The sequence below is a fragment of the Acanthochromis polyacanthus genome, chromosome 15 (genome assembly GCF_021347895.1).
Source record: "Acanthochromis polyacanthus isolate Apoly-LR-REF ecotype Palm Island chromosome 15, KAUST_Apoly_ChrSc, whole genome shotgun sequence".
Classification (NCBI taxonomy): Eukaryota; Metazoa; Chordata; class Actinopteri; family Pomacentridae; genus Acanthochromis; species Acanthochromis polyacanthus.
In genome coordinates, this window is record NC_067127.1 from 37,588,632 (window position 1) to 37,660,720 (window position 72,089).

At 38.6% G+C, this 72,089-nt stretch overlaps 2 protein-coding genes across 9 annotated transcripts in view; both read right to left on the reverse strand.

Moving 5' to 3' along the window:
* Positions 1 to 5,527: 5,527 nt before the first annotated feature.
* bean1 (brain expressed, associated with NEDD4, 1) lies at positions 5,528 to 48,738 on the reverse strand. Of its 8 annotated transcripts, none has more exons than XR_007947006.1 (6): positions 48,503 to 48,738; positions 45,246 to 45,364; positions 29,258 to 29,461; positions 27,002 to 27,143; positions 6,230 to 10,975; positions 5,528 to 5,801 (listed from the first exon to the last, which is right to left on the reverse strand). XR_007947006.1 is itself a non-coding variant. In XM_051959542.1 (5 exons), exons 2-5 carry the CDS (start codon positions 45,268 to 45,270, stop codon positions 10,615 to 10,617), a joined length of 732 nt encoding a protein of 243 aa, XP_051815502.1. In that variant the 5' UTR covers positions 45,271 to 45,364; positions 48,503 to 48,738; the 3' UTR covers positions 5,528 to 10,614. The 8 variants fall into 8 exon arrangements, 1 of the variants encoding a protein (XP_051815502.1); XR_007947004.1 differs by having other exon boundaries at positions 6,080 to 10,975; XR_007947005.1 differs by having other exon boundaries at positions 5,528 to 5,758; positions 6,076 to 10,975.
* A 5,678-nt stretch (positions 48,739 to 54,416) lies between these two features.
* Positions 54,417 to 72,089, reverse strand: part of cdh5 (cadherin 5) — a 57,110-nt gene continuing 39,437 nt past the window's right edge. Inside the window, exons 12-15 of the mRNA XM_051959541.1 lie at positions 70,534 to 70,664; positions 68,773 to 68,887; positions 63,179 to 63,311; positions 54,417 to 61,195 (exon numbers count right to left, since the gene is read on the reverse strand). Of these exons, the coding sequence (XP_051815501.1) occupies positions 60,799 to 61,195; positions 63,179 to 63,311; positions 68,773 to 68,887; positions 70,534 to 70,664 (776 nt within the window). The 3' untranslated portion in view covers positions 54,417 to 60,798. The remainder of the gene's footprint in view (positions 61,196 to 63,178; positions 63,312 to 68,772; positions 68,888 to 70,533; positions 70,665 to 72,089) is intronic.

The window sequence follows — 72,089 nt, forward strand, 5'->3', positions numbered from 1 at the left end:
TGGGGTACGAATAGGCGGAGCATATACATTTAAATAGGAGACAGGCTCTCCGTATAGAGTCCCTTTAATCATAATATATCTGCCTAGTGTGTCAGCTTCAACCTCCACTTCTGTTAAAGGTAAGGATTTGTGAACTAGGATAGCTACTCCCCTGCTTTTAGAAGTGAAGGAGGAAAAAAAGACCTGGCCCACCCAATCTCTCCTCAGTTTGGAGTGTTCGCTGTCATTTAAATGAGTCTCCTGAATCAATGCCAACTCTACTTTCTCTTTTTTTAAGAAGTTAAGTATTTTCTTGCGTTTCACTGGGTCCTGGATCCCATGGACGTTCCAAGAGCACATTCTAATTGTTGTATTATCAGCCATTACTCCATTCAGTATATGTTATAGATCTGCCTGATTCCCTTGTCAACATGCTAGTGTTCAGTACAACCCTTCTGACCGAGACAAAAAACAAAAATACAAATACATACCTCTGAAGTGTGGGGAAAAACAAAACCCAAGAACACCCCCCTCCCGCTCCCCAAATGCCCCCCCAAACGGGGCATCTAGAAAAAATATGCATTAAGCATCCTACTTGACCTAAACCAGTGCTCCACTTAAAGTAAAATAGATATACAAACGTCACTATACATATAGATGCACATACATGCATATACATACACACATATATCCATGCATATACATACACACCTGCACATTGTGCATAGAACATAGCAACAGATACTTAGCTGGGGTGTTATATGAACTCACCACTCAGTTCTTGAGTATAGATAGCCAAGACGGAAAGACATTAAAACTAGTCCAAAAAGGCCCGAAGCCGAACCGACGGTCAGTCCGCGCTGCTGCTATGTGAGAAAAGCCCAGTGAGATGAGGGGAGGTCGTTTTCATGCTTCATTTTCGTTGGTACCGGGTGCTTCACCTGCTTGGAGTGCCGGGGCTATGGTATCCACATAGAATTTCTCTGCATCCTCCGGTGTAGTAAAGCTGTACCTCCTGCCATTGAACGTGATCCGCAGCCGAGCCGGGAACAGGAGACCGTATCGGATGTTTGCAGCCCGGAGTTTTTGCTTAATGTTGTTGAAAGAAGCTCTCCGCGAAGCGACCTCGGTTGTGAAGTCGGGGAAGATATGTACAGGGTGTCCTCGGAACGAGAGTGGGCCCTTCTCCCTGGCCAGCTGAAGGATGCGCTGCTTCATTCTGAAGTGATGAACCCGAACTATCACCGGTCTCGGGGACGCATTTGGGCCGGAGGTTGGCCGAGATGCGAGGCGGTGAGCCCGGTCCAACAGCTCCGGGCCATCTCCGACATTCACACCCAATGTCACGGCAAAGAAGTCAGTCATAAAATCCGTAATTCGTGGCCCCTCTAAATTCTCTGGGACACCCAGTATGCGCAGGTTCTGGCTCCTGCTCCGTGACTCAAGGTCCTCCGTCTTGGCTGACAGCAACTTGTTGCATTTCTCCAGTGCCTCACATTTAGCCTCTAGAGCAGTTAGCCTGTCGTCACATTCTTGTAGCGAAGTTTCAACCGCAACCATACGTGAGGAAAATGAGTCGACAGTAGACTGTAAAGTGTCCAAAGACGAGCGAGTTTCAGCTCGGAAAGATTCGATAAGCTCAATTACCGCCGAGATGGAGCCGCCATCCCCAACATCGCCAGCGTCGCTGAGTCTAGCTGGCGACGCGGGGTTAGCCCTCTCTCTAACTTGTCGAGTAGTAGGGCCCATAGTGCCCCGAGCTGAGCGCTCTTGGCGAGAGTTTCCTTTCCCAGACATATTGTGTTGTGTCTCGAATTGTCTGGAGATTAACTAAAGCCAGCTAAGCAGGTAAAGTTGATGTATTTACAGTAATTAATGGATAAATGTGCTGGAGCTGGTAAAGACGTGACGACCTCGTCGCCATGTTGCCACGCCTCCGCCAACAGCTGAAACTTTGACAAGAAGCTGCAGAGAACAGATGGAATAAATACATGAACTATAAGAACACCTCCATACATACACATCATTTATTCTTCATACCACTGGTCTGCTGTGTCCTTTCTGTCTGACCTCCAGGACAGAGATCCTGCAGACCCTGAATGAGTCTGAGAAGCCCCAGAAAGTCCAATGAGTGAAGCCAGAAGTTCATCCCAGAATGTTTGACTTTGAAACTGACTGAACTTGGAGGACCTTTGAATGTTTGCTGTGCTTCACTGAGCTCTCAGTCTTTGTTCTGTCCGTGATGAAAAGCAGCTGAAGATCAGGAAGTTCCTGAAGCTGCTTCCAGTTCAGCCTCAGTGAAACACCCCCACATCTGATCCCTGCAGTCCAGCGGTCTCTGACCAGGATGCTCCTCCTGAGGCCCCCGAGGGCCCGACTCCAGGGAATTTGGTGTGTGTGTGTGTGTGTGTGTGTGTGTGGTCAGGTGCTGGCTATACTTGTGGGGACCAAATGTCCCCGCAACTGTAGGAAAACCGAAAACAATGTCACTTGTGGGGACCTCATTTTGGTCCCCACTAGTTTAAACAGTGTTTTCTTGGCCATGTTGTTGTTACTGAACAAAGTAAAAGTGCAAAAACGTTTCTTTAGGGTTAGCCATTGTTTTGGTGAAGGTTAAGGTTAGGGTTAGGGTTAGATATGAATGGGAGTCAATGGTATGTCCCCACAATGATAGAAAAACATAGTGTGTGTGTGTGTGTGTGTGTGTGTGTGTGTGTGTGTGTGTGTGTGTGTGTGTGTGTGTGTGATGACAAACAACAACACTGAGTGAACAACAGACCTGAAAAACGCACTGGAGACAAAAGATACCAATACATACCAAAAGATAACAATAACACAGACATACATGTCTACATTACCAAGAGTGGTCCACCAAGCTTTTAGGACCAACAGGGGTTGTGCAATTGTGTGTGTGTCTGTGTGTGTTTGTTTACACACAAACAATACGAAACTTTAAAAAAGTACTGGCTGAGTTATTAAATCTCATAAACACAACAAATTTAAACCTGTTAGAAAAGCACACCGCCTGTCCTAAACAAAAGTCATCACCTGGATTAAACTAAGCAAACCGGTAAGATCCTTCCATTGGACAATTACCGCAGTGATGACAACACCTTACTTTACCCTAGCTGATGCAGTGAAGAGCTTCTCATGTTGGAAGACATGTCCTGTGATCATGGAAAAGATGTTAATCTGTCTCAGAAGGGTCAAATTATTGGCCTGCATCAAACAAAGAAAACAACTAAGGAGATCAAATGACTAAAATCAGGTTAAGAACCGTCCAACGCACTATTAAAACCTGAAGGATATTGGAGAACCATCATCTTCAGGAACAAACTCTTAGATGATGGTAGGAAACCAACAGTAGAACTGTTGCTCTAAGAAAACCACTGATCAGTTTGCTGTGGAGCATAAAGATTGGACTCTGGATCAATGGAAGAAGGTCATGTGGTCTCATGAGTCCAGATTTACCCTGTTCCAGAGGGATGGGGGCAGTAGTTTATCTTTGTTTTTTTCCTCGTTTAAGGCTTTCAAGGACAGGTTTAGGACTGGTTTTACAATGTCTTGGACTTTTTTAGGAGAAGTTTAGGTTTGATTTTGGTCCTGGTTTAAGACTTTCTGAGGACTGGTTTCAGACTGTCTTGGACAGGTCTTTTTTTTAACCCTAAGAACACCAAACCTACCACCAAGCATGGAGGTGGCAGCATCATGCTCTGTGGAACTGGAGCTTTACACAAAGTAAATGGAATAATGAAGAAGGAGGATTACCTCCACGTTCTTGAGGAGAACCTAAAACCATCAGCAGAAGGTTGATCTTGGACACAGCTGGATGTTTCAACCAGACAATGAGTCCAAACACACATCAGACGTGGTAAAGAAATGGTTCCATCAGGCTGGAATGAAGGTTCTAGAATGAAGGTTCTAGACTGGTCTCCCCAAAGTCCTGACTTAGACCCACTAAGAACCTGAAGAGCCAAGTCTGAAAGACGACACATTTACACTAAATTTGTCGTCTTTCTGCCTCAGACTTGAGTCAGTGAAATTGATACCATAATGATGCTGCCACCTCCATGCCTGATGGTAGGTATGGAGTCCAGAGGAGTCAAAGATGCAAGTAGAGAAATAAACCAGATTTAAACTGACATTCGCAGCCGAAGCCGAACTTATGGAGAGAAGAAACAGCAGCAGCATCTTCACCTGTCTGTCAGTCTGCTGCTCACCTGCTCTTATTAATACCCATCTCTTCAGCTGTCCACAGGAAAATCAAACCAACAAAGATGAAGCAGCTACTTCCTGTTTTCTTCACAGCAAAAGAGAAAACTTTTCTCCAGCTTCTTTTCTGTTGTCTGTACGTCAGCTTTGTTGTCAGATTTGTTTTGTTGCTGTTTTTAAGAACTGATTAAAATCCTTATTTGTGATTTCTTCAGGTTTATTAATTGATTTCTGCTGCCGGTTCTGATTGGTGATTATTGATCAGTGATCAGCAGCGATCGGAAACTGTTGGCTTCAAACCGTGGTTCACTTCTGCTTCACTGGTCTCAGCTCAGCGAGGAGATAAGAGTTTTAATCATCAGAACGGTGAGAAAACACACAGCTGCTGAAAACACACACACACACACACACACACACACACACACACACACAGACACACACACACACACACACACACACACACACACACTGACACAGAACACACACACACACACACTGACACAGAACACACACACACACACACACACATATATATATATATATATATATATATATATATATACACACACACACACACAGCCCTTACCTACTGTGTCGTCATGGTGACCAGCAGGTGTTGCCATCAGTCCGACCACCAGAACCAGCAGCAGAATTAGAACCACAGTTTTCATCCTCCTGGAAAGAACTATTCTCGTCTGAAATGTGAGGAATCTGATCCAGTCGGTTTTGAATAAACGTTCTTTATGATTCAGACTATAACTGTGAACTGCTGTAACCCAACGGACTCATAAATTTACATGATTTGACTTTGGTCAAGAAACATGACATGTAGATCCTGCAGGCAGACAGTTGAACCTGTCTGCTCAGAGACCGGTGACTCCACTGTGACCTCTTTATCTGTCTGTAGAAAAACTGAACTGTTCAGACTCTGTTCTGTTCAGTAAAACTTTGCTTTGCCTTGAGAGACTCTGAGTGTTAATGTGGAGAAGTCAGGACTCCACTGAAGAACTTTTCTGACACAAATAAACAAAGAAACCTGTAAATTATCAGAAAACAACTTCATTTTTAATTTGATTATTTAAAAAATGAAATCATGTCTGTTTTTATTGTTAGATATTTGAAAAAAGGATACAATTATGTATACCAACAAAATCATGCATATCTGAAATGAATATATGTATTTATTATTAATTAGTTAGTTTAAAGGCAAAACATCTTCTAATGCATCATTCAAGATTCAAAAATTTGATTTCTATAAAGAACAACTCAGATCTTTGAAAAGCTGAAGAAGTCGTATTTACCTGAAGACAGGTGAGTCAGAAAATCTCCAAACAGGTTCAGCAAGAGCTGAGATTTATTCTCTCTAACAAAACCCCAAATACAGGAAAAAGACAAATACAGACTGTTAGCGACAGAACAAACTACAGAAAGTCGGTAACAAACTACAGGAAGTCAGGAACAAACTACAGGAAGTCAGGAAACAAACTACAGAAAGTCAGGAAACAAACTACAGAAAGTCAGGAACAAACTACAGGAAGTCAGGAACAAACTACAGGAAGTCAGGAAACTACAGGAAGTCAGGAACAAACTACAGGAAGTCAGGAAACAAACTACAGGAAGTCACGAACAAACAACAGGAAATCAGGAAAAAACTAGAGGAAATCAGGAAACAAACTACAGGAAGTCAGAAAAAACAGGAAGTCAGGAAACAAACTACAGGAAGTCAGAAAACAAACTACAGGAAGTCAGAAAACAAACGACAGGAAGTCAGGAACAAACTACAGGAAGTCAGGAAACAAACTACAGAAAGTCAGGAAACAAACTACAGGAAGTCAGAAAACAAACTACAGGAAGTCAGAAAACAAACTACAGGAAGTCAGGAACAAACTACAGGAAGTCAGGAAACAAACTACAGAAAGTCAGGAACAAACTACAGGAAATCAGAAAACAAACTACAGGAAGTCAGAAAACAAACGACAGGAAGTCAGGAAAAACAACAGGATGTCAGGAAACAAATTACAGGAAGTCAGGAACAAACTACAGGAAGTCAGGAAACAAACTACAGGAAGTCACGAAACAAACTACAGGAAGTCAGGAACAAACTACAGGAAGTCAGAACAAAACTACAGGAAGTCAGGAAACAAACTACAGAAAGTGAGGAAGAAACCAAAGGAAGCCAGTAAACTAATTCCAGGAAGTCATGAAACAAACTACGGGAAGTCAAGAATTGGATCAACAGGAAACTGTATGAATTCATATTTTTTATGATAAACCTCAACATTATGGGGTGTTAGGACACAGCTGAAGGTTATTTCACCGTCTGACCTGCTGTGTTTAAAAAAAAAAAAAAATACCACGAAAAGACACAACTCATAAACCAGAAATGTTAAAAAACAGAAGGAAATGATGGATTTTCATCAATAAAGTAAATTAATAAATATATAATTAATTAATTAATAACTAATTAATTTTACAAAACAAAAAAATGCAAATTAACAGGAATTGATGAAAGAAAAAATGTTTGTCCTTTACCGTACAACGTAAAGGACAAACATTTTTTGGTTCATCACTTCCTGTTAATTTTTACATCATTTCCTGTTAATTCATTTTTCTGATGGTCCTTACAAAAGTCGATAAAAAAATTAAAAATTCTGAGCTCCTCTGTACGACTGAGAGTGACTCAGCTGAGACCAACAGTCAGATGACAAAAATTTGGAGCGTTTCAGGGCTGAACTACAGGCAGTGTAGTTTAAAACGGTGATAATCAAGATGTGTGTCAGGCCGTGTCCGACGGCACAGAAGAGTTTTTAACAGCATCTACTTTGAGGAAACAACTTCTTTTGTGTTTAGACGGGTAGAACAAAATGATTCTAATGAAATGTTGCAGTTTTCAGCTCAGATTTTTAATTTTTTTCTGATAGATTTTCGTGTTTTCTTTCTATTTTTTCTGTTTCTTGTGTCATTTTGGTAATTATTTTTAAGGAAACAGGTTTTGAATGCATCCAGCAGGTTTCCAGGACTCAGAAAATCAGTAAATTCTCTTTTAAATTCTCTTTAGGATTTTAAAGATCAGACACATCTTCTACATAAACTACGTCTCACAGCGACTAGTTTCTAGATGAAGGAACACAAACACAACCTGATTCTAAGACTTCAGGTGTTAGTGAAGCTGGGCTGCTTCAGAAACCTGGCTGGTTGGTTAGTTAGTGATGTTCTACAGGATTCAGTGTCTCCAGGATGAACCAGCTCCTGGTGTTTCTATACTTTAAGCTATTCTAGTTAGCATTAACCTCCTGGTTTGTGGTTACAGAAAACTGGACATTCAGGTTTTGGTTTGTGAACTGGTGGCCATGTTGTCATAAAAAAAATGTTGTCATAAAAACTGAACATTCTTCAGATTCAGAAAACTGACTCCACCTACATTAAAATCTCATCTAAATGTAGATTTTTCTGGAAGTTTTCCAGCTTCCTGTTGAATTATTTTGCTCACATCGTGTTTCTGCTTTAGTCTTTTAGCAGATTTAAAGATTCCCGACGAAAACCAATAATCAACATCTACCTAATTATTCTATGTCTCACCAAAAGAACCCAAAACCAGTGTAATAAAAAATGAACTTTAAGATTTTACTGAGATTACTTCTTAAGTCCTTCATGGCCAGAAAATAGAGTCAACAAGAGAAGCGAGAAAAACCCAAACCCTGTACAGAATTAGAACAATGTCAAACAGTTTTAAACTGCACCGCTTCTGAATAACTGCATGCTTCTCAGTAGAAAAATCTATATTTATTTAAAGTTCAGCTCCAAAGTAGAAACTCAAAGAACCAGACTGAGTCCCGCTGTGATTCCAACCAGTCCAACTGATGAACATGGTTCTAAGATGAGCTTAGAACAGCAGAACCTTCTCAGTACTGGACCTATAGACTGGGTCTATCTATGTCTGCATCATGGCTCACCATGGAGAAGAACTGAACAGAGGAAGAGAAAGTCTGACTGAGAGACTCGACAGTAGAAGGAGTCATAGTAGCACTAATCAGGAGGTCTAGAAGGAGTAATAGTACCACTAATGAGAAGGTCTAGAAGGAGTCATAGTACCACTAATGAGAAGGTCTAGAAGGAGTCATAGTACCACTAATCAGAGGTCTAGAAGGAGTCATAGTTCCACTAATCAGAGGTCTAGAAGGAGTCATAGTACCACTAATCAGAGGTCTAGAAGGAGTCATAGTACCACTAATCAGAGGTCTAGAAGGAGTCATAGTACCACTAATCAGAGGTCTAGAAGGAGTCATAGTACCACTAATCAGGAGGTCTAGAAGGAGTCATAGTTCCACTAATCAGGAGGTCTAGAAGGAGTCATAGTTCCACTAATCAGGAGGTCTAGAAGGAGTCATAGTTCCACTAATCAGAGCTCCTAAAATGACCCCACAGACAGTGAACTACTTTCTCCATCCAGCTGTAAAAACAGACATCAGCTGCTTCAGACTTGGTTCGGGGGTTCTCCATGGAAACCAGAGTTAGTGTGAAGCTCAGACAGTGTGAAGGAACCTTCAGAACATCAACCTCTATGGACGGAGGACCAGAACTAAACCTGGCTGCTGCTCACAACTAAACTTCCAGATGAAAGTTTGCTGAAGAACATGAGAAGAAGCCTGATGGATGCTGGAGAACATTCTTTGGTCAGATGAAGATCAATGAGTTGGGCTCAGATGGAGTCCATATGTTTAGTGAGAACCTGACCAGGACTACCACAGTGAAGCATGAAGGTGGGAGTTTGATGATGTGGGGCTGCATGAGGTCAGAAGGTGTTGATGACATTTCTAGATGAAGGTCTGAGGATGAACCAGAATCCTGACTGACCAAATGAAGAAGAGGAACATTCCAGCAGGAGAACATCCAGAGAACATCATCACACCAGAGCTTCTCCACCTGGACAGTCCTCACCTGAACCCAACAGAAGATCTTTGGATCATTTTCTACTTTGGGAAGTGTTTGTTTCTCCATCATTCAGAAGAAGAAATACTCTAAATACTACCTGCAGTTATTCAAAAGAGATGCAGTTTTAATCAGGTGACATTCAGGAGAATCTATGTTTTATTTGAGGGATTAAACATCTGTGGAGTTCATTTTTTCAGTGTGAGCGAATCAGAGAGAAGAAGGCAGAAGATTGAGTGAACAATGTGAGAAAGTTTTCTACAGTTTAGTGCTTGTTGTTGTTGCATCGGTTTGGCCTCTTCAGGCTCGGAGCTACATGATGCTGCTGGGAGAAAACCAGAGCCCTTAGTAGGAAGAGTCACCACCGTCTGAACTTCCATCAGTCTGGTGATCACAGGCTGCAGATACTGAACAACGTCCTCCATCACGCTTATTAAAGGACGTAACAAACAAAGCAACATGGGTAACAGACGATTCCTTCCCCAGAATGAGGCCTGAACTACGAAGCAGGATAGAAGGTTAGCGACTGTGGAATTAGCAAAGCTAGTCCAATAAAACACAAGTAAAACCTGAAGTGTTGCTCTGGTCCAGACCAACCAGATCTACAGAGGTGTTCACTGTCGGCACAACGCCTTCACTGTGGCTGTAGAGGTTTAAAGATATTCCAGTGTTCTATATGGCTTCATACGGCTGTTAGAGGCTAAAACTAGAACTCTACTCATTGTTTTGAACTGTGTTTCTATTTTAGTTCTTTCTGTTTCCAACCACCAGCTGGGAGCATAAAGATCACTGATATTTCTACAGCAGAAAATATTGATATTTCTGAAGATATCTGTTCAATTTTAGCTTGATATGTTGAAAACCTTCCAGATAAAACAGCCAGTGTTGATGCAGGTTAAAGTTTAAAGTCATCTGATGATCATTAAAAGGAAGAAGAAAGAAGAAACCTGCATGGAAGCAGCTCAACTGTTTGGTTTAGCAGGAAATATGCGTTTCTACACCAGATACCATCACCATCTTTTTATGTTAAATGAGCTTCGTTCAGACACCTGGTCAGCTGTCCATCTGGTTGGTTCGTTTAGTTGTTGTAAAGTCAGATAAAGAAACTCTGGATGTGTTGAAGGGACTTTGTAGTTCAGGCCTCAGGATGGTTCCAGTTAGTTTAGTTATTCTAACCACAGATCATCTACCACAGATGTGAACCTGGTTTCTCTGAGTTCTCTGATGGTCTTCATTCTCCTTCAGACTCTGTGATTTCTACCATGATGAACAACTGAATTCAGACCTCAGATCAGTTCTAGCACAGTAAACAGTGTCAGTCAGAATGTGGCTGAACCAGGTGACAGGAAGCAGGAAGTTTGTTTCTGGAGGTCGGACCTCCTCAGACACTCTGAAGTCTGTCCAGAAGTAGCGGTGGTGAACCGTAAGAAGCTGTGAGGAAGGTTTGTTCATCAGCGTCTGTGTGGTCACAGCTGGAGGAAGCTCGCTAACGTCCTACAGGATGTGATTGGCCGGCAGCTGCTGGCCGTTGTCCCTCCTCTCTGATTGGTGTTTATAAAGGTCACATGGCCCCAGGGAGAGGGGCGGTCCCTGCAGCACCGCCTCGTATGGCGGCGCCGCCTCCAGCGGGAAGGAGATGGAGGAGATGTGGTCCGGAGGGTGGTGAGTCGGGGAGAACCAGGTGGCACCGACTGAGCTCTGGTCACAGCGAAGGGGCGGGTCTGGACCGCAGTTAACAGGAAGCTCCGCCTCCTGCTCCGACACCTCATGACAGGGGTCCAATAGGGAGTAAGGAGGCGGGTCATCGGTAGGAAGGAAGATCTGAGTGGAACCAGGACCGACACACTCGTCATAACTACAGAGAACAAAGAGAAAACAAGAAGTACGTTTTAAACCATGCAGCACAGCAGAGGTTCACGTTTAATACAGAAAATATACAGAGGATTATTAATAAATGTTCAATGATGTCATAATAATCAACCTGATACAATAATACAATAAGCCTATTAATACAGATATAATAATATAGTAATAACCTAATACAATAACACTATAAGCCTATTAATAAATATGATAATATAGTAATAATCTAATATAATAATATAAGTAGCCTATTATCTATAATAATATAATAATATAATAATATACACACATATATATGTATATCATGGTAGACACTGTGATTTGGTAGAATTGAAGTTTCTACCAGTAGAGATTGCGATTGTCGTCTCTACCAGTAGAAACTTCAATTCAACCAGTAGAGATTTGTCAGGGCTAAGGTTAGACTTTTAAGGTTAGGGTCAGGGGTCAGGGCAGGGGTCAGATTTAAAGTTCCATCTCTACTGGTAGAGATTACAATCGCAAACTCCAATTCTACCAAATCACAGTCTCTACCCTGACATATATACATATATATATATATACATATATATATATATATATATATATATATATATATATATATATATATAATCAATAACCTAATATAATAAGCATCATAAAGAATGATATCAATATAAAGATCAACGTATGAAGACTTTCTATGTGATCATTTATCAGCATCAAACAATCATTATCAGGACTCACAATCAAACAACTTATTTTATTTTGTCTTTATTTTGTTTGTTTGCTTGATTATTTATCCTTCCTTCCTTCCTTCCTTCCTTCCTTGATTCCTACTTCCTTCCTTCTTTCCTTCTTTCCTTCCTTCCTTCCTTCCTTCTCTCCTTCCTTCCTTAATTCCTTCTCTCCTTCCTTCCTTCTCTCCTTCCTTCCTTCTTTCCCTCCTTCCTTCCCTCCTTCCTTCACTCTCTCCTTCCTTCCTTCCTTCTTTTTCTCCTTCTTTCTCCTTCCTTCCTTCCTTCCTTCCTTCTTTTTCTCCTTCTTTCTCGTTCCTTCCTTCCTTCCTTAATTCGTTCTCTCCTTCCTTCCTTAATTCCTTCTCTTCTTCCTTCCTTCTCTCCTTCCTTTCCTCCTTCATTCCTCCCTTCCTTCCTTCCTTCATTCTCTCCTTCCTTCCCTCCTTCCTTCCTTCTCTCCTTTCCCTCGTTCCTTCCTTCTCTCCTTCCTTCCTTCCTTCCTTCCTTCATTCATTCATTCTCTCCTTCCTTCCTTCCTTCCTTGGTGCTTACTTGATGACTCGTGTTGATCACCTGATCAGGCTGCTTTTTTCAATGGCTGTTTCAGTTTGATTTTCTGCAGATTTAAAGAACACTGAATCTGTTTGAAATCCTGCTTCGGTCTGATGATGTTCTTCAGATGTTCCTCAGAGCTGACCAGCTGAGTAGAGCAGATGTTCCTCAGTGTTTTCCTGCTGATCATTTCCTGCTGAGGTGTGAACTCCAGCCACTAGGTGTTTCTGAAGTGTTTGAACAAACTGTGAATCCTCCAAGGAGCTTCTTGTTCTTCTAAAACCACTCAGGCTGGATAATGAACGCGTTCTGATGTCCTCAGAGTGTTTGCCGAAAATAATTCATCTCCCTTGAGAGCTGAGAGTTACACATCTACTTCCATCAGAACCACAACTTCCACCTTGTTGTCTTCAAACCATCTCTGACGATCTTTGTCTGTTTGCTTCAGGATTTCTTTACACTTTACTGCATTCAATTACCCTCTACCTTTACAAGCCTGCCTCCACCGTGCTTCACATCATGATGCTGCCACCACCGTGCTTCACATCATGATGCTGCCTCCACCGTGCTTCACATCATGATGCTGCCACCACCATGCTTCACATCATGATGCTGCCACCACCATGCTTCACATCATGATGCTGCCACCACCGTGCTTCACGTCATGATGCTGCCTCCACCATGCTGCCACCACCACGCTTCACATCATGATGCTGCCTCCACCATGCTTCACATCATGATGCTGCCACCACCGTGCTTCACATCATGATGCTGCCTCCACCATGCTTCACATCATGATGCTGCCACCACCATGCTTCACATCATGATGCTGCCACCACCGTGCTTCACATCATGATGCTGCCTCCACCATGCTTCACATCATGATGCTGCCTCCACCATGCTTCACATCATGATGCTGCCACCACCGTGCTTCACATCATGATGCTGCCTCCACCATGCTTCACATCATGATGCTGCCTCCACCATGCTTCACATCATGATGCTGCCACCACCATTCTTCACATCATGATGCTGCCACCACCGTGCTTCACATCATGATGCTGCCACCACCGTGCTTCACATCATGATGCTGCCTCCACCGTGCTTCACACCATGATGCTGCCTCCACCGTGCTTCACATCATGATGCTGCCTCCACCATGCTTCACACCATGATGCTGCCTCCACCGTGCTTCACACCATGATGCTGCCTCCACCGTGCTTCACATCATGATGCTGCCTCCACCATGCTTCACATCATGATGCTGCCTCCACCATGCTTCACATCATGATGCTGCCTCCACCATGCTTCACATCATGATGCTGCCTCCACCGTGCTTCACACCATGATGCTGCCTCCACCGTGCTTCACATCATGATGCTGCCACCACCATTCTTCACATCATGATGCTGCCACCACCGTGCTTCACGTCATGATGCTGCCTCCACCATGCTGCCACCACCACGCTTCACATCATGATGCTGCCTCCACCATGCTTCACATCATGATGCTGCTACCACCGTGCTTCACATCATGATGCTGCCACCACCGTGCTTCACATCATGATGCTGCCACCACCATGCTTCACATCATGATGCTGCTACCACCATGCTTCACATCATGATGCTGCCTCCACCGTGCTTCACATCATGATGCTGCCACCACCGTGCTTCACATCATGATGCTGCCACCACCGTGCTTCACACCATGATGCTGCCACCACCATTCTTCACATCATGATGCTGCCTCCACCGTTCTTCACACCATGATGCTGCCTCCACCGTGCTTCATATCATGATGCTGCCTCCACCGTGCTTCACACCATGATGGTGCCTCCACCATGCTTCACACCATGATGATACCACCAGAAAAACTGTGAGTCCGTAAAATGTGAATCACGTTTCCTCTGTTGCTCTTTCACTGAACCACGAAGAATGAAGGGATTTTACTGACATATGACTAGATAAGGTTTAGTGTGTTTAGTTCCTGTTAGTGATCAGCTATTGATCAATTTGCTGATCAGTTATTGATCGGTTTTTGGTCAGATAGAGATGTCAGTCATGTGACTGAGATTAGTAAAGGAGGACCTCTGGCTGCAGTTCATCAGATGGTTGTGACGCTTTCAGAAACACAAAACACACAAAGAGGGAAGCATATGGTCATTGTGTGTGTGTGTGTGTGTGTGTGTGTGTGTGTGTGTGTGTGTGTGTGTGTGTGTGTGTGTGTGTGTGTGTGTGTGTCTCCCTGAGAGGAAACAGAAGCTTTCAGTCTCCACAGGTGAGCTGCTGATCTGTCAGTGTGGCGTTTTGTTTCAGTGTGTGTGTGTGTGTGTGTGTGTGTGTGTGTGTGTGTGTGTGTGTGTGTGTGTGTGTGCGTGCGTGTGCGTGTGCGTGTGTGTGTGTGTGTGTGTGTCGGAAGCGTGGCTTTCACAGTCTCAGCAGGTGATCTGTTGATCTGAGTTTCCCTCCACCATCTGTGACTAAACACATAAATATCAGGGTCACATGACTCGGCTCCCTGCAGCTGATTGGCTGTCAGACTTCAGCCTCCAGCTTTATGGTAAACAAGGTGTGTTTGCAGTGTTTTGTGGGTCTGCAGGTACAGAAATGTGTGTGTTAGTTGTTGTTTGCTCCAGACTTCTGAGGCTCTGAGCTCATTTAATCCAGTATTTTTTATTGCTGTTTTCTTGTTTCCTGTCTCAGTGTTTATCATAAATCTCTCTCAGATTCATAAATCTGGTTTCAGCTGAATCTGCAGATCTTTGACCCACATTCAGGCTGAGCTCCAGCTAAAGAGCAGCTTCCAGGTGTTTTCCTCCAGGTGATAGATGTACCTGAAGTAGAGCAGCAGATTAAACCAGAGACCAACACATGCAGCAGACTCAGCCTCATGTAGGAGAGAGAAATCTATTCATAATTTATCTGTATGTTTATGTCTATTCCTTATTTTACGCTGATATTTCAGATATACAGTCATTGTTGCACAAGTCCTTCTGACATATTGAATGTTTTTACATTATTAGTATTATCTTTTAAACTTAATGTCATGCTAAAAGAAATATCATATGAAATATACAATATGCAAAAATGTAAATAAAAAGGTAAAACATATAGTGTTCCATATAGTGCATATAGTGTAAATTTCCCTGCCGTGGCATTAATAGAGGTTTAATCTATCTGTCTATTTCTTTGTATATATATATACATATGTTTATATATTTATTTATATATATATATATATATATATATATATATATATATATATATATATATGTTTATATATTTATTTATATTTATTTATATATATATATATATATATTTATTTATATTTATATATATATTTTATATATATATATATATATATATATATAAATAATATATATATATATATATATATATATATATATATAAATATATATATATATATATATATATATATATATATATATATATATTTATATTTATATATATATTTATATATATATATATATATATAAATATATATATATATATATACATATGTTTATATATTTATATTTATATATATATATATATACATATGTTTATATATTTATATATATATATATATATATATATATATATTTCTTGCAATACATCGATTTCTTTTCATTTTTGCACACTATATTTTTTTACATCTTTTTTGACATTTTTTTAAACTAGTTTTCGTTTACATCATTTTCTTTACATTTTTACACATTTATTTATTACTCTTACCTTACATTTTGTGTTTTGTATATTTTCTACATCCCATTTTTAAAATAAATACATTTTTAACACTTTATATTTTATCTTTTTAATGTTTTTAAATATTTCTGACCACTTTATATTTTGTATTATATTTCTTTTTACATTTTTGCATATTATAAATGTTTTATATTGCACATTTTCCTTCCATTTTGTATTTTTTTCTACATTCCATATTTTAACAAAATTGCTCTATATACCTTATATTTTTATTTTTATTTTTTTGTTCTGTACATTTTTATTTTGTTTACATATTACCAATCTGTTGTACGTGAAGTTTTCAGTCCAGATGTACATGTTGCTGTTTAAACTCCTGATAAATAATTGAGTTCTGATCTTCCTCAGCAGGTAGTTTCACCACATTGACACCTTTTGCTTTTTAGTTTTAGATCATTAAGCAGGTGATTTAAGGTGGGATTAAATTCCTAAGACTCCCCATCAGCAGTCAGAGCTGAAGGAATGTCTTGAAGAGCAGACAGACAGAAGAAAGGACTGGTTTGGATGAAACCTGAGGCTGTGCAGGAGGATCTGAGTGAATTATTAAAGCTGCTGACATTTAAACCAGCAGGAGTCTGACTTTTAACAGCTCTTTAACTCTGCAGTGATTTGTTCAGGAACGTTTCTAATAAGTGAATCATCAGCAAGTCGGACTGGAGGAACAAAGCTTCTGAAGGAACTGGAGGAACTTTACTCCACATTTAATTTCATGGTTTCTCTGTTTAAAAGCAGTTCTCTAAATCCAGCACTGTGGTCAGGACTCCACTTCTACTGGATCCAGACTGGTTTTAGAATCATTTTAACTGGTTTTAGACTGGTTTTGACTAGAGTTTAGACTGGTTTTGGAATGATTTTAGATTGATCTTAGATTTACATTTTGACTGGTTTTGCAGTTGGTTTTGGACTAGTCTGGACTAGTTTTGAGTTAGTTTCAGACCAGTGTCTCGACTGGTTCTTCTAGATCAGGGGTCGGCAACCCGCGGCTCTGGAGCCGCATGCGGCTCTTTCAGCCCTCTGTTGTGGCTCCCTGTAACTTTGGAAAATAAATTGTTCTGCCTTTCACGCGCGTTTCAATGTATTTTAATATAGAGAATTTTATTGTGAAATTACCGCTCTTATTTTGATGTGTCACTCCACCGGATGTGCTGCTGGGGTTTTCTCCCCTGGGACATGAGAGCACAAAGTTGATGCAGAGAAGATGGAGAAGCAACGCCTGTAGTTTCACATCGTTTTGTACTCAAGAATGGCAAGCCTGTATATTAAAGCTCCACTCCAAGAAAGACACGTCTTTGAGTCAAAAGTACTCATGAGTACGAAGGTAAACTATGGATAATTGTCTTGCTCAGTATCTACTCTTTGATAGGGTAATACACGTTACTGGCGAGAGCACGGCTCGATTTCACGTCCAGCATCCAGGCAGCAGGTCAGAGAGTCAGAGGAGTGTCGTCTTGGAAAATAGGGCAGCGACTTACCGGAGAAAAGTTATAAGCTTAAGATAAATAGATTTTACAAGTTAAATAGACATCCGCAAAATATTGATTTCCAGCTAACATTATGTAACATATGAGGTCCAAGAGCAAAAATGACATTAACCAGGTAAGATAAATATTAGTGGTAGGACCAAAACAAATCAGGGTATAGGAATGTAATGTGCGGGGTTCCACAAGGATCAATACTGGGTCCCACTTTATTCATAATGTATATTCATGACATGGTTAAAATATCCAGATTGTTTAAATTTGTACTTTTTGCAGATGATACAAATATAATATGTTCAGGGCATGATATGAAACAACTTTTGGTGCAGATAACGGTTGAAATAGTTAAACTAAAGAAGTGGTTTAATGCCAATAAATTATCCTTGAATTTAAAAAAGACAAAACTTATGTCGTTTGGTCAAAAAAAACATGACATACCTGTACAAATTATCATTGACAACATCACTATTGAGAGAGTGAAACAAAATGTATTCTTAGGTGTTGTAATTGATGAAAAGACATCATGGAAACCACATATTAGTTATTTGCAAACAAAAGTTGCCAAATGTGTCGGTATTATGAGGAGAGCTAGTCATGTTCTTAATCATGGTGCACTACTCATTTTATATAATTCATTTGTAATGTCATATCTAAATTACTGTGTTGAAGTCTGGGGTAATTGTTATAAAACCAATTTACTTCCTCTAATTGTATTACAAAAGCGGGCAATAAGAGTTGTGCATGGTGTACAGTATTATGACCATACTAATCCTCTTTTTCTAAAATCGTCTGATCTGAAACTATATGATTTGGTCGATTTTAAAACAGCACAAATAATGTTTAAGGCATCTAGAAACTCTCTTCCTGCAAATATACAAGAGAGAAATATCCATCATTCTTATTATTTGAGAGGAACTAATATGCTTTATCAACCAAAAGTGAGAAGTACTTTAAAATCAATGTGTATTTCTGTTCGTGGAGTTCAATTATGGAATAAACTTACAGAAGATGATAGAGCTTGCAAAAATATTAATCAGTTTTAAAAAGCATTTAAAAGGAATGTTATGTTGAAATATTTGCAACAGAGAGACTGATGCCTTTGGCTGTGTGGATGTGTGCGGCACTGGAAAAGTGCTTACACACATTCGATGATGATGATGAGGATGATGATGATGGTGATGATGATGTTGATGATGAGTTGGGTGGGGGTTAGAGTTAGAGTCAGCGAAGGTGGGCCCGTCTGTCTTTGTATGTTTATCTTTGTAGTTAGTTGTTTTTTTTTCCCCCCTTGTTTTATTGTAATGTTTGTGTGATGGTGAGTGGGGGGTTGGAAATTTAAAAGCTTTTGCTTCATCCATCCCCTTTTCAAACCAAGATATAATTTTATGTCTGTTGTCAAAAGAGCTGTGTGCAGGTTTGAAATAAATTTACTGAACTGAACTGAACTGACACAATTTAAAAAATGAATCTATCTAATTAGAGGCTTTGTAATTAATTAATCACGACGCATATGGATGACGTCACGGAGCAAGATGATAACACAGACTATGAGCTGTGAGCAAACTCAGGAAAAGAAAGTAAACTGGATTACAATATTGTATTACGGGAAACACAACAAAGAAAGATGAGTGCAAAACAAAAGAAAATTCAGGAGGATATGGAGGAAATAAGAAAGATGCTGAGACAACTGGCTGAAGACGTGAGGGCAGTGACCAAACAGCAGGACACGCTTATGAAAATGATGGACGAAATAACAGACCTGAAGATCACTGTTAAAGAGAAGGATAAGAAAATCAACGATTTAGAACTAAGAATTGAGGAACTGGAACAACATACGAGGAAAGACGAGGTGATTATAACTGGACTCAAAACTACACATCGGACGTATGCCAGAGCCGCGGCCGACCGTAGTAAAGAGGGTGAGGAAGATGCACCGGCGGAGGAGCAGGAGTCACTCGATAAACAAGTGACAAAGTTCTTTAAAAGTAAGGACATGGTTATTCAAAGTGATGGGATTTCGGCATGTTATTCTCTCCCTGGGAGACCCAGAACCATTCCAGCCATTGTGGTTCGGTTTGCTAACAGGAAACACAAGGTGGAATTACTACGGCAGGCTAAAAGGTTGAGAGGAACCGGGATTTATTTGAACGAACATCTGACAAAGAAGAATGCAGAAATCGCCAGACAGGCTCGCATTTTGAGAAAAGAAAGCAAGATACAGGCTACATGGACACGGAACTGCAGGGTCATGATTCGATTGAATGGAACACCCGAGCAAGCCAAAGTGGTCATGATACGAGAGCTTAAAGATCTGGAACAATACAAATGACGATATGTGTACGACGGAAGGACTAACGATGAACATGGACATGGATTAAAATACAATGGATACGGTTTATGAAAGTAACCGGAGGAAGACGGTGACGCTGACAGGTCAGGAGGACACGTGTCTGGCAGGAAAGGCTGTAAGTCAGTCATTCTTAAGTTCAGAACTAACAAACTATAAACGTTATGACTTTGAACATGATGTCGACCCAGACAACCATCTGTTCAACTCAATTAATATCACCTGTGACTACTACACAGAGGAACAATTCAGAGACAGTGTTGGGCTGGATAACACTTTCTCTATAATACATTTCAATTGTAGAAGTATATATGCAAATTTTTATAAGATACAGGATTATTTAAACACAATAAAAAAATAAATTTAAAGTGATAGCACTTTCAGGAACTTGGTATGATAAGGACAGAGGTATTGATTTCTGTATTGAAGGGTATGAGCTATATCAGAGATGTAGAGAAAACAAAAGAGGTGGCGGGGTGGCTCTGTATGTTGACAGTAATTTTAAGTGCAAGTGTGTTGAAAGTATGACACTGGTGATTGATGATTTATTCCAATGTATAACTGTGGAGGTGGATGTTGCAAAGAGGAAAAATATCACTGTCACATGCGTATATAGGTCACCTGGATCCAATGTAGGAGCATTCAATGACTGTTTTGAAGAGTTACTGAATATGGTAAAAGAACAGAAAGAGTTCATTGTCTGTGGTGATTTTAACATTGATTTGTTGAGCTCACCCAGAAATAGATTAACAAGAGAATTCTTGGAATTGGTATATAGTACGGGGCTGTACCCAGTAATCTCTAAACCCAGTAGATTTACTACTAATACTGCAACTTTAACCCTTTACGCTTCAGTGCGTCGTAGGTGCGTCATAGGAATTTCAAGAATGTCCGACGGCTGCAAACGCGATTATACAAACACTATACGCCGATGGAAAGCTTAGATTCTCATGAATCCGCCGGTATAAACCACTTTCAGATGCGATTACCACAGCGGGTGAGAAAAACACATTTGTCCGACAAAAACAAATATTCATCCATCCGTTCTCTATACACGGCTTCAACGCACACAGCGCGACTCACATTTCCGGGTTTATTATTAGACAGAAAAAAAGATTCCACAAAAAACGGCCATAATCCAACTTTTTACATCCAGACAACACAAGCCAGTAAACTATTTTATCCAAAACATGTCCTGAAGTCGGTATAAAATCCACGAATCGGTCGTTTTCAAGGAAATGCACCTCGCGATGCCCGTCCAATATTCCCCGTATTTTTCGTAATTTTTTTTATTTAAAAATAGAATATTAGCGATTTTTTGTACTGAAAACGGCTGGAATTGACTGAAGCTTAAAGGGTTAATTGATCACATCTATATTAATACAGTTGAAAATAATATGAAGAGTGGACTGATAATTAATGATATAAGTGATCATTTACCTGTGTTTCTTACTTATGAATGTCACATGAGTAGAGAAAAGCAGAAGATAACATATAAATATGTAAGGAAGAGAACGGAGGAAGCAATAGAGAAGTTTAGGATTGATTTAACTAAAGTCGACTGGAACGAGGTGTATGTGGGAGAGGTACACACGTGGACAAAATTGTTGGTACCCCTCAGTTAAAGAAGGAAAAACCCACAATTCTCACTGAAATCCCTTGAAACTCACAAAAGTAACAATAAATAAAAATTTATTGAAAATTAAATAATCAAAAACAGCCATTACTTTTGAATTGTTGATTAACATAATTATTTAAAAAAACAAACTAATGAAATAGGGCTGGACAAAAATGATGGTACCCATAACTTAATATTTTGTTGCACAACCTTTTGAGGCAATCACTGCAATTAAACCATTTCTGTATTTGTCAATGAGCGTTCTGCAGCTGTCAACAGGTATTTTGGCCCACTCCTCATGAGCAAACAGCTCCAGTTGTCTCAGGTTTGATGGGTGTCTTCTCCAAATGGCATGTTTCAGCTCCTTCCACATATGTTCAATGGGATTCAGATCTGGGCTCATAGAAGGCCACTTTAGAATAGTCCAACGCTTTTCTCTCAGCCATTCTTGGGTGTTTTTGGCTGTGTGTTTTGGATGGTTGTCCTGTTGGAAGACCCATGACCTGCGACTGAGACCAAGCTTTCTGACACTAGGCAGCACATTTCTCTCCAGAATGCCTTGATAGTCTTCAGATTTCATCGTACCTTGCACACTTTCAAGACACCCTGTGCCAGATGCAGCAAAGCAGCCCCAAAACATTACTGAGCCTCCTCCATGTTTCACCGTAGGGACAGTGTTCTTTTCTTCGTATGCTTGGTTTTTGAGTCTATGAACATAGAGTTGATGTGCCTTACCAAAAAGCTCCAGTTTGGTCTCATCTGTCCAAAGGACATTCTCCCAGAAGCTTTGTGGCTTGTCAACATGCATTTTTGCAAATTCCAGTCTGGCTTTTTTATGAGTTTTTTTCAGCAGTGGTGTCCTCCTTGGTCGTCTCCCATGAAGTCCACTTTGGCTCAAACAACGACGAATGGTGCGATCTGACACTGATGTACCTTGGCCTTGGAGTTCACCTTTAATTTCTTTGGAGGTTGCTCTGGGCTCTTTGGATACAATTCCAACGATCCGTCTCTTCAATTTGTCATCAATTTTCCTCTTGCGGCCACGTCCAGGGAGGTTGGCTACTGTCCCGTGGGTCTTGAACTTCTGAATAATATGAGCCACTGTTGTCACAGGAACTTCAAGCTGTTTAGAGATGGTCTTATAACCTTTACCTTTAAGATGTTTGTCTATCATTTTTTTTCGGATGTCCTGGGACAATTCTCTCCTTCGCTTTCTGTTGTCCATGTTCAGTGTGGTACACACCTTTTCACCAAACAGCAGGGTGACTACTTGTCTCCCTTTAAATAGGCAGACTGACTGATTATGAGTTTGGAAACACCTGTGATGTCAATTAAATGACACACCTGAGTTAATCATGTCACTCTGGTCAAATAGTTTTCAATCTTTTATAGAGGTACCATCATTTTTGTCCAGGCCTGTTTCATTAGTTTGTTTTTTAAATAATTATGTTAATCAACAATTCAAAAGTAATGGCTGTTTTTGATTATTTAATTTTCAATAAATTTTTATTTATTGTTACTTTTGTGAGTTTCAAGTGATTTCAGTGAGAATTGTGGGTTTTTCCTTCTTTAACTGAGGGGTACCAACAATTTTGTCCACGTGTGTAAATGCTGCATATGAGGTTTATCTTGATAAATATTTATCGCTGTATGACATACATTGCCCGAAGAGTCTATGGAAAGAAAAGGATAGCAACAAGAGAAAGCCTTGGATTACAAAGGGACTAGAAAATGCTTGTAAAAGAAAAACAAACTTTATAGAGATTTTATAAAATCAAGAGCAAAGGCTGCTGAAACAAGATATAAGACCTATAAAAATAAATTGGGAACAATACTTAGACAAGCAAAGAAGGACTACCACAATAATTTATTAGAAAAAATAAAAGCAATATTAAAGAATCCTGGAAGATTTTTAATAAGGTAATTGGAAGAACATCAGGGCTGATAAAACCACCAAGTCATATTATAAATGAAAACCTTATGATTGTAAAAAAATATGACTGAAGTGGCAAATGAATTTAACTCTTTTTTTGTAACGGTGGGACCCAATCTGGCTAAAACTATAAAAGAAAACAAAAAAGAAGATGCACAAACGGAATGGAGAGGGGAGAATAAATTGTTGCAATCCATGTTTGTTAGCGATGTTAGTGAAAATGAAATTATATCATTAGTAATGAAATTGAAAAATAAGACGTCAACAGACAGTGATGGGCTGGACATGGTCATTGTGAAAAGGACCATAGATTGTGTTAGTAAACCGTTGTGTTATATTTTAAATCTTTCCTTCCAAACAGGAATTTTTCCCAATAAAATGAAGGTAGCAAAGGCAGTACCACTTTTTAAAGGTGGAGACAAACATAATCTTACAAATTACAGACCTGTGTCTTTATTGTCTCAATTCTCAAAAATATTTGAAAAAATATTTGTTGAAAAATTAGACAAATTTATTGAGAAGAATATGCTACTGAGTGAGAGTCAGTATGGCTTTCGTTGTAACAGGTCAACTGCTTCAGCGGTAATGAATATAATAGAGGATATAGCAACAGCAATTGATAAGAAGAAATATACCATAGGGGTGTTTACTGACCTAAAGAAAGCATTTGATACAATAGACCATTCCATATTATTGTCAAAGTTACAAACATTTGGTGTGAGAGGGATAGTATTAGATTGGATGAGGAGTTATTTGCAAGATAGCGAACAGTTTGTGGAGATTGGTGGTAGTAAATCTGAACACAGGCAGATTGTCTGTGGAATCCCGCAGGGTTCTGTGTTGGGACCAAAATTGTTTATTCTTTATGTTAATGATATATGTGAGGTGTCAAAGTTATTGAAATTTGTTTTATTTGCTGATGACACTAATTTATATATTTCTGGATTTGATATAAAAGCTTTGATAAATATCGTTGAACAGGAATGGGTGAAAATCAAGACATGGTTTGAAGACAATAAATTATCATTAAATGTAAAAAAGACAAAATTTATGATTTTTGGTAATAGGAAAAAAAGGAAGAAAATGTTGTATTGTCCATAGATGGAATTAAAATAGAAAGGGTCAATGAACTCTGCTTTTTGGGAGTAATATTGGATGATGGTCTAACTTGGAAAGCCCACATTGCACATGTAAGGAAAAAAATGTCAAAAAGTATTTTCATTTTAAATAAGGTAAAGCACATATTAGATTTTAGGACAATAAGGACACTGTATTGTGCACTTATATTGCCCTATATTAGTTATTGTGTGGAAGTTTGGGGAAACACTTACAAAAGTAACACCAAACCACTGTACCTTCTACAGAAGAGAGCCATCAGGATTATTCATAGAGTAGGTTATCAGGAGCACACAAATACACTCTTTTTTGATTCTAGATTACTGAAGTGGCAGGAATCACTTCAGTTACGTACATTATTAGTTATGTTCAAAGTTAAAAACAAAGTTCTACCAATAGCAATACAAAACTTATTTGTCTGTACTTCAGAGGAGATTGAGCATAGAAGGAAAGGTCACTTTAAACAGTCATATGCACGGACCACATTAAAACGGATGAGTGTGTCAGTAGTGGGTGTTAAACTTTGGAATTTTCTTTATGATGAATTTAAGGATTGTACAAATATAGTTTCGCTGAAGAAAGCTTTTAAAGACAGAACAATGAGATTATATGCTAGAGCATAGGTGTCATGTGTGATCTGTTGATTTTAATTTATGCCTAAATATGGATTATTCGTTCAGGGCGGGTACCAATGACTAGAAATAGAAATGATGTCCTGTACAGTTTTGTAAGCTGCAGAGTTATATGTGTTGTGTTTGTTTTGTATTTCATGGAAGGTTGTGGAAGGGTAATTTTGTTTATTTGTGTTTTCTTCTTCTTTTTGTTATCTTTGAATGTATTTTGTGTGGATTTTTTTGAATATGTTTACTTGCTGCGTGAGTCATCCAGCAAGGCTATTTTTAGTTGATAGGGGCAGGAAATATAAGATTTTCTTCAGCCTGCTCCCTTTCGAGTATAGGGTGTGTATCACATAATATGTGTATGATTGGTTATCTGATGATCTTAAAATGTGCATTTCTGTGCATCTTTGTCGAAATAAATGAATTGAACTGAACTGAACGACTGGATTTTGCAGCTCCCGCTGTTTTCTTTTCTGTGGGAAACGGGTCGAAATGCCTCTTTGAGTGTTAAGTATGTATGTATGTGGGTGGGTGTGTGTGTATGTCCGTTCAGATATCTCTGCAAGTGCTGAAGTCAGGATGATCAAACTTGGCACTGATGATCGGTCTAAGGTCCCCTGCTCAGTTGTGGAGTTAGAGGTCAGCAGGTCAAGGTCAAGGTCAGAGGGGTCACTTAGCACATTTCCTGCATATTGCATGCATGGGCGTTGTTCTGCCCTCTGCTGAGGGCTCGTCTCATTTTGTACTGATTTTGGTCTTGGTTTGGAGACTGGTTTTCAAAGGGTTTAAGTAGTTTTTGACAGCTTCTGCATTAGTTTTTAGACTTAGTTTTAGACTGGTTTGTTAGATTTGGACTAGTATTTAGACCTGGTCCTGGTTTTAGCCTGATTTAAGACTATGGCTACGTTTATACGGGGACCATCTTAAGTGGCGTCTTGTCTTCACTTTTTATTTCATGTTTAGACATTTGAAGGAAATCTGCGTGTATACAGTGACTCTATAGTGTGTGGAATTCCATTGGATATGCATGCCAGGCAGCTAGGTGGCGCTGTGATAAAACTTTGCCATGTCTACGCGCATGCGTACTATCTCCCTTTTTCGGATCTCCGCTGCGGTAAACGTAATCTGTATAGATTCTTTACATTTGCTGGTACGACTCCTGTAGTGTACATAGAGCTGCCAGAGTTGGTTGAAGGTACGAAGGATGGAAATAATCACACATCTTTGTTTACGTCCTTGTACCGGCCGGCAAACCAAAGCACCGGGGCACGTATGTGACGTAATCGCGTACGCAACGTGGTCAGATCTCGGCAAAGTTTTTTTTCCGGCAAAGTTTTGCGTTTTGCTGTTTAGACGGAAACGTAACGGCGGAGAGTTTTCAACCTTTCCACTCTGGAGGCTGGTTTCAAATTTTTGCATTTTTAAGCCCCCAAAACGCCATCCTCGTATCAGGGTGTTTTGTTGAAATATTTTGATGTTTTTACCGACAAGCGTCCTCATGTTAACAGGGTCTATGTCTTTGTCTGGTTTTAGAATTTTGTCTGTTTTGGATTAGTTTTAGACTGGCCAAAGTTTTGGACTTCGATTGGACTGGGTTTGGACTGGGTTCGACAAGGCTTTAATCTAGTTTCAAACTTGGCCTTTGCTAGTTTTAGACTTATTTCGCCTGGTGTTGGACTTGTTTGAGTGTTCCTGTAGTTCACCTGGATGATGGGGTCCATAGATAAATCCTCTCGCCCCTGACATGCTATTCAAGAGGAAGTCCTTCAGGATTAATTAAGATTAAAAGAGCTTCATTCAGGATTAATAAAGTTTGGAGCCTGAACACCAAACCCCTGGTCATCAGCCCTTACTGTGCTGAACAGAATGATTCCTACCGTGGAGGTGAGTCTGGATACAGGGTGTTGATCTGTGACAGAGTCTCTCTGTACGAGTCAAAGTCTAAGCCAGAAGGAAAGTCCTCCAAGCAGCTGGACCTCAGTTCTCCTGCAGAACCTCCGAAGGAAAAACCGTCTGGTCCTGGAAAGAACATGACAATAATCAGGGTGAAGGATCTCAGCTTTCTCTGCTCAGTCCAGCAGATCAACGTTCCTTCAGAGCTTCACAGGACCATCAAGCAAATGCAGGGATAATTTTCATCTGTTCAACCATTTAAATCACTGAAATCTACTTTTACTATTATTTTATTTTTTCTTAGTGTCTTCAAACGTCTTCATTCTTCTGGAAAACCTGGAAACACTTCAGAAGCAAGTTACATGCTCATGAAGATGTGGGTGTCATCAAAATGTAGATTCAGCATAAGAAATGTTGATCATAAATCCTCTAAATATCTCTGAAAGATTCCAAGTTTTTCTCATTTCAAAGAGACTTCATGTTATAATGACTTTAGCTGTCCAACTGATGAAGACACATTAAACCAGATCACTCCCACCTCCTGCTTCACTGTCAGGACCATGCATCCACTGTGGTAGTCCTGGTCAGGTTCTTACCAAATATCTGGACTCCATCTGAGCCCAACTCATTGATCTTCATCTGACCAAAGAATGTTCTCCAGTATCCATCAGACTTCTTCTCATGTTCTTCAGCAAACTTTACTGGCAAAGTGCCTGGAAGGACGACCACTGCAGCTCTGATTAGTGGAACTATGACTCCTTCTAGACCTCCTGATTAGTAGTACTATGACTCCTTGTTAAGCCGCATTTCGTAATAACGGTGCATTTTGTAATAAACGTCCAAAATGCAATAACTTTGTCGTTTCATTTCATAATAAAGCCGCATTTCGTAATAAACTGCCGCATTTTGTAATAAACTGACCCAACGCATTTTGTAAAAAAAAAATTCCGCATTATGTAATATATTATTACATTTTGAGAGAGGGAGAGAGATACAGAGAAAGAGTGAGAGAGAGAGGGAGAGAGAGACAGACAAAGAGGAAGAGAGAGAAAGAGGGAGAGGGGTAGAGAGAGAGAGAGAGATGCATATGGATGCGTCTTAGAGCAGCGCGTTTACAGGCGCTACAAACAAAAGTTCTTTTCGATCCATAATGCTAAACCTTATCACGTAAAAGGCACCAAAAGCATGAGTTAACTGAACTTAAGCGCTGTTGTGCAGTGAGATTTGTTTGCCATCCCAGGCTTTGGTTTCAGCTGTGCGTAGACGGCTGCGCTTTAATTCTGTTCAGTATACAAGCAGTGCATTGACTTTGCACAAAGGTGGGTAGAAAAGTCAGATATTTATAAATATTTTGAATGTACTCAAGTAAAAATAATAATAATAATAATAATAATAATTAGTAATAATTAATTTTTACCAAGAAGTAAAAATAGAAGGCTACATCAGAAAAATGTCTGAAATATTAAAGTAAATAGTTAAAGAAAATATTATAAAACATTAAAAAATACAGGCTACATATTTTTGAAAGAAATATCAAATCAGTGACTTAGAAAAATATTAAGGAAAATATATTATCTTTGTAGTATTCTGCCATACACAGCTTTATTAGGCCAAATAACTACAAGAAAACATCCATACAAATCAATAAAGGTCACTCATCTATTAGTTTATTGTTTAACGTACAATAATAATACCTTATTACATAATGCACCATGTTATTACTTTTCCAGAAAATCAAAAGATTGCAAGTGTATTTTGTAATAATTTTCTCAAAATGTAATAACTTATTACTTAATGCGGCAAAAAAATTTTTACAAAATGCGTTGGGTCAGTTTATTACAAAATGCGGCAGTTTATTACGAAATGTGGCTTTATTACGAAATGAAACGACAAAGTTATTACATTTTGGACGTTTATTACAAAATGCACCGTTATTACGCAATGCGGCTTAACACTCCTTCTCGACCTCTGATTAGTGGTCCAGATCCATCAGGCGACATCATTTCCTGTTTGTCACCTCATCACTGGTCATTAGCTAGCCAGTGTGTCGCTTAGCAGACAGACTATTGATCAGTATATGGATCAGACAGATTATTGATGATTAATCAGTATATGGATCAGACAGATTATTGATTATTGATCAGTATATGGATCAGACAGATTATTGATGATTGATCAGTATATGGATGAGACAGATCATTGATTACTGGTCAGTATATGGATCAGAGGATGGTACTGACCGTAGCTGGCTCTGAGCTGAGGGTTTCGGAGGCGGCTGTCCTTCCTCAGGCTGCCGACGATGATGGTGATGCAGGACAGGAAGAGGACGAGGCCTATAACGATGCCGGCCACCACCAGAGGAGACACCAGCAGCGACGCCTCCCCTCCAGACTCCCTCTGGCTCCGGCAGTCTGGGAACTCCCCATGGCTCTGGTTGGAGCTCACTGCAGGATGGAAACACCCAGAACTCGCTGACGGTAGTATACAGGACCGTTGAAGGGAACATTTAAACCAGAGGAACATTTAACCTCAGAGGAACATTTAAACCAGAGGAACATTTAAACCAGAGGAACCCCGACCCTCTGACTGATGGACACCATGTGTTTTATTTCTCGGTTCTCGCCGCAGTGATCTGGTTTCTCTCAGATGTTCTCAGTCTAACAGGATTTCTTCATTTCTCTCCTCATAAACTTGTTTTCTGAGTGTCTCTCTGGAGACGAGTTCCTGGTTTCAGTAGCAGATACATCCACCTGCTGTTAGCCGAGCTTCTCTCATCGTTCTACTATAAAATATTTATTACAATCATGAAGCAGCATCTAGGACGGTTTGAGATGTTTATGGACGCTGTTGGAGGAGGAGAAATTAAAGCTTAGTTTCTTTCAGGTTTTATTTGTTTCTTTCAGATTTTATTTCTTTCTTTAAGGTTTTATTTGTTTCTTTTAGGTTTTATTTGATGGTTTCCTGGTTTAGTCGCTGCTTTCTGACTTTCTGACTTTGAAGTTTGGTCCAGGATGATTTTAGTTCTTTATGGCCTTCCTTTAGGGCCTTTATTGATGTTTTGTTGGCATTTTGTTTGTGTATTTTCCATATTTAACACAGTGTTTAGACAAGTTTCTGAAATCTGAGAGTTCATCTGCAACAGTTTGATTAGTTTACAGACACCTCTGGTGTCTTTGTTAAGGTTTTGTTTGTTAAAATTGTTTTTGTTTATTAAAGTATTCACTCTAAAAAAGGATTCAGGAGGTTAATTAGTATTACTTAAAAACATGAGCTTTTTTAGCATAAAACATACAGTTTGTTACATTGCCATTATTTTATTAAGTTCATAACTTATTTCAATAACTTCATCAAAATTATAAATGAATAAAGTCGATTAACTAAGAAATATATAGATTTTGCATTAGACATCCGGCCTTCTCTTAACAAGCAAAAGTATTACGTTAATGAAACTTATATTTAGACCCTCCAGAAAAATGCGGGCAAAAATCCTTGATTATGCGAATAAATATGCGGGTTTTTATGCCATTTTATGCGGGGAAATTGCGGAAAGTCGCAAAGTATGTGAATAGTTGTGAAATATGTTGTGAAGGATTTTCTTTACTTGGTGAGTAAATACGTATATATATATTTCATTTTATTAATTTTATGTGCAACAGCAAGTAACTATTAGCGCTCAGTCCAGTTACACGACGCTAAAATTGGAAATGTCCGCCCGTGTGCTTTGTCCTCTGCCTTTAGCTAGCTAGCTAATGTCTTCAAAGTAACTTAACTTTCACGTTAGAAGTGCATTGGAGTCAGCTATAAGGTGCCTGAATTTGCGGTCTCAGAATTACTTCGGGCATGAATCTTCAGCCCTCGTGTTTGCAGACACATGTATGAGCTGACAGCTGAGACAAATCTGACATGAACGAAGAAACATTGCTAATTCTGTGTGCACCAGCAAAGTAGTTTGTGTTGTTAAGCGTGCTATTTATTAAATTTTGGGGCTCGCAGTGTCAAGAACTCATCAGCAGCTCAGCTAGCCTGGCGTGCAAAGCTAGGACGAGGACTTCAGCTGCTAAAATCCTCTGGTTATCAGAACCGAGTTTATCTACTAGTTATTTTAAAATTGAGATTAATTGATAGTTAGGTCAGCGACAGGCTGCATGAGGGTCATTTGACATGCATAACAACTGAAACGTTAAACCTCGAAAAAATTATAGGTTATATTTAGGTTTGAAATGTGTGTATGTTGATGTTTAAACTAGCATTTTAAACGCTAAAGCACATGATTAATGTAACCTCGTACTGCTACCAACTGCTTTCTCACTAGTAATACAATTAATCAGTTATTTTTTTTTAATTACATGACAGCTGTAGGGTAAAGTTTTTTTTATGTTAAAAGCTATTTTCATGTTTTATGTTAAAAATATTCTCCACATGCAGTCTTCAAATGTTCACTGAGAGTTCATATTTTCTTCAAATAAAACCAGAGACACTGATGGCGATCTCTTTTTTTTTTCTGTAGATTAGTAATAAGCTCTTTATTTTAATCACATAACCATTTCTAGTTGATTCTAGTTCTAGTTGAAGTTGACTCTAACTGTATTTTTCTTGTTTTTCAGAAAAGGAAAGCAACATTAAAACTTTAAAAGACATACAGTAAAATATTTCTTCAGGAACATAACTTTCCTTTTTTTAAAATGAACTGGAACTGTAAACTTTGCAAATCTGAAACACCAATAAAGACTGACCTATTGAAGAATTACAGACTTAGACATGGCCATGGTGGAGAATCTGTACATCTGCATCTGTACATTTGTGAAGTTTTACTGTATACGCTTTATTCTGTACGAGTTCAGTACATTTAACACACAAACCAGCTTCACTAAATTGTGAGAAAGAACCCTGTTCCGATAGCAAACAGTGAATAGTAAACTTGTAAAGTGAACAAGGAAGCTGGGGTGGAGAAGAGTAAGGGGTTTTAATAGAAATAATAGAAAAACACACACACACAAATTTATCATAAAATCACACAAAGTTCAGCACACTGTTTACTGTGTGAGTATACTGGATATGTACTTCAGTTGGTGGAAGTAAAAATGTTATTCAAATAAATACATTTTTTTCAGTAAAACTGGAATTGCATGTCTGTTTTCTGACTTAAGTGAAATAAGTTACTCACTTATTAAAATTGAGGTAACAATTTGCATGGACTTTTCTAAGTAGAAAGAAACTAAAATAAAGGAGTTATAGCAACCTAAATAGAGTAGTTTGACCACTTATTAACATTAAAAATTTGATATTTAAATTGAGTTGGTTCGACATAATTAAGCTTGTAGATTACAAAACAAATCATGTTGGTTGAAATAAATTAATTGAGTTAGTGCAGCTACAAAAGTCTCATTGCAAATTCTTAATACTGGCTTAGTTGGAATTACTTCAAAAGATAAATGCAAATTGTTACGATAATTTTTTAAAGTTGAGCCAGTGTAATTTTTTTAGAGTGTTGTTTGTTTAAATTTTGTTGTTAAAGTTTTGTTTGTTTCCTGTGGCCCAGTGTTGGAGGGTTTCATTAGTTTATGGCCTCTGTTTGGTTCTCTTTAAAGGTTTTGTTTGTTTGTTGAGGTCTTGTTGACTTTTTGTCTTCTTGGTTTCTAGTTTGTGACGTTTGGGGTCTGGTCTGGGACTAGTTTGATTCGTTTGTGACTGGTGTTAGTTTGGTGTGTTTGTGAAGGTTTTCTTTATGCTTCTCTCTTTTATTTTATTATTAATGAATGAGGTTCATCCTGAGTTTATCCAAAGTAGGTTAACTCGAGTTAAACTGAAGTGAAGCCATTAGTTTAAGTCAGATTAACTTAATCCTCGTCCAAACTAGGATTTTCTATTTCTGCACCAGCTGGGGGCTCATTGGGTTAGTTTGAGTCGTTTAAGGCCTTTGGTTGGTTCCTCTGTTGAGGTTATGTGAAGGTTTTTTTTTAAGGTTTTGTGAAGTTTTTTAAGGTTTTGTGAACTTTTTTTAAGTTTTGTTAATTTTTTTAAGGTTTTGTGAAGTTTTTAATGCTTTGTGAAATTTTTTTAAGGTTTTGTGAAGTTTTTTAAGGTTTTGTGAAGTTTTTTAAGGTTTTGTGAACTTTTTTTAAGTTTTGTTAATTTTTTTAAGGTTTTGTGAAGTTTTTTAAGGTTTTGTGAAGTTTTTTACAGTTTTGTGAGGTATTTCTTTGTGCATTTTTGTTTTTTGTCAGATCCTTGCGGTCCAGTTTGTGACTATTGAGGCTCGTCCAGGATGGTTTGATCAGTTTATGGCAGATGTTTGTTCATCTTTCGGGTTTTGTTTGCTGTTCGTTAGACATCCTGTGTGTTCGAGCTGCATTTTTAATGAAACTTTGCTTTGACTCGTTGGCTTGGAGGCTGATGCTTCAGATAAAGTCTACATGTGGTTTAGTTGGCATTCTGCTGCAGACTGGAGGTCAAAGTGGTTCAGGAGGATTCCTGGAGGTCTGGACTACGAAGCAGGACTTAAAGTTATTGAGATAACTTCAGGTTTAACTCTGGATTCGGTCTGTTGTCTCCATCCTCTCATGTGAACTCATCAACTAAGCATTGTGTGTTAGTGCAGCAGATAAGGAGAAAAATACTTCACTTCGGTATGCAAGCACCAAATTTGGTACAGATATTCTCTATAGTCTACTTTTTCATATTTCATTGGTAGCCACAAAAAATTTTGAATGGACACCAATAATGTCAGCCATTTTTTAAAGATGGCCGCTGGAATAGATTTTTTTCTTGCACTGACAATGCCAAATGAGTGTAGAATACAATAAAATTAGATTTTAAACACAGAATTATATCTAAAGATCATAGGTAAGTTGTTTTGTTGATGGAAATGTGTAAAAATCAATTAATTTGCTCTGGTTGCCATTTTCCAAGATGGCCGCCAAGAACCTTCTTCACTGCAAAAATATGAGAAAATGCTTTCCTGTTCCATGTATTGTATTGGGGTTCACTACTGTGGATATCCATGAAAAATGTTTATTGATATGCTCTGTTTTGTGCTAATTGCTAAAGGTGGTTGTTTTGATAGTTGGTCATTAATAACAGAGTGAATGTCATTGCACAACCAGGGCACACTGGTGACTTCACTGCTGTGCAACTCAGCATGGGGTTCAGTGTCAGCTAATCTTGCTCTACTAACCACGTAGTACATTGCTTTACTAATTTCATTGCAGTAGACTAGTACTAGTTGTAGTATAGTATAGTATAGTTTAGTGTCCCAAATGCTGTTTAGCAGCCCCATATCAATTAGTTATAGAACATAGTTGGTAGAAGTAGCTAGACAGCCGCACCTGATTTGAAAGGATGTGCCAGTGCGGGAGAGCCGAGCCGAGGGTAAGGGGGCTATACATGACATGTTCATGTACTTAGCCGGATGGTGTACAGGTCACACGGGACTTAAATGGCACTGGATGAATGATCGGACTAGGTGTAGGGTGACCGAACCTAGTTGAATCCCATACATCAATGTGCGGATACTAAGGTGGTAAAAGGATAGCCCCTCGGCCTTAATATTAGTGTTATGATGGCAGGTCCAAATCCAATCACTGGCAAAAGAAAGACTGATTGGAGTAAATGTTGTCTTTGCCAGGAGGTCAAGAAAAAGGAAGGTCTCACGTCACCTCATTTAGCTGACACTGAACCCCATGCTGAGTTGCACAGCAGTGAAGTCACCAGTGTGCCCTGGTTGTGCAATGACATTCACTCTATTATTGACCTACTATCAAAACAGCCACCTTTAGCAATTAGCACAAAACAGAGCATATCAATAAACATTTTTTCATGGATATCCACAGTAGTGAACCCCAATACAATACATGGAACAGGAAAGCATTTTCTCATATTTTTGCAGTGAAGAAGGTTCTTGGCGGCCATCTTGGAAAATGGCAACCAGAGCAAATTAATTGATTTTTACACATTTCCATCAACAAAACAACTTACCTATGATCTTTAGATATAATTCTGTGTTTAAAATCTAATTTTATTGTATTCTACACTCATTTGGCATTGTCAGTGCAAGAAAAAAATCTATTCCAGCGGCCATCTTTAAAAAATGGCTGACATTATTGGTGTCCATTCAAAATTTTGTGTGGCTACCAATGAAATATGAAAAAGTAGACTATAGAGAATATCTGTACCAAATTTGGTGCTTGCATACCGAAGTGAAGTATTTTTCTCCTTATCTGCTGCACTATGTTGGTTGTGTTGTGGTTTGCTGTAAATAAAGCCGGTTCATTTGAGGGTTTTCTGCTCAACTGAAGTTAAAAATCAGTTTTTGAAGACTGACTTAAGAGACACAAACTGTTAAAGTGCAGGTGACTGAGATGAGCATCTGATGATTTATTCATGAAAATTTCAAGTTCCAGTTTATTTTCTTTAACAGATTCTCAGCCCAGTCACTGATGGCTGCTGAGGAGAACTTCTAGTTTTTACAGAATCTACTCAGTGTAGATGATGTGTTTTGGTGGAGTTTTTTTTAAATGAAACCTGTAGAGTAACGTGGTCTGGATTAAACACCGTGATGTTAAGATCTTTTTTCCTGACAGAATCACAGATGATTAGTTCCATCAAGAAGATGTTTTTACAGGTTCTGGCTGATAAATGGTGCTATTGTGGTGATATTTCAAAGAAAACACGACTTTAAATCCTGCTTTGTTTCATCACAGACGAGGAAATTCTCCTCTTTGGAGACGAATTGAGTCCTATCATCCTCACCTCAGAGTGGCTTCAGACAGACCATAATGGAAGCAGGGATGGGAGGAGGCTGTATGGAGCTGATGGTGTTTAAACCCTGAGGGATGGACTCCGCTGCACAGAAAGCAGCCAGGAAACACTTTTATTTTTTATTTTTTCAGTTTGCACATGTGAGCCTCAGGGTGTAAAAATATTCATCTGATATCCGGTTAGATGAAAAGGTGTTAACAAACAGAGGGGCCCGGGAAACCTAGAAGTCTTTCAACATTAGAAAACATTCTTCTGCGTCAAATTTAATCTGATTCTGTGAAACTAAACTAAATCCTCTGCTGCAGGTTTTTGTTGCTCTAAACGACAACAGAGATGTCCTGTTGGATTCGTCCTGCATCTAGGAAAGTCACCAATATAAACCCCCAGATCATCACACTCCCACCTCCGTGCTTCACTATGGTAGTCCTGGTCAGGTTCTCACCAAACATCTGGACTCCATCTGAGGCCAACTCTTTGATCTTCATCTGACCAAAGAATGTTCTCCAGCATCCATCAGGCTTCTTCTCATGTTCTTCAGCAAACTTTCATCTGGAAGTTTAGTTCTGAGCAGCAACCAGGTTTAGTTCTGGTCCTCCATCCATAGAGGTTGATGTTCTGAAGGTTCCTTCACACTGTCTGAGCTTCACACTAACTCTGGTTTCCATGGAGAACCCCTGATCCAAGTCTGAAGCAGCTGATGTCTGTTTTTACAGCTGGATGGAGAAAGTAGTTCACTGTCTGTGGAGTCATTTTAGGAGCTCTGATTAGTGGAACTATGACTCCTTCTAGACCTCCAGATTAGTGGAACTATGACTCCTTCTAGACCTCCTGATTAGTGGAACTATGACTCCTTCTAGACCTCCTGATTAGTGGAACTATGACTCCTTCTAGACCTCCTGATTAGTGGAACTATGACTCCTTCTAGACCTCCTGATTAGTGGTACTATGACTCCTTCTAGACCTCCTGATTAGTGGAACTATGACTCCTTCTAGACCTCCTGATTAGTGGTACTATGACTCCTTCTAGACCTCCTGATTAGTGGAACTATGACTCCTTCTAGACCTCCTGATTAGTGGTACTATGACTCCTTCTAGACCTCCTGATTAGTGGTGCTATGACTCCTTCTAGACCTCCTGATTAGTGGTACTATGACTCCTTCTAGACCTCCTGATTAGTTGAACTATGACTCCTTCTAGACCTCCTGATTAGTGGTACTATGACTCCTTCTAGACCTCCTGATTAACACGTCCATCTAGAATCACAACACAGAGTGCTACATTAATAGACAACATTTTTACAAATGTAATTAACAAAGAAGTCAATAGTGGATTGATTTAAAATGACATAACTGACCATCTTCCAGTGTTTGCAGTTATACAGAGCCACAGTAGTGAAAAGATACGGGCTGTAGAGCACAAAACGATAAGACATAAAACTGAGCACGCAATTAACTCATTTAAATCAGATCTCATGAGCCACGACTGGGGTAAAGTCTATGTGGAAGATGCTGACGAAGCATATGATACATTTCTGTCCATAATAACTGCTCTGTATGATAAATACTGTCCTCTGGAAACAAAAGTAGTAAACCAGAAAGCTGCTGAAAAACCTTGGCTTACAAACGGTATATTAAGTTCATGTAAAAAAAAAAACAAAGACAATTATTATATAAAGAGTTTTTAATGAATAGAACAAATGAAGCAGAATTGAAATATAAGACATACAAAAATAAGCTGACAAGAATTATAAGAGACAGCAAAAAGATGTATTACAGTAAATTACTGGGAAAAAACAAGGATAACATCAGACATGCATGGAAACTACTGAATGAAATTACTAGAAACAGAGCTGGGAAAAAAGGATATCCAAATTATTTCCTAACCCCAAAAAACAAGACAATAAATGATATGACTTCGGCCTCAAAGGAATTTAATGAATATTTGTCAGTGTTGGTCCTGCTTTAGCAAGAGACATTATAAGTTTGGGTGACAGAAATGAGGTTGAAAGTAAAAATATTGAAGTTACTGGAACCATATTTTTAAAAGGAACAAATGAAAAAGAAATTACTGACATTGTGAAAAGTTTTAAGGGTAAAAATCTACAGATTGTGATGGTATTGACATGTCATTGGTTAAACAAATAATTGACTGTGTGGTAAAACCCTTTATGCATGTATGTAACCAATCCCTGAAAACTGGTGTTTTTCCACGGAAAATGAAAACAGCAAAAGCCATACCCTGTTATAAGGCAGGAGATTGTCACATTCTCTCTAACTATAGACCAGTTTCTTTGCTGTCACAATTTTCAAAAATAATGGAAAAAATATTTTACGTAAGACTTCATGACTTCATCACTAAACATGACATACTTTATGATCAACAATATGGATTTAGGCCCCCTTGAACTTTTCAACCTTTCGCCACATTTCAGGCTTCAAACATAAAGATATAAAATTTCAATTTTTTGTCAAGAATCAACAACAAGTGGGACACAATCGTGAAGTGGAACTAAATTTATTGGATATTTTATACTTTTTTAACAAATAAAAACCTGAAAAGTGGGGTGTGCAATATTATTGGGCCCCTTTACTTTCAGTGCAGCAAACTCACTCCAGAAGTTCAGTGAGGATCTCTGAATGATCCAATGTTGTCCTAAATGACTGATGATGATAAATAGAATCCACCTGTGTGTAATCAAGTCTCCGTATAAATGCACCTGCTCTGTGATAGTCTCAGGGTTCTGTTTAAAGTGCAGAGAGCATCATGAAGACCAAGGAACACACCAGGCAGGTCCCAGATACTGTTGTGGAGAAGTTTAAAGCCGGATTTGGATACAAAAAGATTTCCCAAGCTTTAAACATCTCAAGGAGCATTGTGCAAGCAATCATATTGAAATGGAAGGAGTATCAGACCACTGCAAATCTACCAAGACCCGGCCGTCCCTCTAAACTTTCACCTCCAACAAGGAGAAGACTGATCAGAGATGCAGCCAAGAGGCCCATGATCACTCTGGATGAACTGCAGAGATCTACAGCTGAGGTGGGAGAGTCTGTCCATAGGACAACAATCAGTCGTACACTGCACAAATCTGGCCTTTATGGAAGAGTGGCAAGAAGAAAGCCATTTCTCAAAGATATCCATAAAAAGTCTGGTTTGAAGTTTGCCACAAGCCACCTGGGAGACACACCAAACATGTGGAAGAAGGTGCTCTGGTCAGATGAAACCAAAATCCAACTTTTTGGCCACAATGCAAAACCATATGTTTGGCGTAAAAGCAACACAGCTCATCACCCTGAACACACCATCCCCACTGTCAAACATGGTGGTGGCAGCCTCATGGTTTGGGCCTGCTTTTCTTCAGCAGGGACAGGGAAGATGGTTAAAATTGATGGGAAGATGAATGGAGCCAAATACAGGAGCATTCAGGAAGAAAACCTGTTGGAGTCTGCAAAAGACCTGAGACTGGGACGGAGATTTATCTTCCAACAGGACAATGATCCAAAACATAAAGCCAAATCTACAATGGAATGGTTCACAAATAAACGTATCCAGGTGTTAGAATGGCCAAGTCAAAGTCCAGACCTGAATCCAATCCAGAATCTGTGGGCAGAGCTGAAGACTGCTGTTCACAAACGCTCTCCATCCAACCTCACTGAGCTCCAGCTGTTTTGCAAGGAAGAATGGGCAAGAATTTCAGTCTCTGGATGTGCAAAACTGATAGAGACATACCCCAAGTGACTTGCAGCTGTAATTGCAGCAAAAGGTGGCGCTACAAAGTATTAATGCAAGGGGGCCGAATAATATTGCACGCCCCGCTTTTCAGGTTTGTATTTGTTAAAAAAGTTTAAAATATCAAATAAATTTCGTTCCACTTCACGATTGTGTCACGATTGTTGTTGATTCTTGACAAAAAATTTAAATTTTATATCTTTATGTTTGAAGCCTGAAATGTGGCGAAAGGTTGAAAAGTTCAAGGGGGCCGAATACTTTCACAAGGCACTGTACATATACCCAGTCCATAGGTCCAGAACTGAGAAGGTTCTGCTGTTCTCAGCTCATTTCAGAACCATGTTCATCAGTCAGACTGACTGGAATCACAGCTGGACTCAGTTTAGTTTCACTTAGTTTCTACTTTGGAGCTGAATAAATTTAAATTAGTTCTTTTGTTCATCAGAAGAAGCTCTCTGATGCTCTCCTCAGAGATAATGAAGGGTCCAGGTCAGATCTAGTGTTTCAGTGGTATCTTCTGGTCACTTTGATGTCTGTGATGCTTTCTGATCATTTATAATGAAACATCTGAAGAGTTGATTCTGTCCGACAGGTTGTCACTAAAGTTCACCGCTCAGAGCTTCACCGTCCTCGTTCAGCGTGTAGAAAAAGGAAAGAGTCGATTCCTGGACCTTCAGCTGACTGGAGGTCATTCACTGCTCCAACATAACACTGAACGGTGCTACAACATACTGTAAATTAAATCTGAAGCTCATCCAGAGAATACCCAGAGTGTACAAAGCAGTAATCAGAGAATCTAAAATATAAAACATGTTCTGACTTATTTACCCCATAATTCCAGATGTGTTCATTCATAGTTCTGAGGCCTTCAGTGAGAATCTACAATAGAAATAAAGACTAAATGGGAAGGTGTGCCCAAAACGACTGGCGGTGTACATCCTATAAGTATATGAAGAGTATATTAATATATAAACTATGAATATATACTGTATACAGCAGATGAGTCTATATCTGTAGAGTATTTGTCCTGTGTATATGAGAGGACGTCTGTCTGTATATTTCTACGTATCAGACTCTGTACAGTCTGACGTCTGATGAATGCAGCGACTCTCTTCATACATCGGCTGCATACATTATAGACGAGCATCAAAGCGCCGCTCTGATTCCATCTGACAGCTGTCGTTATGAGTTACAGCCTCCTCAACACCAAACCATCGTCCAGCAGCAAAGTCACTTTGGGAGGAAGGTGAGGCTGAGCAGGAACTCCAGAAGATCCTCTAGAGTTACATCCCAGAATAAAAGCATTTATCAGACAGGAACTGGAAGCAGAAGGAACCAGAGGGTTTGAACTCTCTGAGGGAAAATTAATCAAATGTGACATTAACTTGGTTATATTCGATCAAATGATTTAAATCCACACAAATGAGCCGTGAATGAATCATTTTCTTTCATGACATTCTATACAAACTGAGTATTTTCCCACAGCTGGCTCCAATCAGCCGTTTCATCCTTTAAAAATCACAGTTTATAAAGCAGAAACACAAACAACCGCTGCATCTTCCAGCAGGAAAATCAACCAAACGTCAGCTTCAGATCCTGATCCTCTATCAGAATCACTTCATTCTGGACATCTCATTTAGAAATGGGCCAACCATTTACCAACCATTTATACAACAAACATTCTTAAAAAAAACTAAAGATTGTGAACTCTTCAGCTCCACTGAAGCCATGAATAACTCAACTGACCAACAGCCAGACAGAAAACCACCAGAATTAAACCATTTATCAGCCGGTTCTGGACCTATGGGCATGGCTCCACATGAAAAAGGAATGCAAATTCTGAAAATAAAATGTTTAAAATTACCCAAACTTGGTCCAGAAATACCAAAGATTTGTCTAAAATTACTTAAAATGGTTTCGCAGGGACTGAAAATGTGTCAAAAACAAGTAATAATGTTCCACAATGATTCAAAATGTTTCCTAGGTAATCTAAAATTATTCTAAAATGACTCAATATATACCCAAAAACCTGACTGAAGGAGTCAGCAAAGATGGAAAAAGATCCAGGAAGATTCAGCAGAGTCATAGTTCCACTAATCAGAAGGTGTAGAAGGAGTCATAGTAGCACTAATCACAGGTCTAGAAAGAGTCATAGTTCCACTAATCAGGAGGTCTAGAAGGAGTCATAGTTCCACTAATCTGGAGGTCTGCTGCGAGAGTACTGACAGGAGTTAGCAAAAGAGATCATATTTCCCCTATACTTGCTTCTCTTCACTGGCTTCCTGTTAAATCCAGAATAGAATTTAAAATCCTTCTTCTGACATATAAAGCTCTTAATAACCAATCTCCATCATATCTTAAAGATCTGATAGTACCTTATTATCCTAGTAGAACTCTTCGCTCTCAAGCTGCAGGCTTACTTGTTGTTCCTAGAATTTCTAAAAGTAGAATGGGAGGCAGAGCCTTCAGTTATCAGCTCCTCTCCTGTGGAACCTGCTCCCAGTTTGGGTTCTGGAGGCAGACACCCTCTCTATTTTTAAGACCAGGCTTAAAACGTTCCTTTTTGACAAATCTTATAGTTGGGGCTGACTGGGTGACCCACAGGGGTTCGGCTTGTGTCTTCATTGCACAGCTGACTCCCTCTTGGACGTCCCTTCGTTCTGCCTCTAGTCATGCTGCTATAGGCCTATAGGCTGCTGGGGGACTTTTCTTGACGCACTGAGCCCTTCTCTATCTACCTTTACATTTAATATGTATACCGTTATTGCAGTACATTCACTCTGTTTCCCCCTGTGCTATTTCTCCGAGTGTCCCTGGTCCCAGAGCTGGATGCTTCAGATCTGCGGTTGATGTTCCACCAGCTGGTCCAGTCTCCATCATGTCCACTGTGGGATGCTGCTGCTGACCTTCCTCCAGCCCTCTGCTTCCAACTCCCTTTTTCCACCAGTCAACTCTGCATCGCCTTCAATATACTGTTATGCTAACTTACATACTGTTTGAATTTTACTGCTAGCTATATATGGAGTATGTTTAATGTCAGAGCCGTACATCATAAGAGTAAATTATGAGTCAGTTTTCAATGTTAGCTTATACTTTGTTTGTGTCACATATCCTGTCATGCATGTATCCAAATGTGTGTTGTGTTTTCCTTGCTTTCCCACCCCTCCCTCTTCTCCCATCCCTCCCCTTTGCCCTCTTCTGTCCTTCTCAACCCGCCCGGCCAGCAGGCAGATGGGTCCCCCCTATATAGAGCCGGGTTCTGCTCGAGGTTTCTTCCCTGTTAAAAGGGTGTTTTCCTGCCACTGTCGCCTTTGGGCTTGCTCTGGGGGTCAGGCATATGGGTTCTGTAAAGCGTCTTGAGACGAGTTGACTGTAATTGACGCTATATAAATAAAATTGAATTGAATTGAATTGAATTGAATTGAATTGAATAGAAGGAGTCATAGTTCCACTGATCAGGAGGTCTAGAAGGAGTCATAGTTCCACTAATCAGAAGGTGTAGAAGGAGTCATAGTAGCATTAATCAGGAGGTCTAGAAGGAGTCATAGTTCAACTAATCAGGAGGTGTAGAAGGAGTCATAGTAGCATTAATCAGGAGGTCTAGAAGGAGTCACAGTTCCACTAATCAGGAGGTCTAGAAGGAGTCACAGTTCCACTAATCAGGAGGTCTAGAAGGAGTCATAGTACCACTAATCAGGAGTGGTACTACTGTGGGAGTGTGATGATCTGGTTCTGTCGAAACGGGGTAAAAATGATACGTAATTACCAAAAATGTGTCCAAAAAACTGGAAATATCTCAGATTTTCCTACAATCTGTCTGAAATTTTTGTGAAATTTTTCTGAAAATTTGTGCAAAATTTGTTATAATTTCTCAAAAATGACCTCCACATTTATCCTAAATATTTATGGGTCATTTCGTGAAATGTTTTCATTCATTCTGATTCATTTTTCTCCGATTTTGATTCTTTTCCTCAGATTTTGTTTCATTTTCTCACATTTTGAGTAATTTTCAACAGATTTTGATTCATTTTGTCAGATTTTAATTAATTTTTGCTAAATTTTAGTTCATTTTCATCAGATTTTGATTCCTTTAAAACATATCTGAGTTCCTTCTTGCCTCTTTCTAACCCCACTCTGCAGAAGCTCTTCTTCTTCTGAGTCCTGGAGGCCCACTGTCCTGGATTTCTGATGTGGTTCCCCAGGTCCACGTGGTGCAGCAGGTTCCAGGTTCCTCCTCAGTGGGTTCTGGTGGATGAATGTGGGTCAGACTGAATGTGGGTCAGAATCCATCATCCTCCTTTAATCTGCTGCTTCTGTCCCACGAGGATGAAGGCAGCAGACAGACGATGGCCTCCTCATCCTCATTCTGCAGCTTCAGCATCATCAATCTGGTGCTGATGCAGACACTCTGACTGTTACTGTTGTTGTTATCGATATTGTTGTTGTTGTTTGTTGTTGTTGTTGTTGTTCTGTCTCTGCACTCAGGTGAACATTAATAAATGAGGACTAGAAATGAGGATTTCTGTTCAGACATGAATCACTCTCAGCAGGATTCTGAGCCGGGAACCAAACCCTCAGTAAATCCGGCTGTGATTGGTCGCTAAACGCTGCAGATGAGTCCAGCTGTAAATCCAGCTGTGATTGAGAATCTGTGGTTTCTCTGTGGTTCTGATGTGTTGGTCCAGAACTAATCACTGACTTCTGGGTTCCATCTCCATGACTTCAGCTTCTTCTCAGACACAAAACAGACGAATCTTTTCTCTGTTTCATGTTCAGACCGAAGCAAACAGCCACAGAACCTTCCTAAAGTTCCCCAGAATCTCCTCAGAACATCTGGTTCTTCATCTCCACTAACTTTATCAATGATCAGAGTTCTGGATTCATGCTGGGAATATTTCCAGAGTTCCAGGTCCTTGAAGTCCATAGAGGTGGGTCCAGATTTACCACTTTTTCAGAACTTCATTCTTGAGCCATTTTTGACAAATACAGAAAAATTACTAACGATTTTCGTGTAATTTTAGACAAGTTTCATGTGATTTTTCCAGTTTTTAATAAAAACCACTTCTGACTGATGGACGGATGGACGGACGTCTTTCATAGCGATGTCCTCTAAGAACACCTCCTGGCTGAGCAGCTCTGATCTATAATTCAGGTCCTCCATGAATAAAACATGAGAGAAAAGCTCTGAGGAGATTCTTCAGGTCCAGCTGGACTCAGAAACATTTAAAGTCTCGGTCTGAAAACTCCTCAGAGACGAATCAGACGAGACCAGGATGTACAAGCTTCTACTTCTTTAATGAGTGGAACCACAACAGACAACAGGAAGTAGAAGCTAAAGGAACGTTCACTCATGAAGAAACCACCAGACTGAGAGAAAAAAGACAGAACCAAGAAAGACCTGGTCCAACAGGAGGTCCAACATCTGGTAGGGTCCTGATCCTGAACATCTCCAACACAAAGGAGGCCATCATAGACTTCAGGAGGACCAGAGAGTCACTGTTTTTATTTGAATTGCCTGTTTTGTTTTGTTTTGAAAAAACTTGTCTTTATTTTTAAACATTTGTTATTATTTTTTTAATATTTGTTTTAATAAAGCTGTTTGTTGTTTATTTTACTGTGTGGCTTTTTTTCTAAGTTTCAGCAAAGTTTGGTTTTAGAAACACGACAATAAAAAGACCTAATTTAATCTGACAGACTGATGTAATTCTGCTGGAAGAATCTACAGATTCCAGAGTTTCTTACCTGAACAGATCAGTTTCATCAGCATCAACCTGATCACTGGTTCCACTGGTTCTACTGGTTCCACTGGTTCTACTGGTTCCACTGGTTCTACTGGAACATCTCAGTGGGAAACCAGACAACTGCAGCAGCATAAAAAGACAGAAAAAGAGAAGAACTTTAGAATCTACAGAAACAGTGCAGCTGAAAGAAAGAAAGAAAGAAAGAAAGAAAGAAAGAAAGACCCCCCCACCCCGATGAATCGCCACCTTATCACGGTGGAGGGTTTGAGTGTCTCTGGGATCTTGCTGTTGCTCGGGTCATTACCCCCTGGTTGAGTCTCCCAAAGCAAACTGGTCCTAGAGGAAGGACCAGACTGATGACAGCACATTAAAGGAACGCTGCTACCTCGCCTGGACCAGGGAAACCAGGGCCTCTTCCTGGATCCAGGTCTGGGGGGAAGCTCGTCAGAGAGCACCTGGTGGCCCAGCTTTGGGGCCCCGTGGGGCTCAGTCGAGCACAACCCAGAAAGTAACACGAGGCCGCCACCTGGTGGGCCCACCACCCACCGGGCAGGAAATCAGGGTGGGGTGCTGTGTCCACCAGGCAGGAGGCAGGAGTGGGCGTCTATCTGCACTGCCCCCTGGTGACAGACAGGGAACATCACCTCACTGGTGGGGAAGGAACCTGAGCTGTTGTGGGAGGTGGAGCGATACCAGATAGATATAGCTGGGCTCACCTCCACGCACAGCAAAGGTTCTGGAAGCACCTGGAGAGGGGTTGGACTCTCTCTTTTTCTGGAGTTGTCCAGGGTGAGAGGCGGGTGTAGGGATACTCAGGAACCATCGGCTGAACACCGATTTGTTGGAGTTCTCCATGGAGAACGAGAGGGTTGCCTCTCCGAGAGGAAAACTCTAACTGTTGATTGTGCTGATGAACCAAACAGCAGTTCGGAGTATTGGGCCTTCTTGGAGTCTCTAGGTGGTTCCTGGAAGGGGGACCACCTGGGGACTCCATAGTTCTGCTGGAGGACTTCAATCTGAGTGGTCCATGTTTAGCCTCCAATACAGAAGCAGCTGTTAGGAGCTATGGTCTGAAGGTCACTGGTGTCTGTCGCGATGGAAAACCAAGAACCTGCTGGTGGACACCGGCAGTGAGGGAGGTCGTCAGGCTGAAGAAGGAGGACTTTCAGGCCTGGTTTGCTTGGGGGTCTCCTGAATCAGCAGAAGGGTACTGGTCATCCAAAAGGGCGGCTGCTGTGGCAGTTGTGGAAACTAAAACTCTGGTGTGGGAGGAGTTCAGGGAGTCTATGGAGAAGGACTTTTGGTGGGCCTTAAGGAAGTTCTGGCAAACTGATGCTTCAGGAAGGGGAGGCAGGGATTTGCTCAGACTGTGCACAGTCTGGTGAAGAACTGTTGACGCGTACTGGAGATATTGTCAGGCGGTTGAAAGAGCACTTTGAGGAACTCCTGAATCCGGTAAACACATCCTCTATGGGGGAGGCAGAGCCTGAAGACTCGGAGGAACACAGAAATAGTACTGCATTACCACAACTTTGTACTATCTGTTGGAATAAAACTGTGATGGAAGAATCAGTAAGTATTACAAAATAAACGATGGATTTAATTAGAGGCTTTGTAATTAACTAATGCATAGATAGATAGATAGATAGATAGATAGATAGATAGATAGATAGATAGATAGATAGATAGATAGATAGATAGATAGATAGATAGATAGATAGATTTTAGAACCTAAAGTCCTCCTCAGCAGTGATGATCTTCTTTCTGCTGCTGCTTTTATTTTTATCTCCAGTTTCCAGATCAGGATTCCATTTTTTTCTGTTTGTTTCTGCCTGAATGTCTGTTTTGTTCTTCTGCAGTTCTCTCAGCGTTTGTGCTGAAACAGTTCAAACTGTGTGGGAGGAATCTGAGCTTCCAAAAACCTCCAGAATGAAGCTGCTGAAGCTGAACTTCCTCCCACCAGCTGCTTTCTATTTACATCCACTTCCTGTTTGGTCAGAACCACAGAAGAAGAAACATTTCATCAAATGATCTGCTTTAGTCCTGGTTTCATCTGTCCAGCAAGGAAACCGTCTACCACAAGTACTGCAAGTACTGCACTAGAGGTACTACCACAAGTACTGGTAAATCTCATTATGTGAAAAATGTACCTATATATATATAAAGTATGTTCTAATTAATAAAAACATGAGATATTCAGGAGATATTATTGTTATTATTATTATTATTATTATGACAGAGATTTTCTGCTATTATTTGACTCCAAAGCTGCTAAAATATTCGTGTTGTTTTTCTGAATTTCTAGTTTATCTTTAGAATTATGTTTTATTAGTCGTTTGTTTTCACAGCGTTAATATCCTTCACTAGATATTAAAAAACTACATAAAACAGAAATAAATCTTAAATAAACCTTTAAAAAATAAATAAACCTTAAATACACCATAAATAAACCATAAATTAAACCATAATAAACCATCAGTAAATCATGAATAAATCATATATTAAATCATAAAGACACATAAATTAAATAAACAATACATAAACCATAAATAACCCATAAATAAAATCTAAATAAACCACACATAAAATGTAAAAAAAACCCATAAATAATCCATACATAAAATATAAAAAACACAAATTAAACCATAAATAAACCATAAATAAAATTATAAATTAAACCATAAATAAGCAATAAATTAAACCATAAATAAACCACAATTAAAATATAAAAATCATAAATTAAACCTTAATTAAAGCATAAAAAACAAAAATAAACCATGATTAAAAAATAAACAATCATAAATTTAACCACGAATAAACCATGAATAAAATATAAAAAAACATAAATTAAACCATAAATAAACCATGAGTAAGCCATAAACAAACCATAAATTAAACCATGAATAAACCATAAATTAAGTCATAATTAAACCATAAATAAACCTTAAATAAACCATAAATTAAACCATAAATAAACCATAAATGTAACGATAATTAAACCTTAAATAAACCATAAGTTAAACCACTAATAAACCTGATTTTTTTCTAATTAAAGATATAATTAATCACTAATTTTCTGACAGATTTTTGCTGTGTTTTAATAATTCGGTTAAATTCGGATCTTTCCGGTTTTCGGGATGTTTCCGTGATCCTCCGGTTTGTTTCCTCAGCAGCAGTTTAAAGCTGCAGTCTCCGGATCGTTACATAACCCGGTAACCGGTAACTCCGGCGTTCTGCCCGTTAACCGGAGCCTCCTACCTGAAGAACCGTCCGTCGGTGCTCCGGTTCCTACATCCCGGTAATCCTCTTCCTCCTCTCCCGGGACGCGGCCTCCTCCTCAGAATAGCTCCGTTAAAGTCCCGCTGATACCGACACCGTCCGAGCGGGCTCCCGTGCGCGCTCCCGTCTCGCAGCATCAGCACCGTCCTCCGGTCCCGGTCCACCGGCGGCAGCTCCCCGCCTCCTCCGAGCTCCGTCCTGTGCGTCGGTGGAGATCAGCGGAGAGTCACGGGATCTACCGGTTTAACGGTTTGACTGCAGAGAAGCAGCATAAATAAGAATATAATAAAAAATAAAATGATTAAAACTCTATAATCCGCTGATGCCTTCATTAAATAATCATAAACATTTTAAAAAGTCATTTTTAAACATTTTACTGAACTGTTCTGTTTTATTAAATTACAAATAATCACCAGAAAAATCACGACAAATATGTAAACAAATTAACAATAAAATGTAAAAAAAAATTTAAATTAAATAAACCAAACAAAAATAGGTTAAAAAAAACCCTGAAAAAATAATATTTAGAAACAAAACAGATATCTAACAACAACAGAGAAATTATGTTAAAAAATAACAAAGGATATGTTAAAAAAAAAAGAAAAATATGTTTAAAAACCTTAAAATTATGTTTAGAAAAATATGCTTTAAAAAGCACTGTAAGAGTAAATAACAAACCTGAAAAAATAATTAATTTAAAGTATGGTTAAAAAAAGAAAAGAAAAAATGTAAAAAGAAAAGTAAGAATTGAGAGCATGTATAAAAAATAAATAAATGGAAAACAGACAAAAGAAAAATTTTAAAAAAAAATAAAAACATATAAGAAGAAAAAAACCTGAAAGAATAAAAAAAAACATAATTTTAAAAAACTGACAAAATATGTAAGACTTGAGAGCAAATGTAGAAAAATTGAAAAAAAAATGTAAAAAAAAATTGAAAGAATGTCTAAAAAAAACTATGTGTAAAGAACTATGGAAAACTATTTTTAAAAAGTGAAAATATGTAAAACAAACAAACAAAAAATGTAAAAACAAAAATAATCACAAACCCCTGCAAGAACATGTCTAAAAAGAAGCACAAAAACATGAATCAATCATTTTTTTAAAAAAGAAAGAAAGAAAGCCAACATGTATAAAATAAAGCAAAAAAAATCTGTTTAAAAAACTGAAAAAAATGTGTAAGAATTGATAACAAGTATATAAAAATGCTGAATAAATATGTTTAAAAAAACAGAAAGAATGTCTAAAAAGATTGAATAAAAAACGTGTAAGAAAAATGAAATAGTTGATTAAAAAATTGAAAAACATATTAAAAACAAACAAACAAATGCATATATATATATATATATATATACCGGGCTTTGCAAAAGTTCTGTTACACAGTTTCATGATCTTTAGAGACGTTTACATGTCAGAGTGAAAAATTCCATTAAATAAACTGAAAGTTCTACCTAATAGGCAGGTGTCATTAATACAAATTTTTTTCTCCGGTTAAGTTGTATAAAGATGGAAGTCAAAAGAGTTGAGATGTCTGCTCTCCTTTGTGCTGAACATCAGCCGGATGACCGTCCACAGAGTCCCGGAGAGGTTAAAGAATGGTGGAGATCTTTCAGGTCTTCACCATTCTTGAAAGATCACTGAAAGATCTTCACCATTCTTGAGCCTCTCCGTGACTCTGTGGACGGTCATCCGGCTGATGTTCAGCTGCTTGGCTCTGTCAGACTTGTTGTGGCCAGCATGAAGGAGAGCAGATATCTCAACTCTTTTGACTTCCATCTTGATACAACTTCATCGGAGAACAAATTTGTATTAAGGACACCTGCCTATAAGGTAGAACTTTCAGTTTGTTTAATGGAATTTTTCACTCCGACATGTAAACGTCTCTAAAGATCATGAAACCGTGTAACAGAACTTTTGCAAAGCCCGGTTATATATATATATATATATATATATATATATATATATATATATATATATATATATATATATATATATATATATATATATGTGTGTGTGTGTGTGTGCATTTATATACATATATATATATATATATATATATATATATATATATATAATTGTCTATAAAGCAAAAGAAAACATGTAAAAATTAAGTATGTAAGAAAAATGAAAATTTCTGTTTAAAAACAGAAAAAATGCAAAAAAGAAGAAACTAAAAAAATGCAAAAAAGCTTGAAAAATTATGCTTAAAAAATGAAAAAGTATCCAAAAATAACTAACAAAAAGTGTAAAAAAAAGAAAAGAATATATCTAAAAACTAGAAAAATATGTGAAAACATGAAAACTAAAAAAATATGTTTAACAAATTGACAGAAAAGGTACAAAAACCCTGAAAGAATGTCTTTTTAAAAATGAAAAAAATATGTTAAAAAAAGTTTTTATGAAATGAAAATTTTGTTTTAAAAATGAAAAACATTTTTAAAAACAGAAAAATATGTTACAAATGAATGAAAACTATATTTAAAAAGAAAAAAATGTAAATAGAAAAATATGTTTAAAAAATCAAAACAAAAATATCTGTAAAAACATGAACAAAAAGTTATAAAAAAAACAGAAGAAACAAACAAACAACGGAAACATGGAACAGCCAAATAAAATGTGAAAATAGCAGTAAACATCTGTAAACAAAGAACCTAATGCTATTTATCAGTCCAGATGTTTGACGTGGACCTTTGTTCAGTCATTATTAATGTTATCTTTTTTAATCAACAATTTTTCACTGGATTTGATCAGGAGATGAACCAGAAACTTCTTCTCCTCATGTCTCCTCAGTTCTGCTTCTGACCACTAGAGGGCCCCACAGTTCTTCACCTGCTGGGAAACCTCCAACCTGGACCTCATCTGGACCTGACCAAAACATGATCTTCTCTGAGCTTCCAGTCTTCATGTTCTTCTGCTTTTTTTTTAAGTTCCTCTCAGAGATCCAGAGTTTGTTCTTCTGGTTCCTGAAGCGTCCCACCACAATCCTCTCGTGTTTCTGCTCCTCAGGTTCTCCTGGTTCTCCTGGTTCTTGTGGTTCTTCTGGTTCCTGAAGCGTCCTACCACAGTCCTCTCGTGTTTCTGCATTCTGCTTTGCTTCAACAGAAACACCGATAGAAACCAAACAGAACCAAAAACATCTCAGTCAGGTTCTACAGCAAGGAAACGACATGAAACACGTTTAAAATAAAAAGCCAGACACAGAGTCTAAGATCAATGAATTATTTTACATTTAAACCAGACTCTGACCCCCACAGCTGGAGTTACAGTCCGACTGACAGCTCAGGTATCAACAGGTGAATAAACCTAAAAATACAATAAAATTTAAAAAAGAAAATTAAAATTAAAAATAGAAAAAATTAAAATACAGTATAATAAATTAAATAGAAGTAAAGAAAATAGAATTAAAATAAAACAAAAATAGAAATTGACCAAAATAAATTAAATATAAATAAAATAAAATATAAATAAAGTGCAATACAATGAAATAGAAATAAAAAATATTATAAATAAAATAAAGTAGAATAAAATAAAAGTGAATTTTTAAAAATTAACAAAATTGAAATCAAATCTAATCAGAATGAAATACAAGCAAAATAAAACAAAAATAGAAGTTGGATAAAATAAATGAAATAGAAATAAAATAACATAGAAATAAAATGCAATAAAATAGAAATAAAATAAAAAATAAATAGCACTTATAAAAAAGAAAAAGAAAAGAAAAGAAATTGAAATCAAATCAAATCGAAATTAAATTCAATACAAAAGAAATAAAATAAAACAAAAACTAGAAGCTGAATAAAGTAAATGAAATAGAAGTCAAATAAAATATAAACTAAATACAATAAAATAGAAATAAAACATGAACAAAATAAAATAATTATATGACTAAAATAAATCAAAATAAATTGAAATATAATCAAAAAACAAAAAACATAAAAAATAAACAAAAAATAAAATAAAAAAGAACCACAGCAGCTCTGAGTCTCAAATGAAATCAATTATTCATCAATATTTTACTGATTTCACTGAAGACACAGAAAGTCTTTTCGTTTGTTATAAAGTTCTAATAATACTAATACTAATAGTAATACTACTGCTACTAGTAATAATAATAATAATAATAATTACAATAATAATCATGAATATAATAATATCAATGGGTGTAATTTCCGTGTTTAACCACCAGGTGGAGACAAAGTTCTTCTGAATCTCTTCAGCTTCAGTTTTTCTCTTTTAGTTTTTTAATTTATTTAATTTTTGATCAGAAACAATAAAAAGGCTTCAGTGTTATCAGCTGCAGTTATTTTATTATTAATCTGTCAACTTTCAAGGATAATTTCTGTCAAATCTACTTTTTCTGAAGCCAGAAAACAGATTTTCCTGCAGTTTTCTATTAAACCAGATCCAGATGTTCAGTTTACATCATACTTTGGAAGATTTATGACGTGTTTTGGTTGATTTATGTCAGTATTTGGTCAATTTATATAATTTTTCATCTTATTTACATTATTTTCTGTGGATTTATGTCACTTTTAAGCCAATTTGCGTCACTATAGGCCTGTTTATGTTCCATTTTTTTCAATTTAAATCACATTTTGGTTAATTTGTGTCCATTTTTGTTTGATTTATGTCAGCATTTTGTTGGCTGACATAACTTTTTGTCAGGTTTGGATTGATTTATGTCAGGTTTTCATCAGTTTCTGTCACATTTTAGTTGAATTACATTACCTTTTGGTCAATTTGCGTCATTTTTTGGTCAATTTGCATCGAGCTTTGGTGGCTTTGTGTAATATTTTGGTCTATTTATATCACTTTTAAACTGATTTATATGATTTTCTGTTGATTTACTCCACTTTTAGGTCAATTTGCATCACCTTAGGTCAATTTATGTCACAGGTTGATCAATTAATGTCAGTTTTTGGTCAAATTCCGTCATGATTTGATCAGTTTAATTTGGGTTTTGGTTGATTTATGTCACGTTTACACTGATTTTCATTATTTTCAATTAATTTACGTCACTTTGAGTTCAATTTGCATCACTATCGGTCTATTTGTTCTCCATCTTGTTCAGTTTACATCATATTTTGGCAGATTTACGTCACATTTTGGTTGCTTTATGTAACTGTTTGGTTACTGGTTTTGGTCATTTTATGTCACGTTTTTGTCTATTTCTATCATTTTCAGACAGACTTCTTTAACTTCAGGTTATTTATCTCACTTCTAGGTCCATTTACGCTCCATTTATTCAATTTATGTCATATTTTGGTCAAATTCCTTCACAATGACACCAATTTAAATCAGGTTTTGGTTGATTTATGTCAATATTTGGTTGACTGACGTAACTTTTTGTCAGGTGTAGGTAGTTTTACGTCACGTTTCGGTGTATTTATAGCATTTTTAGACTGATTTACATTATTTTCAGTTGATTTGTGTCTGTTGTATTTATGATTCATGCTCCATTTTGTTTGCTTTATTGCATATTTTGGCTGATTCATGTAATTTTTGGTCAATTTACGTTGTATATATATATAATTTTTAGACTGATGATATGATTTTCAATTGATTTATGTCACTTTTAGGTCAACTTGCATCATTTCTGGTTTATTTATGTTCCGTTTTGTTTAATTTACGTCACATTTTGGTCGATTTGTGCCACATTTGTGTCAGTTTATGTCATATTTTATAAAATTATGTCATCTTTTGGTCAATTTACGTAACTTTTGGTCGTTTCAGAGCCAAAGCGTCTCCAGTAAATGTGGCTTTGTGAGTTAGTATTTCCTAATGCTCCAGCTGTGTAAGAATTTATTGATTTGCTTTGATTTTTCTCATTTTTGAACAAATTTAAAATAGTAAAAACACCATCCTGTCTGTAAATAAAAACTCGACGTCAGAAAGATGTTTAAGACTTTATTTTAATTCTACACTTAGAAAAATGTCGTAATAAAAAGTAGTTTCATTGTACATCATAAAAACAGATAGAAAATCAGTCTGACACTTGAGTTCTTTCAGAATAAAGGCACGTGATGCTCCAGCTCCACCGTATTTACACCAGAAACAGGAAATAATCACAAAGAAACGACACGATCCACTCATTCATGCATCAAATCCATCAAAACCTGCTTTTCTGCTTCTGCTTCTTTAGTTTCAAGTTTTCAACCCTTTAAATACAGAAATTTAGGCAGAAATCATCATAAATGAGGAAATAAAAACACTATGAGGCACATTTTAACAAATAAAAACATGAAAACACGATGAAATGACTGAAATGTTCTTTTTTAACCAGACCCACCCTGAGAGGTTTGTTCTGCTGATTCCAGAGAAACATCCAATCAGAAAAAGAAGCTTCATTATGGAACAAATATGGAAACAAATCTCATGTTTCAGGAAGATTTCATTCATCTTCTGTTAACCCTCTGAAGCCCAAAACTCCTTTTATCTCAGACAGAAGTCACAGAAAATACAACAAAGTCCAGAAAACTGAGCTCAAAAGCACAAAATAATGCATTTCGTTTAAATATTCAACTCATTTTATGGTCATTTTCTTAAAAATTTGTTCAATTTATGCCACTTCTTGCTGATTTCTGTAAAATTTTCATAGTTTTCCAATCATTTTTATTCATTTTCTGTCCCTTTTTGGCCGATTTATGTCAAATCTTCTTGAATTTATGAAATTTATGTCACATTTCAGTCGATTATCATAAAAATTTAGTCAATTTATTCAAATTCTGTCACTTTTTGGTTGATTTCTGTAAATTTTGGTCAAATTATTCAATTGCTGTCCCTTTTTGACAGATTTATATAAAATCTTGTTCAATTTATGTCACATTTTGGTTGATTTCCGTAAAATTTTGCTCAATTAGCATGAAATTTGGTTGTTTTTACATCGCATTTTATTCAAATTATGTCATTTTTTGATAGATTTATATAAAATCTTGGTCAATTTGCATCACATTTTATTACATTTTTTGGTTAACTTACATCATTTTCAGTTGATTTGTCACTTTTTGGTCTATTTATTTTCCATTTTGTTTAATTTACTTCACGTTTTGGTCGATTTATGTTTCTGGATGAATAAAATGTCAGAAAATGGTGAAAAGCATGGAGAAGATATCATTTTATTTTTCTGACGCCTGAAGGAAACCTGAACTTTAAAGTTTCTCTGAGCTTCCAGCTTCCAGCTTTAAACCTCAGCAGCTCATTGTTCGACTCGCCGTTCAAACAGGAAGTGAGCACAATGTTGACAGGAAGGGGCGGGGCCAGCACCGACAGATGGACAGGAAGTGGAGTCGCTGATTAAAGCCGACCAGGAGATTCGGTGGCAAACAGGAAAACGCTGAGAGCTTCCTGCTTTTGTTCCCGACGTTTATCTCATGAAGTTCCAGAGAGTCGAGTCCAAACTCAACAGAATAAACAGCGGGACGATTTAGGAAGAGTTCAAGACCGAAGAATCAGAGTTTTAAAACTTCAAAACTCAACAGAATAAACAGCAGGAAGAGTTTTTGACTGAAAGAGTTTTAGACGTAAAACGTCCAAAGACAACGGTTTACAAAGACTTTATGACCAAAGAAACAGCGTTTTAGTTGAGAAAACTGCAATAAATATTCAGTTTACTGACAGAAAAAAGTCCCATTTCTGAAGCCGGAACCAGAGAATCTAGAATCTGTTTTACTAAAAGTCAAACTGATCCATTAAAGATTTGTTCAGTCCTTGATCAATTGTTGCAGCTACAACGTCTTTGTTTCTTTCAGCTTCACTTTGGTGTTGAATTAAATCAAATTTTAAACCAGTTTCAGGTGAAAAAAGCATCTTTTGGTCGACTTACGTAAAAATTTGGTCAATTTATGTTTTATTCAGTTTATGTCACTTTTTGCTTGATTTACGTAAAACTGTGGTTGATGTACGTCATGTTTTTCTGTCACTTTTTGGTTCATTTACATGGTCTTATGTCACATTTTAATTACATTTATTTCTTCTTTTAGTTGATTTATGTTAAATTTTGGTCGACTTACATCACATTTCGTTCAAGTTATGACACTTTCTGGTTGATATCAGTAAAATTTTGCTCAAATTACGTCATTTTAAATTCAATTTAAATAAAATTTTGGTGCATGTACGTCACATTTTATTGAATTTATGTCACTTTTTGGTCAATTTACATCAAAATTTAGGTAAATTTTTTCAATTTATGCTACTTTTGGGTTGATTTTGGTAGTTACGCATCCCATTTTATTTATGTTGCCTTTGGTTGATTTATATACAAAATTTGGTCGATTTCCGTAAAATTGTGGTGAATTTACATCACCTTTTATTGAATTTGTGTCATTTTTTTGATTGATTTATGTAAAATTCTGCTCAATTTATGTCTTGTTTTATTCCATTTACATAAAATTTTGGTTGATTTATGTAAACTTTTGCTCAATGTACATCTCATTTAATTTAATTTATGTCACTTTTTGCTCGACTTACATAAAATTTTGATCAATTTATTCCATGTTTTATTGAATTTTAGTTAGATTCACATCCTGTTTTGGGTTTTGGTTGATGTATTTGACATTTTAGGGGATTTCTGTCACATGTTGGTGAGTTTATGTCATAATGTGCTTAGTTATTGTCTTATTTTCATCAATTCATGGTGTGAAATAATTAAAAAATACAGATAGTTCAATATCTGTAATATATGGAGACAGCGCGTTTTATCCGTTAGTAAAATCTACAAACTGAGTCCAGATGAAAAGGCAGAGGTTTTGATTCCTTCATCATTGAACCAAAAAACAGAAAATATTTGACGACAGTGTTGCTCATTTGAACCGGCAATTCAGTAAAGTTGTGTTACCTTGCTGACAAGTTTCTACAGACTCTGCCGTCTTCTTCAGATCTTCATCTGACGTTTGGTGACGTGTCCTTTTTATCACGTGGTCGGTTTGACAGATCTGTCAGAATCTGTCAGAATCTGTTAGAATCTGTCAAAGCGACCACGCCTCCTGCTGTCCGGTGGTCTCTGCAGGATGGAGTCCAGGTATTAGAGGATGTAGGCCTCCTCGTCCCGGTTCATGGAGCAGCTTCCTGATTTCGATGGCCTCCTTGATCCATCGTTTGTGCTTATTTGTCAGCAAACATCAGATGACGATCTGAGGAAGACGACAGAAGCTGTCCAAACACGTCAGCGAAGGTAAAACAACTTTTCTTTACTGAATTGTCGGTTTTAATAAGCAACGCTATCGTATAGTAATGAACGACAAAATGAACCTAATCCAACTAGGAAATATTTGACTTTTTACAGAATCTGGTTGGATTTAACAAAAACAAAAAACAATAAGTAGAATGAAGTGGTTCTGATGAAGACATAAAACCCAGAACAGATTGTTTATCTGCTAACTGACTGGTTCCAGCTTCTGAAATGTTCTCTGATGTTCCTGAACTGATTCCTGGTTTGTTTTCCTGCTAAAACTCTGAACTGTGAGGCGTTGGAGACGAGCAGAGAGTCGGTTTCCTGGACAGAGAGACTCTAAAGCTCAGAGGATGGGAGGCTAAAGGAGGTCAAAGCCATCGGAGCTTCCTGAGCGTCTCAACGAGTTCAACCTTCGTCTCCACAACGACGTGACGAAGTTTCTGTCCAATAAAACTGGAACTGACTAATTCTGTTTCCTGTCAGGAGAAACCAACACTGAGCTCAGAAATATCCACAGCATTTAAACCTTTAGAGCTTCAAAAACAGACGTTTAGGAAGATATCTGGGACACTTTGATCAATTTATGTCAAGTTTTATTCAATTTATGTAAAATTTTGGCAGAATTATGTCACATTTGACTGAATGTATGTCGCTTTTTGGTAATTTACAGAACATTTTGGTCGATTTATGGGAAACTTTGGTCAATTTATGCCATGTTTTATTGAATTTATGTCGCTTTTTGGTTGATTTTGGTAATTTAATGACACATTTTATTCAATATATGTCATATTTGGGTTGATTTATATAAAAATTTGGTTGATTCATTAAACTTATGACAGTTTTTTGTCAATTTTTGTCGGTTTTATTCAATTTATGTCACCTTTTGGTAGATTTATTTTAAAAATTGGTAAATTTCTTGAATTTATGTCACTTTTTGGTTGATTTTGGTAGTTTTACGTCACATTTTATTCAATTTATGTCGTCTTTTGGTTGATTTTTATAAACTTTTGGTCGATTTATTCAATTTCTCATACTTTTTGGCCTTTCTTGGCTTTTGGTTGACTTCTGTATTCCAGATTCTTTAATCAGTGACCTGATGATAAATAAGAGAGAAACTTTCAGGCTTTTATCTTTAATAGTTCCTGAGATGTTGTTGAATAAATTATGGTTTATGAAGCTAAAGTTCCACAGATCTCATTTTAAATATTCATCGTTTGTGATAAAAGAGTTTCCAATAAATCAGAGCAGAAGGTTCCTAGATTTAAGGTGGAATGGTTTCATTTTGAAGTGAAGCTTCTTATGGGAGGTTTTTCTGGTCAAAGTGTTGATCTGACGTCTGGACTGGAGCTGGAGAAATGAAACATCAGAAACCCTCAGAGAAACCAGAAAACACCACGTCAGAGCTGGACCACATCAATCAGAACCTGCTTTCAGTCGCAGCTTTCAGCAGCAGGACTCAAGAACACAAACATCAAAATAAAACAAATAATGAAACGGTTTATGTTCAGATCTCAGGTCTGAGTCGAGTTTCATATTTAAGGACTTAAATGTCTTACTGAGTCTGAACCCCAAAAACACAAAAAAAAAAATCACCAGAGCGTTTATCAAACTGTAGAAAGAGACAGAAGCTTCAGATTTCCAACAGTCCTCAAACTCATCGTGTCTTTATCTTCAGCTGATCAGAGAAAATGAAGCAAATCCAGGATAAAAATACAGATTTTTCTTCAAAGTCACCAAAAATCTTCTGTTTTCTGCTTCCAGATTGTGTGAAAAAACAGAAATTCTGAGCTTCTTTGTGCATCTATGAAGCCTTCACTGACCGAGGTGTGACCGACGGCCAGGGGACCAAAATTCAGAGTTTTCAGCTGAACTGCAGGAAGTGTACGTACGGAAGCACGGATGGAACAAATTCACATTTTTTCCGGTAGATATTCGATGTGTCTCATATAGAAAATTCACAGAAAATAAAAAATTTACTCAAACCAGAATCTGTAAAAAAACAAAACTTCTATGATCCTCGACACAACCTTAAAACCACGACGGAGTCAGCCGTGACCAACAGTCAGGTGGAGAGAATTCAGGGAGCGTTAGGCTGAACTGCAGGCGGTGTAAGAGAAGCAAGTACAGAAATAAAGATGATTAAATATCTATAGTATGTAGGTTTTTAGAGATATTTATTTCCAGTGCTGTGTGAGCTGATTCCACATTTTTTAAACAAATTTGAACTTCTAACTGTGATATTTCTTCAAAACCTGTTTATTCTACACATTTCTGATTTTTAAAAAATCACCAAAAATAAAGCGTTTGCTCAATCCAGATTTTTAAAAAATGGAAAAAATCTGAGCTTCTTTGTGCATTTGTGAAACAACGACTGAGTCAGCCATGACCAACAGCCAAGGAACAAAAATTCATCCAGTTTTCAGCTGAACTGCAGGAAGTGAAGCAAACATGGAACAAACTGGAAATGTCTTTCATAAAATAGTCCCATTTTTTTCTGGTAGATATTCTACGTGTCTCATATAAAAATTCACAGTAAACAAACTGTTTACTCAACCCAGAATCTGTGAAAAACAAAAAATTTTGAGCTTCTTTGTGCATCCGTGAAGCCTTCAGTGACTGAGGTGTGACCGATGGTCAGGGGAGGAAAATTCAGAGAGTTTCAGCTGAACAGCAGAAAACGACTAAATATCTACAGCAAAGTTTGGAAAAATGTTGATTTTTTTTTGTTTCCGTTGAAAAAATGAGCCACAGTGAGGAAGAAAGAGACAGAAGTAAATAAACTGCTGGAGTTCAGAGGCTGAGATAAACTTTTACCTGGTTTGGTTTCAAAAACAGTCACAGCTGGAAAATAATGAGATTGGAGAGAGAAAGCCGTCTGATTGGCTGGGAGGGAAGGAGGAAGCCGTCTGATTGGCTGGGAGCGAAGGAGGAAGCCGTCTGATTGGCTGGGAGGGAAGGAGGAAGCCGTCTGATTGGCTGGGAGCGAAGGAGGAAGCCGTCTGATTGGCTGGGAGGGAGAGAGGAAGCCGTCTGATTGGCTGGGAGGTTGCCATGGAGCTCCCTCTGGCTGTGACCTCTACCTAACGGTAAAAAGCGGCTCCTCCCGGTCAGTACTGCTGGTAGAAGTGGGGCCCCTCCTCCTGGCAGAAGTCGGGCCCCTCGTCGGCCCCGTACAGCTCGGCCAGACTCCTGAACCTGGGGCCCCAGTCGCTGAGGAAGTCGTAGTCCAGGTTGGAGGCGGTGGAGGATCCGTCCAGGGAGCTGAGGGACCCGGCCAGGGACTCGGGGCCCTCGTAGCCGTAGATGTGCAGCGTGTCGTAGGGGAAGCCGTCCCGGTCGTGGTCCGCCTCGTCCTTCTTCACCTCGATCATGGCGGCCATGTCGCCCTTACAGGCCGGCTGCTGGCTGGGCTTCTGGACCAGGGCGTACAGCCTCTGGTTCTGGTTCTGGTGGCGCAGCAGAGAGCCGTCGTTGCAGGCCGAGCTGAGGATGGAAACATCGTAGCTGTGGGACAAATAAATACCGTTAAAAGTGAACAGACAGTAAAACATGAAACTAAAGGGATAAAGGAGCTAATTCAGGTCAGGAACACTGGCGTCTCCTTGTCATTTTGCATCTTGTTTTTGTAATTTTGGTCTCATTTTTGTATCTCAGTGTCATTGTTTTTGTCTTGTTTACCTCTTTTGTTTTGTCTTGCATGTTTGTTGTTGAAAAACAGAGAGCACTGTGGGAGTTTAGCAGCAATGGGCACCATGACTAAGGCTGTGTCCGAAATGGCATACTAACGTACTACTCATACTCAGGGGCCGTTTATACGAGGACCATCCTAACAGAAAACGCAAAAGTGGCGTCTTGTCATTTCACGTTTAGACGTGCGGTTTTGAAGGAAATCTGCGTATATACGGTGACTCTATAGTGTGTGGAATTCGATTGGATGTGCATGCCAGGCAGCTGGGTGGCGCTGTGATAAAACTCCCCCATGTCTACGCGCATGCTTACTATCTCCCTTTTCGGATCTCCGCCGCGGTAAATGTTCATGAATGGAATCTGTACAGATTCTGTACGTTTGTTGGTACGACTCCTGTAGTGTACATAGAGCTGCCAGAGTTGCTTGAAGGTACGAAGGATGGAAATAATCACACATCTTTGTTTACGTCCTTGTACCGGCCGGCAAACCAAAGCACGTATGTGACGTAATCGCGTACGCGACGTGGTCAGATCTCGGCAAAGTTTTGCGTTTTGCTGTTTAGACGGAAACGTAACGGCGGAGCGTTTTCTACTTTTCCACTCTGGAGGCCGGTTTCAAATTTTTGCGTTTTCAAGCCCCCAAAACGCCGTCCTCGTATAAACGGTAGGGTGTTTTGTTGAAATATTTTGCCGTTTTCACCTGCAAGCGTCCTCGTGTAAACGGCCCCTCAGTGTGATGTCAAAATAAGTATGTAGTGCGTTCACATTAGATAGTATGAAAAGACTGAGTATGCGAGAAATACCCAGATGTATACTATATCCGGAAAATTTTTAAGTATGCGCGGTGACCACACTAGTCATACTCAACCGCCCCATAATGCTTTGTGAGCTATCCACCAAAATGGAAGCCTCCGCGGGATCTGTGGCCGGACCGCGGCGATTTTTATTTTATTTTATGTGGTTAAGTAGTCATCCTAATCACCCCACAGATTTGAGAAATAGGCGTTTTCTGACCAACGTTTTAAATTTGTCAGACGCCTCACAACGTGCTACTGAATGCTAGCAGCTAGTTGCAGCAGCTCGCTTTGCATACAGAACAAGTAGCAGCTACCTCCAGTAGCCTGCAGCTACAATTGAAACGATTCGCATAATCTGGCTAATAACTGCATGAGGAGTGCCGGCTTGAAATTGCCACACTAATCATACTTATAGTACGTAGTATACAGTATATACTCACTGAGAATGTAGTCTGTAGTACGTTAGTATGCCATTTCGGACACAGCCTAAGACTTCTGTTTGAGTTTAATGACCATCCATGTCTTGTTTTAGCCATTTTGTTTCTTGTTTCTTGTTAATTTTTGTTGTTTTGTGTCTTGGTTTTGTGTTTCTATGTCTTATTTTTGTCACATTATGTCTCAGTTTCATCATTTTTTGTCTCATTAATCTCAAAAAGTGGCATAACTCCACAAAGTATGATGTAAATTGAACCAAACGCAACATAAATAAACCAAAAGTGACATAAATTGACCTGAGTGATGTAAAACCATTGACAATAACATCAACCAAAAATGACATAAATAGCCCAACATGTGAGGTAAATCAGCCAAAAATGATGTAAACTGATCAAAATGTCAACAATGATTAAAGCCAGCCATGCTTCACTAAAAGCCTTGTTTTGTTGTTATGTGTTCAGCTTCGCTCTGATTGGTTCCTGCTGATGTCTGATGCTGTTTAATTAATCCTCATTAATAAAGGACTATGATATGAGGACATATCAGGGTAAATCTCAGCTCTTCCTACCCGTTGGTGTCCATCTCGCCGCCTCCCTCCTCGTCGTACGTCACCAGCTGTTCATGGATCTCTCCGCTGTTCTTCATGTTGGATAAAGAGTCCTTCTGGTAGCGCTTCCTCATCACAAACAGGATCACGATCACTGAGAGGAGAAGGAGAGAATCCTCAAACCCGTTTCCTTCATGGACGTTTAAAGTCAGACTTCAGGAGTTTTACAGTCTGGATCAGAAACAAAGACGTCACACTTTTCAGGATTCATTTGTTGTTTTAGTTCTCAGTTGCACTTGAGACATTTCATTCTTTTTAATTATTTTTATTTTATATTTAACTCTAGATTTAATTCTTGTTTTTATCGTGTTGTGTCTTAGTTTCATTATTTTTTAAATGTTAACAAGCAGAGAGCATTGTGGGAGTTTAGCAGCAGTGGGCACCACGACAAAGACTTCTGAGGAGGTTCATGAGCTCTGAGTGTCTGGCTTTAACCAGTCTGTTCATGCTCATGTGGTTGTTGTTGTTTTATGTCTCGTTGTTGTGGTTTTGTGTATTGATTTTGCGTTTCTGTGTCTGTTCTTGTGTCTTGTTCATCTAGTTGTTGTCATTTTACATCTCGCTTTTCTCATTTTCAGTCTCAGTTTGTCATATCTTTGTCTCATTTATCTCTTTTGTTCTGTGTGTATTTCTTAAAAATCATTTTGGTCTCATTTTTGTGTCATTTGTGAGCGTTGTGAGAGTTTAGCAGCAACAGGCACCATGACAAAGACTTCTGAGGAGGTTAATGAGCCTCAGTGTCTTGTTTTAACCATTTTGTTCTTGAAAATCAAATTTTTGTTGTTTTGCTTCTTGTTTGTGTTGTTTTGTGTCTTTGTTTTTGTGGTTCTGTGTCTATTTCTGTCGTTTTATGTCTCATTTTTCTCATGTTTTTCTCATGTTGTCTCAGCTTCAGTATTCTTTGTCTCACTTGTATCTTGTTTTGTTTTGCATGTGTTTTTTATTTTAGGTGTCATTTTTGTGTCACATTGTCAGTATTATATTCCAGTTTGTAAATTCTTTATCCCAGTCTTAACCTTTTTACTACACCTACGGTAGGACTGAACCTTCGATGTTGTTGTACGTTTACAGGAAAGACTTTCTGTATTCTACAGATTCTGTTTGTCTAGTTTTGTTCATGTTGTGTCTCGGTTTGTGTTATTTTGTGTCGTTTTCTGTTGTTTTGTCTCTCAGATTTCTCAAATCGTGTCACATCTGGTTGGTTTTATTTTGTCTCTTTTGTTGTGTTTGTGTTGTTTTGTGTTAAATGATGATGAGCAAAGACTCCTAAAAGAAAATACAACCTTATAATTATTCACAGTTACAGGTTTTTAATGTTATTTTATATTAAAGATGGTAATTCTGTTTTTGTAATTGAACTGATACATCCAGAAAGAAACCATTAAAACCACGGCAGTTCTCCTGCTTGTTTACTGGACCAACAGTGGATTTAAAACCAATGAATCCCTGAAAGAGTCAAAGAGAAAACAGCAGCATGACGGAGGAAAGTTCACCTTCCAGCACCTAAACCTGAAACCAGAGACGAGTGAACAGAAACAGGAAGAAGGACTGGATAAACAGCAGGAGGAGAGGAAGAAGAAGCAGGAAGACCAGGAAACAAACAGACGGAAGCAGGAGACCAACAACAGGAGCCAGAAAACAGAAAACCATCAGAAACACAACCTTTATTTACGTTAAAGTCAAGAACGTCCTCAGACAGAGCTGTGGGCACCAAGACACCGACTGGAGGAGGTTCATGACCCTCAGTGTCTGGGTTCACTCACTTTGTTCTTGTTCATCTAGATTTTATCATTTTGTGTCTCATGTTGTGCCTTGGTTTTGCGTTTCTGTGTCAGTTTCGTGTCTCGCTCATATGGTTTGTATCATTTCTGGTTTTATTTTGTGACCCTGTGTTTTATTTTTGTCGTGTCTCGTTCATCTCTTCTAATTGTTTTGCATCCAGTTTTTATAATTTTGGATCTCGTGTTATTTTGTTTCTCGTTTATCTCATTCTTGTCGTTTTTTGTCTTTTGGACTGCATTCAGTTCATGTTAAAGCAGAGAGCATTGTGGGAGTTTACAGCAATGAGCACCATGACAAAGACTGATGAGGAGCTTCATGAGTGTCTGTGTTCTTGTTCATCTATTTTTTGTCTTACTTTTGTTCTTTGTATTTCAGAGTGTCTGTTCTTGTTGCTGTGCATCTCGTTTATCTAGTTGTTGTGATTCTGTGTTTTATTTGTGTCGTGTCTCAGTTTTCATCATTTCTCATTTTTCTCTTTTGTTTGCATGTAATTCTTATGATTTTGGGTCTTGTTTTGTGCTATTTTATTTCTTCTTGAACTAATCTCTTATGTCTCGTTTTTGTCGTTTTGTGTCTTGATTTTGTATTTATGTGTCTATTTTTGTTGCCTTGTACCTTGTTCATCTAGTTTTTATCATTTATCTTCTAGTTTCTACCGTTTTCGGTCCTGTTTCTGTGATTCTGTGTCTAGTTTTTGTCGTTTTACATCTTATTTTTGTCATGTAGTATCTTGTTTATCTCTTTTGTTTTTTATGATTTGTGTTACATTTTTGTGTCATTTTGTGTCCTGCTTTTGCATCTTTGTGTCTATCGTTGCTTTGTGTTTTTATCATTTTGCTTCTAGTTTTTGTAATTTTTGGTCTTGTGTTGTGATTCTGTGTCTTTTTTCTGTCATGTTGTGTCTCATTGTTGTCTTGTTGTCTCAGTTTCATCATTTTTTGTGTCATTTATTTCTTGTTTTGAATGTAATTTTTATGAATTTGAGTTTCATTTTTGTGTAATTTTGTTTGTCATTGAACTCATTTTTTGTTGTTTTTGTCTCGTTTTTGTCGTTTTGTGTCTTGCTTTTGTATTTCAGTGTCTATTTGTGTTGCTTTGTATCTTATTCATCTAGTTTTTGTCATTTTTGGTCCTGTTTTTGTGATTCTGTGTCTATTTTTGTCATGTTGTGTCTCGGTTTCTTCATTTTTTGTCTCATTTATCTCTTCTTTTGTTTTGCATGTAATTTGTATCATGTTGGGTTTCATTTTTGTGTCATTTTGTTTCTCGTTGAACTAATTTTTTTTCTGTTTTGTGTCTTGTTTTTGTCATTTTGTGTCTTAGTTTTGTATTTCAGTGTCTATTTGTGTTGCTTTGTATCTTGTTCATCTTGTTTTTGTCATTTTGCATCTGTTTTCTGTCACTTTTAGTCTTGTTTTGGTCATCTCTGGTCTTGTTTTTGTGATTCTCTGTCTTGTTCTTGCAGTCTTGCCTCTCATTTGTCTCGTTCTAGTGGTTTTGTGTCTCTCTGAGTTTAGCTAGAATCGTACTTTTACTGAGGAGAAGTTTTCCTGCTGACGCTCTGCAGAATGAGGACAAGGAGGTAGGAGAAGGAAGGAAGGAAAGGAAGGAGGAGTCCTAATGTGAACCGTCCTCTCGGCGGACGGCGGCATTAGCCATGCCTTTTAGAGGACTAATTTAAGTTTGCATGGGAAACCAGCAGATTAATCTTTTACAACACATGCTCTGCAGTTTAATAAGCTCTGGAGATATCAGACTTAAAAGGGAACGAGCAGCAAGAAGCCCTTTTCTTTGTAGAGCAGAAGAATCTCCTGCTGGATGGGAAAATGTGAAGGTGGATAAACGCTGTGGGCTGCAGCCGATAATGACGCCAGCATTAAATAGTTAATCTGGGCCGTCTGATAGGAGGAGGAGGCCCAGGGGAGGAGAGGAGGCATTAATAGTTAATAGGTTGAGTGTTTGCTGCTGTTTGATAAGCAGACGGCACCTAAAGAGCTGATAAACTTCCTCATTACGGCCCATTCTTCTGCCGCTTTTCCCACATTCCTGCCTCCGTCTCCTTCATCGGCGACGTGACGGCAGGAAAAAAAGTCAAACCAAGAGGAGAAGCTATCAAAGAGAATACTGAGCTCAACCACAGGCGTTATCCCCACATCCGCCGCTGCATTATTCATAAAACCAACAACACCGGGAGGCGAAAAGTTCCCACAACAAAACACAAATCTGATTTATGGCGCATCCTGAACGCGTGGCGATCACTCAGAGAGGCTGTTTGCATCCATCATTGATGATATCTTCATGAGAAAAACAACGACGCCGTCGCTTCAAGGCGTCTCTTAGAGTTCAAGTAGAAACCTGCTGCAGAAAGGAGAGTTCAGCTGGAAAAAATACGTAAAAAACAGCGGAGAGAGGCTGTTTAATTTGCATTTTTTCCAGCTACACTCCTTATCTAAATTTTTACTTCATTTTTGTGTCATTTTGTTTCCAGTTTCAGTCATTTTGTGTCTTTTTGAACTACATTCATTTCATGTTAAAGCAGAGAGCATTGTGGGAGATAAGCAGCAGTGGGCACCATGACAAAGACTACTGAGGAGGTTAATGACCTCTGAGTGTCTTGGTGTAATCATTTTATTTCTTGTTTATGTCATTTTCTGTTTCATTTTTGTCATTTTGTTTCTTGGTTTTGTATTTCAGTGTCTAATTTTGTTATCTCAGTCATCTTGTTTTTGTCGTTTTTGGTCCTGCTTTGTGGTTCCGTGTCTTTTTTTTATTGTTTTACATCTCGGTTTTGGCATGTGTCACGTTTATCTCTTTTGTTTTGTGTGTAGTTTTTATGATTCTGGGTCTCATTTTTGTGTCATTTTGTCTTGATTTTGTATTTCAGTGTCTATTTGTGTAAATCCAGTTTTTATCATTTTGTGTCTATTTCTGGTCGGTTTTTGTGATTCTCTGTCTTGTTTTTGCAGACAATCTATTTTTGCTGGACAAAAACAATAACAAACTTAGCAGAGAAAATATCAGGAAAATGTTTTATTTTGTGGCCAATTTAAGCTTATTAAAACTGTAATATTATAGTGGATGCTGCAAAGGAAAGAATCAGCATTTATTCTGTTTTAACCTGTTTTATTAAGATTATTATATAAATGTGTGTTTGGATATTATTTTCTAGATGTGTAAAATATCTCTACATTTTTGTTTAAATTTATTTTTATTACTTTTATTTTATTCTTTCTATAGTTATTTTAATCTTTTCTTTCTTTATTCCTGGAGTGACACCAACAAAAGTCCTGTCAGAAATAATGACAACATTTAATATAGATGTACCCACAAACTAAACAACCTTCCTCTGAGCCCAGGTGTGTGTTCTGCATGTGTACGTGATGTACGGATACTGACTCACATGACCTAAATATGTAGCAGGTGACTCAGAAACACCCCCACAGTTTAATCAGCTGTTCCTTGGATCATTTCTGATGGATAAGTCCTGATAAGTCCTCAGAGGTGGATTTGTAGTAGGATCACAATCAGCTGATGTAGTGTTCACTGGTTGTCATGGTTACAGTGACGCCGTGCTGCTATCTCACAATGATACAGAAATCTTTAACTAATCCATGGATCCAGACTATAAGCTGCATCACTGCCAGAATCTGATCACTTGGTCCTTGTGTCATTTCTGACTTTCCCTGGAAATTTCATCAATCTGTCTGTTTTAGAGTGATGACGCTAACAGACAGACAGACAGACAGACCATCACACATCGTATAAATACTGACCCAGGATGGTGAGGATGCAGAGCAGGATGGCGATCAGAGCGTGGACACTGACTCCCATCCTCCGAGCTCCAGCTTTACACTGAACAGCAATCCTTCCGGCATCACAGCGACACGACTGAAACAATCAATCAGTCAGTCAATCAGTATGAATCTTTGTAGCTACAGAGCCTCTAAAAGTTTCCCTTCAATGACTTTTAATCGAATTTGGTCATCTGACAAGAATTCACATGAAAACATTTGTTCGTGTAAAAATGATGCTGCCTCCACCGTGCTTCATCATGATGCTGCCTCCACCATGCTTCACATCATGATGCTGCCTCCACCGTGCTTCACATCATGATGCTGCCTCCTCCATGCTTCACATCATGATGCTGCCTCCACCGTGCTTCACATCATGATGCTGCCTCCTCCATGCTTCACATCATGATGCTGCCTCCACCGTGCTTCACATCATGATGCTGCCACCACCGTGCTTCACATCATGATGCTGCCTCCTCCATGCTTCACATCATGATGCTGCCTCCACCGTGCTTCACATCATGATGCTGCCTCCACCGTGCTTCACATCATGATGCTGCCTCCACCGTGCTTCACATCATGATGCTGCCTCCACCGTGCTTCACATCATGATGCTGCCTCCACCATGCTTCACATCATGATGCTGCCTCCACCGTGCTTCACATCATGATGCTGCCTCCACCGTGCTTCACATCATGATGCTGCCTCCACCGTGCTTCACATCATGATGCTGCCTCCACCGTGCTTCACATCATGATGCTGCCTCCACCGTGCTTCACATCATGATGCTGCCACCACCGTGCTTCACATCATGATGCTGCCTCCTCCATGCTTCACATCATGATGCTGCCACCACCATGCTTCACATCATGATGCTGCCTCCACCGTGCTTCACATCATGATGCTGCCTCCACCGTGCTTCACATCATGATGCTGCCTCCACCGTGCTTCACATCATGATGCTGCCTCCACCATGCTTCACATCATGATGCTGCCACCACCGTGCTTCATCATGATGCTGCCTCCACCGTGCTTCACATCATGATGCTGCCACCACCGTGCTTCATCATGATGCTGCCTCCACCATGCTTCATATCATGATGCTGCCTCCACCATGCTTCACATCATGATGCTGCCTCCACCGTGCTTCACATCATGATGCTGCCTCCACCGTGCTTCACATCATGATGCTGCCTCCACCATGCTTCACATCATGATGCTGCCTCCACCGTGCTTCATATCATGATGCTGCCTCCACCGTGCTTCACATCATGATGCTGCCTCCACCGTGCTTCATATCATGATGCTGCCTCCACCGTGCTTCACATCATGATGCTGCCTCCACCGTGCTTCACATCATGATGCTGCCTCCACCGTGCTTCACATCATGATGCTGCCTCCACCGTGCTTCACATCATGATGCTGCCTCCACCATGCTTCACATCATGATGCTGCCTCCACCGTGCTTCACAGTGGGGATGGTGTGTTCGTGATGATGCTCAGTGTTTGGTGTCCATCAAACATATCTAGTTGGAGGAGTCATAGAAGTCTTGGTGGCCTTCCTCTCTACTATCTTTCTCCTTCAGAGGAGTCTTGGTGTTCTTGAAATCTGTTTTTCCTTCAACCTTAAACCCATTTTTATGTGAATTCTTGTCAGTAAAACTAATCAAACAGATTGATTCTCAGATGGACCTATAGACGGTAACTCCTCATGGACTATCTGAAGCTCAGACAGAAACAAACCTTTATGACCAGTTTGGTAACGCTGGTCTGGATTGGCTGTCCTCCATCGCTGATACGTACGTCCACGCTGTAGTCTTTGGGGTCATCCAGACTGAACGGACCCTGTTTGACCAAGACATCTGCCGAGCCATCTGCAGGAAGAAGAAGAAGAAGAGATCAAAACCTGCTTTGATATAAAATCTGTTTGTGTGGAACCTGAGACTCATCTGTGTGATTTTCCGTTTCTGAGATAAGAACATAAAGCAGAACGATGATTAATGTCACTTTGCTGCATTTAGAGTCTTCACGGATTAGAGATGGTTGGAGATGATTGGAGATGATTGCAGCTCATTAAAAACCTGCAGAAACAGATCCTACAGCTAGTTTAGTTGACATTCAATCATCTCCTCAGACGAGAACGTTGAGGCCGGAAACATTTTCATTTTTCTAGAACCTGCTCATCAGCTAGACTCCAGGAGTTTCCTTCCAGACGATGGAGGAGCTTTACTCCTCAGAGGAACACAATAGCAGTAAGAACCAGCAGAACACTGAGCTGTCCTCCAGCAGTAAACTCTACTGTACTCTTCCTGGACTGTACTCTTTTTGTGTCTTTTGTATCTTTTAGTGGTCTTTATGTGTCTTTTTATAGCATTTTTGTGTCTTCTATGGTCTTTGTGTATCTTTTATGGTCTTTTCATGGTCCTTTTGTGTCTTTTTGTCATGTTTTTGTGTATTTCTATGCTCCATTTGTGTCTTTTATGGTCTTTTTATGGTCCTTTTGTGTCTTTTACAGTCTATTTGTCTTTTCTGTGGTCTTTTGTGTGTTTTTTGTGTCTTTTATGGCCTTTTTATTGTCTTTTTGTGTCTTTTACAGTCTTTTTTGTCACACCCTTCCCTCTCCAGTGCTCTGGCTCATCAGCCTAATGTCGAGCGGCTCAAATGAGCAATCAAGCTCTGCTCAAAAGTGTGGCTCTGCCAACAACACTCTGCTGGGCCATTGAATGCAGTCCTCTGTCAGACACACATCACTGTTGGACTCGGTCAGCTCCTCATGGATTACACTCCGTCATGAGCACACCGCTCCCTGGACTTATGGATGCCCTCGCCTGCTCAGCACCCCCCTTCGCCTGCTTCCGATCTGCCTGCTCCTTGTTCCTCTCCTCATCCCCGCCACCGACTCCCTCAGTTCTGCCTCCCACCTCGTCTCCTGATTCCCCGGACAGTTTGTCAGTCACCTCTCCCCTGCTAATTCTGTTTCATTTTAGTTTTTTTCACCTCGGCCGTCTGGTCCGCCCTGAGTTCAGCTTAGTTTTCCCCATTCTGTTAATTCTCTGTGCCTTCCCCATTGAGTTTTCTGTTCATTCAATATATATATATATATATATATGTATATATATATATATATATATATATATATATATATATATATATATATATATTAAATCCTTTATTATTCACCTACCTACCTGCCTGTCTGCTGCTTGGATTCTACACGCCAGTCCATGACATTTTTTTGTGTCTTTCATGGTCTTTTGTGTCTTTTTGGGGGGGTTTTATGGCATTTTTTGTGTCTTTTT

Coding starts and splice junctions, on each gene's coding strand:
- bean1 (XM_051959542.1), bottom strand. CDS start 45,270: ATGCTGATGAAACTGATCTGTTCAG. Junction 29,462..45,245: donor GATGAAACTGATCTGTTCAG/GTAAGAAACTCT, acceptor TCCATCCTGCAG/TGAGCTCCAACCAGAGCCAT. Junction 27,144..29,257: donor TCAGCTCAGAGCCAGCTACG/GTCAGTACCATC, acceptor TGTTCTTTCCAG/GACCAGACGGTTTTTCCTTC.